Source organism: Rosa rugosa, chromosome 2 (genome assembly GCF_958449725.1).
Source record: "Rosa rugosa chromosome 2, drRosRugo1.1, whole genome shotgun sequence".
Taxonomy (NCBI): Eukaryota; Viridiplantae; Streptophyta; class Magnoliopsida; order Rosales; family Rosaceae; genus Rosa; species Rosa rugosa.
This window is the reverse complement of record NC_084821.1, coordinates 37,733,513-37,804,977: the sequence shown is the minus strand read 5'-3', so window position 1 is coordinate 37,804,977 and position 71,465 is coordinate 37,733,513. Positions and strand designations below refer to the sequence as shown.

The window sequence follows — 71,465 nt, the reverse complement described above, 5'->3', positions numbered from 1 at the left end:
TGTCAACGGTGTATTAAATATTATTAATTTTCTGTTTGCTTTCCTAGTGTTACCCAAACATTACAAAATCTTGATTTCCCGTCTCTATAAAAAGGAATAAGTTTCCCATCACTTTTATTCTCAAACCAAACAAGGCTTAGACAACTTTGGAAGAGAAAATGCATGTAGACAATGCTTAGAAATGCAAGTAGAAATTTTCATTTACTTTTGTGAAGATTGAATGTTAATATTCAACCATTGGAGGTGGTGCCTCAAGTAATAGAAGCATCTGCAGTTAATTCTTTCAATCTCTCAATCTAAGTTGGTGCACAATACTTCAATGTAGAGAATCCTACTCCAACTTGCTCTAACTTTGACCACAAAATGCTGTTAAAATTGATGTTAAAGAGCAGAGGACTATGAACACAGTTTGATGTACACGTAAGGGACTGTACTTGGTATTTTAACATTCAAGAGTATGCATCTGTCTCAGGATGATATATAATGACACTTATAATCCATCAAAGTTGAGCAAGGTGCAGCCATGGATGAATCAAGGATTACCAGGAAATTCTTTGTACACATCCTGTTTGTGAAAGTTTTCTTTTATTAGAAAACAACAGCCTATATACAGCAGCAAACATTGCCCTGCCATTTATGAGAGGAGGGAATCCTGCAAATTAAAAAAAAATATAAAAAAAATTAAAAAAAAAATCTGTAAGAAGGTACTGCCCAGTCCAATGAAACAACTACTAATTCAACACTTGAAACCTGAAGGAGATGAATTATGTTCAGCAGCATAAAACTCACATTTTATCTAATAATCACCAATGCATAAGTTCCGAAGAAAGAATGGTGGCTTAAGTAGCCAACCTTATTCAAGAGGATGGAAATTATTCAAACCAATATGTGTCTTCTGTATGATAAGCTCAAGTATCCTATGAACGATTTTAAATTTAGTCGATCCATATAATTTTTGTTATCTGTGTACTGGGTTTCTAAGCATTCCTAAAAAAGTCTCTTAGATCTAACCATCTTGATCTACTCGACTTCTTAAACAACACATTTTTCTGACCCAGAATCAAACAGTGATTTTAAAGAATGAGGAAGATATAGAGAACTATGATGCCATGATCCGAATACATTATATATGTGCTGTACATGGGTCTATACACTGGAGACTCTAGAGACTTTCCAATGACTAAAATCAACCTAAATTGTATAACAATGCTAGCCAGACTCCACTATCTTTTTACTAATTGGATTACTGAATGGTTTTAGACGAGAAAGAAACAGCAAAACAATTACAATTTCAAGTAAACAATAAGCTACAAACTCAATAATTTGGTTCTTTCATCAAATTTAGAAAGATAATGAAGCATGCATTTCCACAAACAGATGGTGTGCATATATAGAGTTCATCTCTTAAAACTTATCACTAAAATCGATATGGTGATTCGATACCTGCAATTTCCTTGATTTTGGGAATTCAAAGATTAAAAACCACAAACTAAATTAGTCATACTCATACAGACACGTAGTCCAGTCCAAATTAGAACCAAGGCATACAGGTCTAAACAACATACCTAAGAAAACTTCAGAAAAGAAGATCTGCATGGAGAATGCTTAGCTCAGAACTGTACCTAGAACTTTTCAGTAAGTGATGATTTAGAGGCTCCAAACTGGATGGTAACCGAATCAACCAGGGAACCTGTCCAAAATTGAAAATAATAAAATAACTAAGTGTCAATGAAAAAAATATGAGGGGGAAAGACAAACAGAAACTAAAAAATTAAAAAGAAACTTACCAAGAGGCAACAATGAAGTTGGTTCTAAAAGTACTAGAGCCACCTGCAATTGCATACTTCATATATGCAAACGCTCTGATTGGTCCACAATAAAGACATGATGTAGAGCACCCTGCCAAAATTTTGAATAAAAAGCTGTCAAAATTTGATACTAGTTTAAGTATATTAGACTATAATACACATTTTGATACACAAGGAAATATTTTATTTTCAATTTTGTTTCTAATATTCCACAGTACATTATCAAAATGAGACACTAGAATACCTGAAATCCATGGAACTTGACAAATGTGTAGCCATGGATGAATCAAGCATTACCAGGAAACTTTTCACACATCCTCTTTTGTTACCTTCTTTGTTTTGTAGAAAATAAAATCCTGTATACATTGGCAACCATTCCTCTGGCCACAGTCTTGTACTCGCGTGATAGCACTACTAATTCAGAACCTAAAAATTGAAGGATATAAATTATGTTTAGCAGCATAAAAACCACAACAGGTCTAGTAATCATTGATGCATAAGTTGAGAAGAAAAGGAAGTCGAAGTAACCTTGTGCAACATCGACAGGAAATTTCAATCCAATATCTCAGCAGTGGAATCATCTGATCAGGGAATTACAAAGCACCTGGAGTTGATATTGTATAGAAATTAACAAATGCATTGAGAAACAGATGTAATTGGCTAACCATAGAGTTTATAAGAAGCAGTTGAGGGGAATTTACTAACTAAACAGAGAATTGGACAATTACCAGAACTGAGAATTGAATAATTACCATTGCACGTCATATACGTTTGTTATTGATATAAATGCTCTTGATGTGAGCAATCTTGGGCCAATCTTCCCGTCTCTCTCTGGCAACGTTGTTCTAGTAAAGGACAATGATCGATGTCCAGATGGGAAAGAGAAGTGGGTAGCCCTTCACCTGGCAAGCACCGAAGTTCAGGGAAATCGCGAATTATCAACTGGTTAAGAGAGGCGAGTTGTTTAAACCCCTTGTCGGGTGATCCGAGAGTGGTGGGCAGCAGCCCCTTGTCTGGAAATGAATCTACAACTTGTTCACATACCTCAAAGTCGACACCCAAGAATCTGAGAAAGATGAGTGTTGGTAGACCCCACTCCATACGGTTTCCAATGAGGAGTTTCTTGCAACACCAGATGCGCAAGTATTCTAACTTAGACGGCAAGCCCCCTTCGGGAAATGATTCCAATTCTGGACAATCAGATAGGGACAAGTAGCTGAGAGATGGGGGAAGGTTGTACATGTGCTGTGGCAATGACATCAGTTTCAAACACTTATAGACCTCTATTAAGGCTGGGCACGGGTCGCCCAGCAGGTTTTTCATGGGCTGAACAAAACTACCGAGAACATTCAGGTCCAAATTCTTGGGTTTTCAGACCACATGACTAGTCAAAATTGTTAAACAGCCTCTATTTCCACTAATCATGAATTTGTATTTGAGAGAATGTAATCTAATCTGATAAACAATGACATTCCAATGCAAACACAAAGCCACAAGTGTAACAAAGGATGAAAGATCAAATAAGTAAAGAAATTTGAATTGGCTAAGTATTTATAAAACTTGTAACTTTGAAAGTTTCATGCCAATGCAAAGTGTCGCGAGACAAACTTCTGATGCAAGAATTGAAGAATATAACATGACTGTCTAGTAATCTACTCTCATTGTCTTAAGATTATAACATTACACTGAAATGCAAATAGAAAAAAGGTAAAAAGTTGAAGATTTGAACATTGTTTCACAAATTCATTACTGCTTCAGTTCTTCTCTTCGACAAGCATATTGCAGCACAGTAGGATATCTATTTCACTTGCAGCAAGCCAGCAATCAATTAACAAGCACAAAAGTTTGCTTCCCTAGTCCCAACACAATTCAAAACCAACAACATAATCACATAAGTTCAGTAGTTCACTATATTAGTTGTGTTCACAATTAAAATCTAATAAAATGATGAAGTGATAACTCAATCACAGATTCACAATCATAAGACACATTGAAGACTCTCATAGTCTCATTAACAACAACATAGCACAACTGTGATGACGCAGTCTGTGATAAAATGACAATAGACAAATATAGTTTCATTATCAAATAAGAAACACAAAGTCATAAAGCCACAATGTTATGCATTGTCATTACTCATTAGTCACTACCAAATATATCAGCAAGTATAATATAAAATTAAAATCACAAACTCCCTGCATTTCAATGATTTCATTGTTTCACATTCCTTTTTTCAGTTAAATACAACTTTAGTAGACCAAAAATAAAAAGATTGAAAGTGACAGAATGAATTACTAACCCTGATGTGCAGCATCAGAATTCTTTAATTTTTTGGAAGCCTTAATAGCAGCCTTCTGTGACGACTTGTCACCTGATTTTCTCTTTTGCATATTCTGCCATTTCAGTTACAAAACAAACACAGTTAGATACTTGGATACCATAGAGCCCACTCAAATAAGAAAAAAATGAAAATAAAGCAGTAGGAACTTACCCATTTTCACTTCCTCATAGAATTCCATCTCCTCCATTCCGAATGGATCCCTCCATCATCCTGGGATTCATTTTGCTGCGTCACTTCTTAGCATTATTTACACTACTCTAGAAATTACACTATTTTAGTAATAAAATATTGATATTATAAGTTGTAAATGTCAATGGTGTATTAAATATTATTAATTTTCTGTTTGCTTTCCTAGTGTTACCAAAACAATACAAAATCTTCATTTCCCATCCCTATAAAAAGGAATAAGTTTCCCATCACTTTTATTCTCAAACCAAACGAGGGCTTAGACAACTTTGGAAGAGAAAATGCATGTAGACAATGCTTAGAAATGCAAGTAGAAATTTTCATTTACTGTTGTGAAGATTGAAAGTTAATGTTGATGGTGCCTCAAGTAATAGAAGCATCTGCAGTTAACTCTTTCAATATCTCAATCTAACTTGGTCCACCATACTTCACTGTAGAGAACCCTACTCTAACTTAGACCACAAAAGGCTGTCAAATTTGATGCTAAAGAGCAGATGAATGTGAACACACAGTTTGATGTACACATAAGGGAATGTTTTTGGTATTTTAACATTCAAGCTTATAAGTTATAATCCATTAAAGTTCAGCAATGTGCAGCCATGGATGAAGCGAGGATTACCAGGCAATTCTTTGTACACATCTATTTGTGACAGTCTTCTTTTATTCAAAAACAACAGCCTATATACATCAGTGAACATTGCCCTGCCAATTATGAGAGACAGAATCCTGCAAATTAAAAAAAAAAAAAAAAAAAAAAAAACTGTAAGAAGGTACTGCCCAGTCCAATGAAATGACTACTAATTCAACACCTGAAACCTGAAGGAGATGAATTATGTTCAGCAGCATAAAACTCACATTTGATCTAATAATCACCAATGCATGAGTTCTGAAGAAAAGAAAGGTGGCTTAAGTAGTTAACCTTATTCAACAGGATGGAAATTATTCAAACCAATATATGTTATCTGTATGCTAAGCTCAAGTATCTCAAGAACTATTTTACATTTAATTGATCCATATAATTTTTGTTATCTGTGTACTAGGTTTCTAAGCATTCCTAAAGTGTCTCTTAGATCTAACCGTCTTGATCTACTACGCTTCTTAAAAAACACATTTTTCTGACCCAGATTCAAACAGTGATTTTAAAGAATGAGGAAAATATAGAGAACTAGAGACTGAATACATTATATATGTGCTATACATGGGTCTATACACTGGAGATTCTAGAGACGTTCCAATGAGTAAAATCAACCTAAACTGTATAATAATGCGAGCCAGACTCCACTATTTTTCTATTAATAGGATTACTGAATGGTTTTAGACGAGAAAGAAACAGCAAAACAAATACACTTTTAAGTAAACAATAAGTTATAAACTCAATAATTGGTCATCCTTCATCAAATTTAGAAAGATAATGCAGCATGCATTTCCACAAACAGATGGTGTGCATACAGAGAGTTCATCTCTTAAAACGTATCACTAAAATAGATATGGAGATTCGACACCAGCAATTTCCTTGATTTTGGGAATGAACAAATGCATAGAGAAACAGAGGTGTAATTGGCTAATCATAGAATTTATAAGAAGCAGTTGAGAGGGGAATTTACTAACTAAACCGTACCAGAACAGAGAATTGGATAATTACCATTGCACGTCATATATGGTTCAAATTGATTAGAATGCTGTTGATGTGAGCAATCTTGGGCCAATCTTCCCCAGTCTCCCTCTGGCAACGTAGTTCTAGTAAAGGACAATGACAGATGTGCAGATCAGAAAGGGAAGTGGGTAGCCCTTCATCTGGCAAGCACCTGAGTTCAGGGCAAAAGTAAATTCCCAACTGTTTAAGAGAGGTGAGTTGTCTAAACCCCTTGCCGTCCAGCTTCGAAATACTGAAGATGTCGAGTGATCCGAGAGTGGTGGGCAGCAGCCCCTCGTCTGGAAATGAATCTACAACTTGTTCACATCCCTTAAATTTGACGCTCAAGAATTTGAGAGAGGTGAGTGTTGGTAGACCCCACTGCATACGGTTTCCAATGAGGAGTTTCTTGCAACAATGGATGCGCAACTCTTCCAACTTAGACGGCAATCCCCCTTCGGGAAATGATTCCAATTCTGGACAATCAGATAAGATCAACCTCCACAGAGATGGGAGAAGGTTGTGCATGTGCTGTGGCAATGACATCAGTTTCCAACATTCATAGACTTCTATGGTCTCCAGGTTGGGCGCATCCAGCCCTCCATCGGGAAAACAAACAAAATTTGGGCATGAAGAGATTTTAAGGCGGACAAGGGAGAGGAGTGAAGGGGAATTAAGAGATTCTACATTCACATCCTCCAAATCGAGGCTTTCAAGCTTTGGGAAGCAGGCTAACATGAATGCCCCGCTTACCTCGGGACAAGATTTCAGACGAAGCTTACGAAGATTAGGAAAAGGCTTAGAACCCACAGTCACCACTCCATTAAATCCTTGAATCTTAAGCTCTTGGAGGGAGGGTAGCTGCTCAACTGATGGCAAGGACAAACAATTTCCGCAATCCAGAAGTCGAAGACGAACCAGATTAGATAAACTAGAAAGATCTTCCAACCAACCTGGTAATCTTGTGCCCCCATAAGATTGAATGGTGAGTTTTTGTAGGTTTGTATGAGGTTGGAGGTTCTCCAGCACATCTCTCTCTTTTTGTGTATCGTCGGTGTCACCATACTTGCCTCCCCATTCCAAAACTAATTTATCCAGATGCTTCTTCTTTCTCATATTGGTCTCCAAGGCATCCGTGACATGCACAATATGGCGAAGCCCAGATATACATAGTGTTCCGCGCAACTGCTGAAGCTCTTTAATCTCAACAAAGTTATCACTAGTGTATTTGTCTAGGACAAACTTACCTCTTAATGTTTGGAGATCTTTCATTTTGCCCATACTTGGTGGCATCTTTTCTATCTTTGTGTCTCGAATATCAAGATGACGCAAGTTGATTAATCTTCCCAAATCAGTTGGCAACTCAACAAGAGATTCACAATACGACAACAATAACGTCTGTAAATTATATAAAGTACACATTTTATCAGGTAACTTTTTAATTGATGAGCCAGACAAGTCCAAGTGCCTTAGATGCTTCAACTTGCTAATTGAACTAGGTAGCTCACGGAGATAGTACCTTGATATATCGAGCACTCTTAAACACTGAAGCTTCAGGAATTTATCAAAATCTAAGTTGGGACGTTTGCTGTAGATATAATCAGATACTAGAAAGGTCCTCAAATACTTAGCTTCATACAAACTGTCCCATTGATCAAAACTGCGGTATGCACATGAAAAGTGGCGACTCTTGCTGACATTTTCCAATACTGAGTCTTTGTTCTCCAATCTAACACAAAACTCTCCAGAGACAAAGTTTGCCAAGTCATGAAGAAGATCATGCATTGTGAAAACTGCCTTACCAGAAAAGTGATTCGGTACATGTTGAAAAAATGACCTTGACACAAGATCATCAAAGTAGTTCTCTCCAACTTGTTCAAATGTAGTCTTCGAATTCGACGGTAAGAGATCTTCAGCTATCCACAACAAAACCAGATCCGGTTTGTGAAACTGATAATCTTGAGGAAATATGGAACAGTAAGCAAAACAACGCTTCAGATGCGGAGGTAGATTATGGTAGCTCAACCATAGAGCCGGCAAAATGCCATTCTTTTTATCTAGCAACTCCCATATGTGAGTGTTCAATACTTCTTCCCATTTCTCAATATTTGGTTCAGAACGTAAAAGACCCCCAAGTGATTTTGCAGCTAAAGGGAGTCCCTTACACTTTTGAACAATCTGTCTTCCAATCACTTCAAGCGACGGATCTGCAGTAACACCTGCATTCTTGAAGGCATGTTTTGAGAACAACGACCAGCAGTCTTCCCCAGATATTGGCATTAGATGTTGACTTTGAAGGGTACCCATAATGCCTGCAACATCTTCATGACGTGTTGTGACAATGATCTTACTTCCATGACCTCCACTCTCAAAGGGTCGGCTTAAGAGATCCCACTCGTCATTAGTCATAGTCCAAACATCATCAAGAACAAAGAGAAATTTCTTCCCTGTCAATGTCGTCTGTAGTTTAACTTGAAGCATGTCAAGGTCTGTGATATTACAAACATCTGAAGTCACTGACCTGTAAATATACTGTGTTAATTCGGTGACATCAAATTCTTCCGAAACACAAAGCCATGACTGATGGTTAAAATGTTTCTTGACTCTGTCATCTTTGTATACAAGTTGAGCAAGAGTGGTCTTTCCAAGCCCACCCATGCCCACAATTGGAAGCACATCTATTTTATTTCCAGTCATACCATCCGCTAACAATAACTTGATAATGGCCTCCTTTTCTCCATCCCTTCCATATACACCGAACTCTTCTACCAAAGAAGTTGTAGGCAGTCTTCCTTGTGATCTCTCCTTAACACCTTCTTTCAAATCAAGCACATCTTTTCCGTCGACAACAGATTGCAGTCTTTCAAGAATATCCCGTATCCTGGGTTTCAGACTTTTGTCAAATTTATGAATGGAAATAGAACTAAACTTGAGTCTCCTTAACACCTGATTTATGCGGCTGCTTCCAGAATCTTCTTGTTCCATCTTGCAACGCAGAGCTTCAGTCTTTATCTCATCCAACAGGTCGTCTGCACGATAGAGAACATCTTTAAGCTCATCAAGCCATTTCCTGACTCTATCGTTTCTGAGTTGCTTCTCCTCTGCATCATCGAGAAATTTATTAACCAACAACAACTTAATCTTCAAATTGCGGAGCAGCCCAGCGGTGGTCTTCTTTCCTCGGATGAAGTCAAGAACCGGACGGGAAGCCATCCTATCAAACAGAACAGCAAGAGCAGAAGAGAGAAAAGCTCCACCCACAACTTCAGCCATGGTTTCCTGATTAGACAGAAAAGCAATGTGGTTCGTTAATTCGTAATTAATGACTCCATTTCTGAGATCTAAATCAGCCTCAACATTTATTCTGATCTAGATTTAACAATATTTTCAACACTGTAAGTAGTACCTGTCAAAACAAGCTTCAGATCTGATCGCCTTTGCAAGCTTCCTGTGATTCTCAACTTCAGATCAGTTGCTCCGTTTACACTCCAAAGTTGCTATTTCTCTTTTGCAAATGGAATGAGAGTTAGCATAAAAATCAACAAGAGCAAAAGCAAGAGTCAGTTTCACTTTTGAGAAAAGCAAAGGAAATTTACAGAAGACCCCACTAGTGGAAAATGCGAAAGGACCCAATTGAGCGCACAGAAAAAAGAGCAACGCGTTTTCTGACTTTTCTCAGTAATAGACAAAAAAGAAAAAGAAACAACATATATCAATATAGTATTATATGAACCATTACTATAGTTGTTGATACTTGGTGTACATTATTTGTTTAACTTTATTAACAGCTATGCTTTTCTGCTTGTGGAAAACCACAGTTAATTACAGTAGTGTGAACTTTTATATCCATAGTTACGCCGGTCAATCACACTGTCCGTGACTCGATAATTGCACACTGTCCTGTAAATACGTCTAATACTCACATTTGTCCTGAAAATGTGAAAGCAGCCAATTCAGCACACAAAACAGCATCGCGTTTTTCTCCAATCTAATGCGTAAATTAGTATATTTGTCATGCTCATCAAATATTTAATACCTATAATAGGTGGTATCTGTGTACTGAGTTCCTAATTAGATCGTTGTCATGGGTTTTATACATTTTCTCTCTGCACTTTTTATAAGGCTGATAACACATACACCTCAGATTCCATTTAGTGAAGAAGACAAAAGGAAACAACACGATACTAGGTGCTGTGAAGCATTACGTTAGTTGTTGAGACTATAAGTTTGTATACGTTATTTGTTTCAACTTTATTACCAACAAGCATCTACAATCTCAGCAAAACCAAAAGTATAAACTTTAATATCTATGGTTATGCCGGTCAATCAGGATTTGCTTCTTAATTAACACATTTTTGTACCCAGATTTAAACAGTTGATTTTAAGAATGAGGAATTTTTTTTAGCAAACTGTGATGGTAACTGTACTATGTCCTGTAAATAAATCTACATATATATAGGCCTCATCAAAAAGCTCGCGGATCAAGTGGGCCGATGGAGGCCCGCCGGCCCTGAGGGCCAAAAGCCCGGCCCGGCCCGTCAAAAAGCCCGCCATAGGCCCGGCCCGGTGGGTAGAGGGTCGGGCTTGGTTTAGGGGTTTGAAACCCAGCCTGGTCCATAGGCCCGGCCTGCCAAAAGCCCGCAAACAAAAAATATTATATCAATAACACAGAAACTCTTGTGCAGAATACCTAACTTCTCTGAATTACTGGGAACTGCTCGGATGGAATTAGGAGCTTTACCATATATGCACGGAAAGCCCCTTGTGTCTAGTTTCTGAGGAATTTTACGGTTTGTGATTTGGACTTTTCTAGAAGGAGTTATGGCAATTTAAGTGAAGGCAGTTCAGCTTGAACAAGAATCTGCAACACAGAAACTGTTGTGCAGAACACCCAACTTCGCTGAATTACTGGGAACTGCTCGGATGGAATTAAGAGCTGTACCATATATGCACGGAAAGCCCCATGTATCTAGTTTCTGAGCAATTTTACGGTTTATGATTCTGACTTTTCTAGAAGGAGTTATGGCAATTTAAGTGAAGGCCAGTGTTCTAAAACTCGGCCGCCCAGGCGCTGGGAGGCAGCTCTCCGACTCGAGTAATGCAAAATCGGCGGGGTTGGGTGGGCTGAGGTTGGGCGGCCAGCTAAGCGACCTAGGCGACCGATTAGTCGCTGGGCGGTTCGGTGATTCGGCGCTAGGCGACCTATCTAAGCGGGTTTCTGCCTCTCTCAGATCAGCGAGAGGAAGAGATCAAGGTGATCTGGAAATCATATAGAGATTGATGGATTGAGAAAAGAGATCGATGAGGCTAAATCGATTGTAAGATTGATAGGGAAAGAGAGAGCTAGAGAGGATTTGTGATCTGAAATTGATCGAGACTCGATCTGGGTAGTGGATTTTGGCAACTCGATCTGGGTATAATTCAATGTTGTTCAATGATAACTGACTTGGAACTCGATCTGGGTATTTTCCATAGAAAGTTCTACGATAACTAGAACTCGATCTGGGTTTTCCAATGATGACGCTCATAAACTTGAACTCCTGCTTGAAAGACTTTAACTTGGGAAAGTCGTTTGCTTCTTCTTCTTTTTTCGTCAAAGTAGTCAGTGATAGCTAGCTGACATTTGAGAAGCAAATGGTTTTTTTTTTTTTTTTGAGAAGCAGTGAAAGCTAGCGTTTGGTATTAACAGAGTAAAATAAAAATGGTTGGTGGTTGGAAATGACTTAAGCTAGAGTTATCCACTGAATGGTTTATTTTATGAAACTGCCATTATTATTCAACTTAAGCTAGAGTTATCCCCAACAATCATCAATTAATTCAATATATAATCAACCATTATATATAATAACCTCGGTTTAAGCTAGAATTAAATAAATTGGGTAATAGAGTTTTATAAAGAAGTAAAATAATAATGCAATATGCTTGAATATGTTTTATGTATCGTTAGTTATATAATTAAATGTTATAAAAATAAAATAAAGACTAAAATATATAAAACCGCCTAGGCGCCTGGGCGCTAGTCACCTAGCCACCGCCCGACTAGCGCCTAGCGATTTTTCGAACCTTGGTGAAGGCAGTTCAGCTTAAAAGAGAATCTGCAACGCAGAAACTATTGTGCAGAACACCTAACTTCACTGAATTACTGGGAACTACTCGGATGGAATTAGGAGCTTTAGCCTATATTCACGGAAAGCCCCGTGTGTCTAGTTTCTGAAAAATTTTACGGTTTGCAATTCCGACTTTTCTAGAAGGAGTTATAGCAATTTAAGTGAAGGCAGTTCTGCTTGGACGGGAATCTGCAACATCTTTTACAAGTTCATGTCTAGAACCAAATTTCGCTGAATTACTGAGAACTTCTCGGATAGAACTAGGAGTTGTACCCTATATGCACGAAAAGCCCCATGTGTCTAGTTTCTGAGGAATTTTACAGTTTGCGATTCTGACTTTTCTAGAAGGAGTTATTGCAATTTAAGTGAAGGCAGTTCAGCTTTGACGGGAATCTAGAAGGCCCAGCACATATATTTGGAAATCTTCAGTGTGCCACATCATCATTATATGTGTGTGTGTGTGTGTGTCTCTTTGTGTGAGTGTGATTTTGTTGTAATTTGGCTTATGGTGAAATTGGACGTTCTCATACTTCTATATAGAATATGTGCATATATATTCTACATGTCATGACAACGGTTGACAGATTCGATCGGATTAGAAAATATGGTGAAATTAGCTAAATTTTTCACCACACTTATAATTTATTATAATAATCTCATCAACGGTCGGTTTTTCCATTTTATTTCAATTGATAGAGGTTGCTTTTTGGAGTGTATGATATATAAATGACTAATTTCAGTTTACCCCCCTGAGGTTAGGGGTCGTCATCATGTTAGTCCTTCGAGTTTCAATTTAATCAGTAACACCTATGTACTCTCCAAATTCATCAGCCGTGTCCAATTTCTACTATTCCGTCCAATTTGGACCGTTAAGTCTGACTTTTGAGGGCTAAAATGGTCATTTCAAGACCAAAAAAAAAAAGAATTTTTTTTTCTTTTTTTCGTTTTTTTTTTTGCATTTTTTTTCTTTTTTTTTTTTCATTACAATTTTTTTTTTCCATTTTTTTTTATTTTCTTGTTTTTTTTTTCTTTTTCTTCGCTTATTATTATTATTTTTATAATTTTGTCTTCAACCTATACACCACAAGTTATAATAGGTTTATAAAAACAAAAAAAATACTCTAGGTGGTTAAAAAGCCGCTCGCTGGTCTACGATATTTGTGATATATCTCCGATAAAGCGAAGAATTTTAGGATATATCTGTAAAATATAATAGGTTTATAAAGTGAAGAATTTTAGGATATATCCCCAATAAAGTGAAGAAATATCTATAAAATATGATTAAAAAAATAAATACATATATTTCTTCACTTTATTGGGGATATATCCTAAAATTCAGAATTATATTTTACAATAAAGTGAAGAATTTTAGGATATATCCCCAATAAAGTGAAGAAATATATGTATTTATTTTTTTAATCATATTTTACAAATATTTCTTCACTTTATTGGAAATATATCCTATTATTCTTCACTTTATAAACCTATTATATTTTATAGATATATTTTACAAATATATCCTAAAATTTTTCGCTTTATCGGAGATATATCACAAATATCGTAGACCAGCGAGCGACTTTTTAACCACCTAGAGTATTTTTTTTTTTGTTTTTATAAACCTATTATAACTTGTGGTGTATAGGTTGAAGACAAAATTTATAAAAATAAAAAATTAAAAAAATTAAAAGAAACACCTAGAGTATTTTTTTTTTGTTTTTATAAACCTATTATAACTTGTGGTGTATAGGTTGAAGACAAAATTAAAAAAAATAATAATAATAAGCGAAGAAACAAAAAAAAAAGAATTTTTTTTATATAACTTGTGGTGTATAGGTTGAAGACAAAATTTATTAAAATAAAAAATAAAAAAAATTTAAAAAAACCTTAATTTTCTAGTTTCTTTATTCTTCCCGTCAAAAAAAAAAAATCAAAAACCTAGAAGAAAAAAACAACTTTTTCTTCTTTTGTGCCGCCACCACCAAAAAAAAAAAAAATCCTTCTTCCCCAGACCGGCCTCCAACCAGCCCTCCCCCTCCAGACCGGTCTCACCTCACCGACCAACACCCACACCCAGCCCAACCTTGTTGCAGACCCTGCGCAGCCCACCCGGCCCCGTGCTACTGCGATAGCGCACGCCCAGCAGCAACAGCACCGCCTTCGATCCAGCCCGATTCTGGCACTATTCCGGTCGACCGCCTTCGTCTTCCTCCACCCCCACACCCCGCACAGCGCACCTAGTGCCTGCATCACCGACCGGCCAGTGCAGCCGGCTATCCCCCAGCAGAAAGAAGAAGACACGAAGGAGGAAGAAGAGATAAAAAGAAAAAGAAAAAAAAAAAGAAGAGAGAGAAAAATAAAGAAAGAAACGAAGGAAGAAAACAAAAAAAAAACAACGAAGAAACAGAAAAAAAAAAAAAGGAAACAGATTTTTTTTTTAATATAATTTGGAACTCAAAATTACCATTTTGCCCCCTAAAAGAGGCCCACAAAACAGATTTAACGTCCAATTTGGCCCTCAAAAGTAGAACTAAATTGATCGAATTCGAAACGATAACTAAATTGGCTGAAATTTTTACAACCACCATAAAACATTACAATCTCTCCATCGAGCGGTTGGTTTCTCCAAATTCATTTTTCACTTCATGTTTGCTTTAGAATGAACCTCAACAATTTAAATGCAATGTATAAGTTATACAACTTTAGGAGGCAAATTGGTATAGGCCAACGTCTTTGTAATTAAAATTGAAGTTTTTATCTTATGTTCACGCACATCCATCTATGGAATATTTACAGACGTGATATGAAAAAATAAGCATGTTTCGCGGTCGTTGTGCCATCGGTCAACTAAGAAAACATACAAGTGATGACGGTTAACCAATTCGATCGGATTCGAAAATATGGTGAAATTGGCTAAATTTTTTACCACACTCATAATTTATTGTAATAATCATATCCAAGGGTTGGTTTTTCCATTTTCTTTGAATTGATAGAGGTTGCTCTTTAGAGTGTATGATATATAAATATAAGTTTATAAGAGTAACTAAGTTTGACCTATTTGATCGAATTCGAAACGAGAACCGAATTGACTGAAATTTTTACAACCATCATAAAACATTACAATCTCTCCATCGAGCGGTTAGTTTCTCCAAATTCATTTTCCACTTCATGTTTTCTTTAGAATGAACCTCAACAATTTAAATGCAATGTGTAAGTTATACAACTTTAGGACGCAAATTAGTATAGACCAATGTATTTGTAATTAAAATTGAATTTTTTATCTTATGTCCACGCACATCCATCGATGAAATATTTACAACGTGATGTAAGAAAATAAGCACGTTTCGCGGTCATTATGTCATCGGTCAACCAAGAAAACATACAAATGACTACGGTTGACCAATCCGATCGGGTTTGAAACTATGGTGAAATTGACTAAATTTTTAACCACACGCATAATTTATTGTAATAATCACATCCAACGGTCGGTTTTCCCATTTTTTTTGAATTGATAGAGGTTGCTCTTTGGAATGTATGATATATAAATATAGATGTATAAAAAAATTAGTGTCTTTAAATATTTATTATAAATAAAGCCCACAAGGCCCGGCCCGAAAAAGCCCGCAATGCCCGCTTTATATGGACGGCTTGGATCCTTTGATTTACAATAAAGACGACCCGGCCCGTCCCGCCATTATTTAAAAATATAATAAGGCCCGGCCCGGCCCAAGCCCGCTATGAATGGGCCCGGCCCGTTGACGAGCCCTATATATATAGGATTTTTCTCAGGTAAGGATGTCCTTAGTTTTTCTTATGGAACGGATTTACTGTTTTCACCCACTTTCTGATCACATTTTCACATCTTAACCGTTCAGTTTTTAGGTCCTGATGTATGGATCACCTATGCAAATTTTCAGCCAATTTGGTGATCGTTAAGGGCTTAAGGCGTCCAAAACTGCAATTTACACGAACGAACCGAATCTGTCGAACCGGAACCGTTCGTTTACATTGTTGTAATTTGCAGTTTTGGATGCCTTAATGATCACCAATTTGGTTGAAATTTTGCAGCGGTGATCTATACATTAGGACCTAAAAACTGAACGGTTAAGATGTGAAAATTTGATCGGAAAGTGGGTGAAAACCGGAAATTCGTACCTAAGAAAAACTAAGGACATCCTTAGTGTAGCCGGACTGTATATATATATATATATATATATATATACAGATCCTATCCAGAGTGAGGCCTCACTCTGAAATTAACGTGTGAAGTTGGAGTTTAGGGTCACTTTTGGTCTCATATCCACATCCTCGACCGTTCAGTTTTTAGGTACTAATGTGTGTGTGTATATATATATATATATATATATATACAGATCCTATCCAGAGTGAGGCCTCACTCTGAAATTAACGTGTGAAGTTGGAGTTTAGGGTCACTTTTTGGTCTCATATCCACATCATCGACCGTTCAGTTTTTAGGTACTAATGTATAGATTATCTCTGCAAAATTTCAGCCAAATTGATGGTCGTTAAGGCATTGATAACTGCCTTAAAACTAGTATGATTCAGGGTGGACAGATTCAGTTCGTCCATTGGTTTAAGTGAGTTAGATACCTTAAAGATCATCAAATTTGCTGAAAATTTTGCAGAGATGATCTATAGATTAGTACCTAAAAATTGAACGGTCGATATGTGGATATGAGATCGAAAAGTGATCCTAAACTCCAACCTCACACGTTAATTTCAGAGTGAGGCATCACTCTGGATAGGATCTGTATATATATATACAGCCCTTCTTGGCTGCGGACGTCCGTTCCTAAGCTAAGGAACGGATTTCCAGTTTTGGCCTACTTTTCGATCACATTTTCATATATTAATCGTTCTGTTTTTAGGTATATATGAGTAGATCACTTATGCAAATTTTTAGCCAAATTGATGATCGTTAAGGCATCCAAAACTGCAATTTACCATTATAAACACGAACGGTTCCGGTTCGACAGATTCGGTTCGTTCGTGTAAATTGGAGTTTTAGATGCCTTAACGATAATCATTTTGGCTGAAACTTTGTAGAGATGATCTATACATTAGGACCTAAAAACTGAACGGTTAAGATGTGAAAATATGAACGAAAAGTGGGTCAAATATGGAAATCCGTACCTTTTGCTTAGATACGGATATCCGCACATGAGCAAAGTTATATATATATATATTGGCCATTTTAAGGAATACTTTGTAGAGTTAATGGCCACTAGCTACAAATTCTTTCATTTCTTTTCCATGCGCAAGGGCCACAAACACGATCCCCGTGCGGTCAAATTAAACCTAGCTACAGTAACGATTCAATATATTAAGGACAAAAAGGACTGTGAAATTACAAAAATTGCCACTCATTATATATCTATCACGATACAGCTCTGGCTCTCTCTCATATCTCTTTCAGATCCATTTCTCCCCAAAATCAAAACCTCTCTTCCATTTCTGCAGCTAAGCAACAAATCAGAGTAGCAAATCGGAGTAGCAAATCAAGGCTCCGATGGCGAAGTAGTCGGTGAGGCGAGGCGGTGAAGCGAGGCGGCAAAGCAAGGCGGCGAGGCGATCGGCGAAGTGAGGCGGCGAGGCGATCGGTGACGAGGCGGCGAAGCGAGGAGTCGAAGCGAGTGGCGAGGTCGCATCGACTGCCATGGAAGCCCAGAAAAGTGAGACAAGCGGCTCAGCTCAACCTATGAAGCTCTTGTTCGTGGAGATGGGTGTGGGCTACGACCAACATGGGTGAGCTTCCTTTTTCCCAGTTGACTCTGTTCTCGGTTTGTTTCACACACTTGATGATTGCCCAGATGAGAATCTTTGTGTAGTTTTAAGTTTTGATCATAAAAAGATATGGACTTTATGCTAGAACATATTTGATGATTACCCATTGGAGAGTTTTGTGTAGTTTTAAGTTTTGATGATCAAAGATTGGTACTTTGTGTTAAAGATGGTAGTTTTGTAATGCTGAGTTTGATGAATTGTGTGGTGAAACAGGCAAGATGTTACGTCCGCAGCAATGCGGGCTTGTAGAGATGCCATCACTTCCAATTCGATCCCTGCTTTTCGAAGAGGTAAAAATTGTTCCTAAATTCTATGCTGCATTTGATGGTTTAGTGTTGAATTTTGTTTTGTGAATACATGTTATGTTTTGATAAAGGGGTTCAGGGTAGTGAGGTTTTGACATGGGGTTAGTTATTGGGCTCTGTGTATGGAAACCATTGTGTTGGATGGTTATAAGTGAATGTGATCTGTGTCTGTAGTCTTGCTGTGGAATCATAGTTTTAGAATTGTGTTGTTGCTGGTACTATTATTCCTATTTGTTCAGAATTCTATAGAGATTATTAGAGATTAGGCTCCAAGTTTAGTGACAGTTCTTATGTGTTTGAATGCTATGATTTTTGAAGAGAAAGGATTAGAGTTGTTTCAACATATTTGAAGAGAAAGGATTAGAGTTGTAATTGCCAAAGCAGTTTTGGGCACACTTTGTTATCCCTTATGCTCTGTGTTGTCGGTTGACTTACAGGATGGAGCTAATGAAACTATGAAAGCAATGCTGAATTGAGCAAATGCAAGAAGGCCAGGCTAGTATACTACTGGGGATCAATACACTACTGAGGGTCAGTATACTACTGGGGCTAGTATATATACTACTGGGGGTCAGTATACTACTGAGGGTCAGTACTCCAAGAAATCCTGCTGGAGAAACTTCTTCACCATGAGAAGAGGTGAAATTCAAAGCAACTTGTATGTGAAAGCAGCAAAGCCAGAGATAAATGATATAGTGTTCAAGTTTCATATTGTAATATGTATAAATAGTTTTTGGAATTATTAAATAAATGTGTTGTTTTCAAAGACGGAATAAATATTTTTCATAATGCTACTGACATTCAGCAGTGTTAATTCACATTATCAAACTCACAAGGGCAGATTCGTAATTTACTTGCCAATTGAAATAATTTAAAAAGGAAAGGAATCTGACAGCAAGGTATAATACCTTGCACATGGGCCCTACACACTAGCTCATGGGAATTTAAAAAAACAGGCATGCTGATGGTAATTTATGAAAAAAAAGTGTAGGTAGTGGTAATTTGCTATACTTTGTAGGACCTTCTTTTCGATCACATATAAGCATCTCGACTGTTCACTTCTTAGAACTCCTTAAATAAATCAATTCTGCAAATTTTTAGTCAAATTGGTTTTCATAATTAAGGTATCAAACTAGATTAAATATGAACCAAATCTGTCAAACCTGAACCGTTTATGTTTGTAATTGTAAATCATAGTTCTGAATACTTTTACGATTGTCGATTTGGCTGAAAATTTGCAGAATTAATCTACTCATATAGACTTAACAACTGAACGGTGAAGATGTTGATAAGTTATCGAAAAGTTGGTCAAATAATCAATCCCTTAAAATGACCAAAAAATAAAAAATAGATCCATCCCTAGAAGAGCCGTGTGTGTGTATAAAAACTTTGAAAAAAAAACAAATTATAATAAAAAGAAGAGAAAAAAATAAAAATAAAACTTGGACATTAATTCCGGAAAGCAAGGATTTTCACTTAATAAGTTAATCTTTCCAGCAGGCGATCAAATCCAAACCAGATTTGATATGGTTGTTCTACTCCTTGTTTTCCGCTGAAGGTACTCCATTTGTGTTACTGTCTCCTAATCATTGTCGTACTTTCCCTCATTTGCCTCCTATATATACAACCGTACGAATACGGGTCTTACCATATTTACTTCCATCTCTATTAGCTTTTATATCAAAAGAAAGTAAGTGCAAGAACACGGAGACAATGACCGAAACTTTTGGGAGGAGGAGGCATGCCACTTTGGTCAAGAAAGCCCAAGAATTATCTATTCTTTGTGCCGCAGAGGTCGCAGTCATCGCGTTCACAAGCGATGGAAAGCTTCATGAGTATTCTAGCACCAGTAGTGTGGAACACACTCTTTCAAGATACAAGAACAATAAGGGCGGCCAAGTCCTCCCAACCAAGGTGGAATCTGATCCGCCAAAGGAGTACCGCCGCGAAACTGCTGCGGAAGAAAAGGACCCAAAATCAAGTGACAAAGTTCTTCATGCACTCAAGGGACAACATGCAGCGCTGAAATTAGACAAGCAGCGGAGGATGGGAAAGGCGTTGGATGGCTTAAGTAGGGAAGAGCTGTATGCCCTAGAGCAACAACAAAAGTGGGTGTTAGTATCTGTCATGAAAAAGAAGGAAGAACTACTTGTGCGGTTGTTGCACAGGTCTAAGGCGCGTGAACATCAAGCCATTCAGGAGAAGGAGAATTTGAGAAGGGGTTATGAAGTGAGGACGATGGAAAAGCCATATCTTCAACTGTTCCCTGAGAACAGTACGAGTTTCTGCACAAGCTCGAATAAAGCTGTTTTACTTTCGAATTGTCCAACAAAGAATATGGACACTTCTTTGCACCTTGGGCTGTCATATAACTCATAACCAGTTAGGGCAGAGCTCAAATTCCGGTGTAAGACCGATATCATCATATGATTCGAGTTTATTTTATGACCAATTTGTGTTCTTTTGTGTAATTGAAAGTATTTACACAAGTAATATCACTTACTTAATGGATTAAACCGATTCTTTTATATATATTTAAGAAACAGATTTGAACGTCATAATGTGTTTTTAGATGTTAGTGGAATCAGAATGTAAAGCAATTTTCAAATACTATATGTTTAATTCTTATGAAGCCACCTTACCTAAATGAATTCATATATACTTCTGTTCTGTAGAAATATTACATTTGCATCACGATAAACCTTCCATATATAGTTGTTGAATTTTGATGGAACCTTCGTTTCGGTATATCAAGATCCCAAAAGCTTTGTCCATGACCTCAAAAAATTAATATGATGCCAATGAGTGAGAGCCTGTAAAGTCAACAAACCATTTTCAATACCCAACAAATTTGTTGTTAACAAATTATTTATTGTCACATCTATAAATGCGCATGTTTGACACACCTTTATCTTAAAAAAAATTTCAAATTAAAACCATTGTCGTTACATTCTGGAAGTTCCATGTAACTGAGCTCTTATAGCATGACTGACAAATTACCATACGTACACAGTAACTGAGCTTATCCAATAGGGCACCCACATTAATTTATACTACCAGTCCACCACTATTAACATGCACTAGTCTGATCTTACTGAGAGCATAATGATGTTGATCAAACCCAAAATCACGACCAAAAATATTGGTATTTGGAACTTTTACAATATATTTTACCATCGAAGTTTCAATTTTGTCCATTATTATTTTATCTCTACACCTCTCCTTTTTTCTGCTTTCATTTAAATTTCAGGACTCGATGAAATCGGAAAAACTATTAGACAGAAACCTTGTGCAATACAGTTTTTTTCTTTCACGCGGAAGAAGCACCATATTAGGCCAAAGGATAATTCTGGAAGGAGCTTTAGTTCATTAATTACTTTATTGTGTGAGACGAAAAAACCATACTGTATGTTAATCAGAAGCTCTAATTAGAAAGCAATAAGGCAGTGGCCATTGAAACATTCAATAATGGGCAATTTCGAAAGTAACGAAATTGGTACATTTGCGCAAAGTGCGTGATATAATGGCATCATATTCACATCGTCCAGCCTTTCATATAAAACAATTTACTATTTTTGTCACTAGCAGTTAACCACTGATTTTGAGAAGCGTGATTTCAATAAATTTTACTGTTATTTATAAGCCTGTAAATTGCTGACCTAGTGGTTTTCGCTCGTCATTATGCTTATGAAGGAAGACATTGATCTTACTACTAATATTATTCATTTTATCTTGCTAAGAACTAAAAACACGACGCTTCTAATTCAGCAAGCTAAGGTGAGCATTGTCTAGTTCACCCACCGGTAGATATTGAAAAGGAGATCGAACACAAATTATGTCCATTCTCAATTGTTGACTAATAGTCTCCTCCTTATCAACAACACCATCGTGCATCTCCCACCATCCAGCATGATAGTGTGAGATGCATAATCGCCATGATAAAGGTTTTAGCACTTTCTTTATCGTAGTCTGCATTAGATATAGGTGTTGTTCTATATGTTAGAACTTTGTGATCTCACGTTGAAAATAAGTCTCATGTTGTTTAAGAACAATCGAAAACTAACAGAGAGAGGGAGAGAGTTTAGATGGAGAGAATGAAGAGTGAATTGGTGTGTTTATTCTTCTCACATTGGAGGGTTTATATAGGGATAAAAAGCATGGAGTAACACTATTACAACTACTACATTCCATTACACTTATCTCTTACTATTACACCTATTACATGATATAGACATTTATAGTATAATACATAATATACTACAACACTCCCCCTTGGATATTTCATGTCAAGAGTATTGTCTTGGTGGTGCGCTTCTAAGTTGCCTCGTTAAAAACCTTGCCAAGTAATAAAACCCTGTGGGAAAAAACAACCGTGGTCGAAGGAGAAAAAGAACACAACGCGCATGAGTGTGGAGTAGCAATACCGTATCTTCGGAGATAAGTGGAGTCTTCTTATCAGCATCATAAGTAGGTAGTATGTCTATGAGAGAGATGCAGTATAAGTGGGGCGACCATGCTAAAGATGTGCCTCGTTAAAACCTTGTCAGGTAACAAAAACCCAGTGGGAAAAAATAACCCTGGGACAAAAGAGTACACGATGGTTTGGATACTCCCCCCTTGTGCTGCTCAAACTCGGCGGTGACGCTTCATCCGTTGCCTCGTTAAAACCTTACTCGAGTGTAAAACCCTGTGGGACAAAAAACAAGCTCGAGGAGGAAAAAGAGTACAACACGTCCTTCACTCTTCGAGATCGAACATGTAGACATGATAACTCCCCCTGATGTCGATATCTCCCCTGATTGCTTCAATCATGGGAGTTCGGATACCCTTTCCAATCCGATGCTTTTCACATGTTTCTCGAAGGTGGATTTAGGTAACGACTTTTAGTGAATAAGTCCGCTACATTATCCTCTGATTAGATTTGATTCATTTCAATCTTGAGGAGAGTCTGTTGTTGCTGATTATGCTTGGTGTTGTCGCTTTTGATGTAGCCTTGCTTCATTTGTTCAAAAATAAGCAGCATTATCCTAAATTCTTGTAGGCTCATCTGTGGTAGACTTCAAACCACAACTATTCGAACATGCGTAACTATGGATCCAATCCATATACATTCACGAACCACTTTGTGAAGAGCAATAATCTCTGCATCGTTCGAAGATATAGCGACTAAGGTCTATTCTGTAGACCTCTAAGATATCGCGGTCTTACCCATGGTGAACACTTAACCAGTTTTTGGGAAGACTTTTGTATGGGTTATGAGATACCCAACATCAGCAAAACCTTCCAAAATACTTATGTTGTTTTGGGGTGGGGATAGAAAACGCAGGCCAGCGTTTGGCCTTTAGAATAAGTCTATATCGATCATACATCTCAAGTATCTAAAGATATCTTTTACATCAATTCAATTGTGTCGCGTTGGCGCAGAGCTATACCTTTAGCTAACAAGTTCATGGTAAAATGAGATGTCCAGTCTTGTGTATTTGAGCTAAGTATAATAATGCGCTTATTATACTTAAGTAAGGCACTACTGCCTCTAGCACATCTTTGTCATCATCCTTTGTACGAAGAGGATCCTTTTTCAGGATCAAGACTATGGACTATTATGGAGGTGCTTGAAGGCATGACCTTGTCAAAATGCCTAAGCTTTTATTAACACGATGCTCAAGTTCCAAACAGAGGCATAATCGTGTTCTCCAAAAATCCTTCATCTCAAACTCGGATTTCAAGTGTTCAGCGGTTTCCCTTAACTCTTTAAGGGCTGCTAATGAAGATTATGTCCAACATGAACCGCGATAGAATCCGAAACTTGTTTATGAAAACGTGAGGGCATATCCCTTCCCAATCAAGTAGTCACTTTAGTGAGCGTTTCAAACTTTATTACAAACGCGCTCCGTGGTCTAAAGCCACTTGACTTGGGTAAATAAAGTTCATTATAAACTTTCATATATATATATATATATATATATATATATATATATATATATATATATATATATATATATATTCCGTATCTAGATCCCCATAGAGATACGTAGTGACCACATTTATAAGCTGCATGTTCAGTTATTCGGGATCTACCAAACTGACAGGGTAGTGAAGTGCAATGACATCCATTACGAGAGAATATGTCTCATCGTAGTCAATTCCAGGGCGTTTTTGTGAGAAGCCTTGCGCCATAAGGCGAGATTGTCATCTCTTTTTCTCAACACTTTTTCTAACGAAGACCTATTAATCAATAGGTTTTATGTAAGGAGGTGTTGGCATCACTGGCTCAAAGACCTTCCTCTTCGTTTAGAGAATCCATCTTAACCTGGATCGTATCTTTCCATTTAGGCCAAATTTCTCTATGTTGGTATTCATGCTTCAACAGAGTATTCTCTATGTTGGTATTCATGCTTCAGCAGAGTGTTCTCTATGTTGGTATTCATGCTTCAACAGAGTGTGGTTCGATATCATCGGAGTCAACAAACTCATGCGTAATGGAAAACGCGATTACATCATCAATTATGATGGAGTTTCTATCCCACGTCTCATGTACACTAGTGTAATTTTCATAGAGCTCTATATTCTCAGGAATAGGTTCTGACGTTTGAGGCGTCCCCCAACGATAACCATAATCCAGAAGATACTCATGAGACGGATGTTGAGTGTGATCCAAGGATTGGTTTATGCCAAAGTTCGAATCCACTGGCCTCCCACGCATCTTAGCTGGGGCCATGGCTTGTAACGCCAGAGTGCCACTCTCTATGGCGTTGGCGCCTTGCCTACCTCTGTGTAGGGTGGCGCTACGTCCTCTTGTAGGGACGTCCTTCCTTGCAGACATATTTGCAGCAAATGTGTGTGATCTCGTCACTTTAATAGGGATCGAGATGAGACATAGTGGGGATAGACCACGACAATTCCTATCGTTCCTGCTGAACATTCATGTTCTTATCTCCCCCTAACGACGGGGAGACTGTCTCATCAAAGTGATATTTAAGGAGATTGCCTTGCAAGGGCATTAAGTGGCGGACGATTGTTGGAGTCTCAAATCCAACTGAGTTGCTCACTCGTTTTTAAGGACCTATCATAGTGCGCTGTGGCGGCGCAATTGGCACATAAATGGCTCACTCGAATGTGCGTAAGTACAAAATACTTGTACCCAGCCACTAGCTGTAACGCAGAGATACATTGAGTGGTGGTAGGTCGGAGATGATTTAGCATAGTTGTATGCGATATTGCATCACCCCAAGCGGTTTATAAGGAGATTTGGTGCGCATCACCAATGTCCGAACTATCATCGTAGTTATTTCCGCGAGACCATTTGAGTGTGTATATGGGAATGTGATGTCCAACATCTCCCATTGCAATAACCATCGAAACTTTTCGATGTAAACTCTCTAGCATAGTCAAACCCAATTGACTGAATAAGATGATCCGGGGAGTGAGCCCGTTTGTCATATGATACGTGCTAGGAGTATAGCATAAGCAGCTAATTTTACAGATGGACAATGGCACAACACGTGACCAGCGTGTTTGCGTGTCAACCAACAACATGAGATATTTAAACGTCCGCAAGTTGGTTGAATGGGTCCACAAATATCAACTTGGATTCTTTTGCAAGAATGGTATTTAGTGTCCTTTGCATAGGATGGTCTCGATCCTACCTTTACTAAAAAGCAAGCTTTGCAAAACGAATGATATCCGTGTGAAGTCTTTAATATATGGATCATCATATCATGACCTGGATGTTCCAAACGGTCATGCCAAAGCTTATATGTGTCAGAATCCCATAAGTCATCTCTTTATGACATGGTTTGATTTAATGACTCGAATAGTGGTTGCATGCAACCCACTAGAGCGACACATAAGTTCCTCTAATACTCGTTTATGTCCGTAGTCATTAGAGGTGATGCAAAGGAACTCTTGTCCATTCTCACCATGTGTTTCCACATGAAAACCATTTGGCTCTTATATCTTTCAAATAATAAAGTTCAGAATTTTAACACATGTCCATGAAATTGAATAATAATGCGACACTTTATTAATAGTCAATGATTACATCAAAGTTTTCCAAAGTCTATTCCAAAATCAAACTTTAGACAAATTGTAGTCACTCAATCCGTTTGGTAACTCCAATCAAATATGACTAGGTAAGTAGAGAGATGTTGATGGAGCGAGGCTCGCTTAAATACCCCGATCTCAATTACTTTCCTAGACATCATATTTCATTGGGTGCGCCATATGAGAAAGAGTTAATACAATTGTCTTTTATTGACCAAGGCACATTTGCCGTTTTTTGGAAAATAGAAAGGACTATTCTAATCAAAGTCTGCGGCATCCTCGTGCTCTTTATTTGCAGCTTGGAAGTCCTCAGTGGTGAGAGTGATATCTTCACCATCTTTATCTTCAGCAAGATTGGTTTCTTGCTCTCTCTTGCATTCTTGATCGACATGTACTCCAACCTGAGTGCTTTGTCCATATGACGTCGCATCAAGATAATTGCTTGAGCATGCTCTATGGGTGTTCGATAGAACACAAGGCCCTGGTGAGGGGTCTGGATTATGGGCAATATCTCCCTCGAAGTGAGATGGTTCTCAACATCGGTTACCCAGCTATGGTAATCCGAGCCTGTTGAGTCAAGCATGGGAAAGTCGAGTCAAGGTTCATTCGACATTCTGAAAATAAGAAGAGAAGATATATTAGTTTCGGAGTTAAACTTCCACGAAAACTAAAATAATAAGATTTCCGAGCTATGCTACCAAGAAATCAACTTCTAAGAATATTTAGATTAGACCGAAACAATGATGTTTATATGGTCATAAATCGATGCTTACGGATGCTCTTAGTCCGAAGTCTTTATGAACATTCTTAGTTCATTGATTACGAACGTTCTTAGTTCATATAGCGTGAATCCCCACGATTCAATGCTTACAGACGCTCTTAGTCCGAAGTCTTATGAACACTCTTAGTTCATTGCTTACGAACGCTCTTAGTTCGTATAGCGTGAATCTCCACGATTCAATGCTTACAGACGCTCTTAGTCCGAAGTCTTATGAACACTCTTAGTTCATTGATTACGAACGCTCTTAGTTCGTATAGTGTGAATCCCCACGATTCCGCTTTCTGATTGCAAGTTCCCGAGAAAAAGCAAGAGAGGAAAAAGAAGTAAAAACTCAAAAGCGGGAACTTTTAGTAAGAAATACCTCGAAATAGTGTTGTCGGAAATGACCTAAAAGTCGCCGGAAAGTTGCCGGAAAAGTCGCGGAAAATGGCTCGGCAGCTGCTGCGTAGCTTCTCGGCAGCGGTCCAATTTTTCTGACGGCCGGTTCAGGCTGTTTCCGGCCGGTTCTGGAGGTTCTGAGGCCGGTTCTGGGCTTCTTGGATCAAGGGCTTTGATATGTGATAAGGTTTGGAGGTTTTTTGTAGGTTTGGAAAAATGACTTCGATTGGATATAAACTTCCTCTACTCTTGTTTTTTCGATTCTAATTCTAGAGCAATCTCGTGCTGATAACGTGTTTAAGAACAATCGAAAACTAACAGAGAGAGGGAGAAAGTTTAGATGGAGAGAATGAAGAGTGAATTGGTGTGTTTATTCTTCTCACATTGGAGGGTTTATATAGGGATAAAAAGCATGGAGTAACACTTTTACAACTACTACATTCTATTACACTTATCTCTTACTATTACACCTACTACATGATATAGACATTTATAGTATAATACATAATATACTACAACACATGTTCGGTTTTTTTAAATTTTTTTAAATTTTAAATTTTTATTTATTATTATTTTTTTTAAGGATTAAATACTTGTTACTCCTCAAACTTTTGCCTGAAAAACAGTTTAGTCCCTCGCCTTTTAAATTAAACTGGATAGTCTTTATTCTCTCTAATTCTCACACAACAGGTCCTCAACAGACCTAAATTGACTATTATACCCTCATTCATCTTTTTTTTCAATTTTTTTTAATTGTTCTCTGTCTTTTTTCATTTGTCTTTCTTTTTTATTTCTTCTTCTTCTCCTCCTCCTCTCTGTCTCTCTCTACCAAGCCACCCTCCACGACCTCTGCACCTCCTGCGTCTTCCGCCTCCACCTGGCCAGATTCTCCCCTATCTACTTCCTCTTCCAGGACCTCCAGCAACAAAAATAGCTACAAACCCAAAAAGAACAACCAGAATCCATCGAACCCATCAAACAAAACTTCAAACTTTCAAATTCACATGATTACATAAACAATTATGAGACCCTAAAACCCAGATCCGTGAATCGAAACCAAGATCTAATCACGAAAGCAATGCAAATTTCCCAGATCCGGCGACGGCTTTGGCACCAATTGCACCATCGTCGTCATCGGAGTTGCTCTAATTCCCCATCTCATCACAAATGCCTCGCCGCCGAGGATTTTGCCAGAATCGCGCTCCTCACCCTCCTTCGAGTACGTTCCTTCATCTTCTTTCCGATCTTGAATCCTGGGTTGCAGGTCGAGCTGTGAGCTCATACGACTCGCCATCACAGCAACCTCCATCATTGTAGATTTCTCAGCGAAAAGTGAGCTCAGAGCAAAGCAAAATCGGAGAAACCCAAAATTGGGTTGGTGGGCATCATCGAGTTCGAGCTCCAAGTTGTACTCTGAGTTTCCGGGTCGAGGTCGTTATGGCCGACATCACCGTTTGGGCCGAGAAGGAAACCAACATCATCCATTTTGCAGGTCAAATGGAGCGTTAGAAGTGGATCCGGTTTGGGGGTTGGGATTTGTTGTTGGGATTCGGTGGAGCAGAAGAGGCAGATGAGGGTGAGAGATTGGGGGTCTAAGTGGCGGGTTGGGAGTGGAGCTCGGTCCTGGTTGGAAATGGGATCGGAGCTGGAATTGGGGTTGGGGAACTAGTGCGGGGAGAGAGAGAGAGAGAGAGCAGAGAGCAGAGAGAGAAGCAAAAAAAAATTAAATTAAAAAATGATTAAAAATAAAAAGATAAAAAAGAGAAAAAGAAAAGAGAGAAATAATAAAAAAGAGGAAGTGAGGGGCATTATAGTCAATTTAGGTCTGTTGAGGACCTGTTGTGTGAGAATTAGAGAGAATAAGGACTATCCAGTTTAATTTAAAAGGCGAGGGACTAAACTGTTTTTCAGGCAAAAATTTGAGGAGTAACAAGTATTTAATCCTTTTTTTAATGTGTGTTCACAATACACATATTACATTAGACTAGTTGAAAGGCAAGGCCCATTGGGTTTGTTTGCCTTGGATGCCTGGTAGATAAACCTTGGGTTCTTGGGAACAATCAAGTTTTCCAATAATTAAGTTTTTTCCTTTTGTCATTTTGGATGAAGGTAGATGGTTTCGTTTTTTGGTTTTGGATAACTCTGATCCCCACAGTTGCAACTGTTTTGTTTGAATTCAAAATGATAGTTGAGTCTCTCTAATTGCTGCATTCGAACTCTATAAAATACAGCAATGTTCCTTGATTATAAACATCAGTTTTAGACATCTATTTCTTAAGTGAGGTTCGCCAAATTTCAAGGTGTGCAACACTAGATTGAGAGTTGTAACTTGTAGGGAACACGTCTTCGATCAAACCACAGCACATGTGTGGGAATGAATTTATATCTTAGGACATTGCTTTCATAGGCCTCTCTTAAGAATCAAGTTGGTGTTCTTGTTCGCTTTCTTTCCTTTGCTGTTCGATTCGAATTCTCATTACAAGCCAATATTGAATTCGATTTTGGTTTAATAGTTGCTTATATATTTCAATATATAGCGGTATCTCTATTGTTCTTTCATTCTAGTTATATAATTTGTTAATATATTGATTGTTTTAATTTCGTTTGGTTATAATCATATTAGTCATCAGCGACTAAAGATTGATCCGGGTCTAACAATCCCTTACTTCGGACACTATATAAAATCAAAGCCTGTAAAAACCCAAATCCATAGTCATAATTTAAACTGTAGCCTGAAAAGCAACCATCTGGACCATTGTTCGACACAACCCGATGTGTTAATAGAACAATCGCAACTTGGTAGGCTACCATATGCACTATAATCCCACATCACTCGCCGCCCTCGAGTGATGTGGGATCCCAATAGCAAGATGCGTTTTGGGGTGGTAGCCTGAGAACAAAATAGTGCGGCCGGAACATAGCAGGAAATATCTGGCTATGCAGACTAGGATTTGCTGCTATGTCAAAGCTCAGAGGTACTTGTTGCTATCTTGTTCCTTTTTCACTCTAATTCTAAGTGTCATCTAGTTTCTCCTCTTCTCATCTGGAATGTGAGCATATGCAATGCACCCAAATTTCTTGAAGTGATCAACAACTGGCATTCTTCTATTCAGAGCTTCTTGAGTTTTGAAAGACAAATGTGGGACTCTGGTTCAAGACACGGATGCTCCAAATCTCCAATTCACTGTTTTAAGCAAAAACTTCTAGAAATATTTCTTTTAGCTACCATGTTCAAGATCATTCTGTTCTTCCTTTTCGATACACCATTTTGCCGAGGTATGTGAGGGTCAAGTGCCTTTAGCTACCATGCTCAGCACAAAAGTTTGCAAATTCTTATCACATGTATCCTCCACCACGATCAGTAGTCAGTACAGAGATTTTTAATGCCTCTCCCAACATTTTCTCCACTAGAGCTTTGGAACTTTTTAGCAGCGCTTTGAAACTTTTAAGCCCTCTAAAAGCTTTAGATTTCTCTTGCACGGAAAACATAGAACCAAGTTTTCTGGCAACAGTCATCGATAATAGGACTACATATGTGGGAATGAATCAATTCCAATGGTCTATGCGCTCTCTATGTCATTACTTTAAGAGATTGCTCCCAAACAACAACACACTCTTCACATACTTCGGAGGGAAGAGTAATTTTTGGGGGGAGGCTAGTCACCATGTTCTTCTGAGATAGATTCTTTTTTTTTTTTTTTTTTTGAAACAAGGGCCGGTGCGGCTGCCCTCAAGCCTTCATAAATGAAACTGTCGAATACAAGGGGGGGACAATGAGCCTAAACCCCAGATTACAATAGACACCTAGAGTACATCCCGAACAACAATCAAGAGACTCTACTAAACAATTGTATTCAAAAACGCACCAACTAGCAAAGAACACGCTCCTGACGGTTCTATTTGCTTCCCAGCGGTGACACAACGGAAAGATGACTGGATCTGCAACTCTAATACAGCCAAGCATAAAAACCATTCGCACAGCTTTCCTATCATGTTGCCACTGGAAAATACATCCAGTGGCACCAAGTTTCATCCTGCCACTAGGAGGCAGCGACCATTTGACAAAGCAAGGAACTCGCTGCCACCCTAGAGCAGACAAGGCACAATGAGTGCACCCACAGGCACAAGGCCCGACTAGCCCTACACAACGAATGCAGGGACTTATTGCTCGCAAACTGCGGAAAACAACTACACAACAAACAACAGTAAAAGTAACACTGCAGAAAATAGAAAAACACCAACCAAACAAAACTAACAACAAAAGGAGGCCCAGGTAGCCAGGCCCAAACAACAAAGACCGGCCCAACCACCACTTCCCACATGACTCCAGCGCCGCCATCCACCAGGGCCTCACCGCGATCCACCAAGGCAGCCGCCCGTACCTACACCCTCCGCCATCCTCCCACCTTGTACTGCCCCGTCGCCACAACTGCAACGACACACCACAAAGACAACCACACGAGATCCTGGCCGGCGTCCGAGATCTAACTCCGAGAAGCTCGTCACTTCCATGAAATCGAGAACCCAACCACCGCCAAGAAACCATCCTTGGCCCAGACACCTGCAGCAACCGGCAGATCGAGCCCCGCCGGCAGATCGCACCACGCCGGAAATCAGTGCCAGCTCCCACCCACGATCGACGAAGAGACGAAACCGATCTGGAAGCTCCGCCCCGATCCAAGTAGAAGCTGCCAACCTCCATCCCTGAGCCAGATCCCCGCCATAGAGCCTCGCCGCTAGCCTCCATCCTCATCCCCTCCCGGACCGGAACTCAGCGGCAGGGGGCCCGCCGGTGTTCGGCCGGGAGAGAACGCGCTCGAACTCTCTGTTTTGGTCTCCGCGCGTGAGGTGCGTTCTATTTCCTAGGGACGGTACAATGAGGCTGAGATAGGGCTGAGATAGATTCTTTAATTCATTGAAGTTGAAATGGACCACAGCGAAAGTGCCAAAGTTATGTTGGATCATTCATCTCGGTAATAAGGCAAGTCGATCAGTGCACTCTTGATTTGCATGAACAATTACTCCTGTATAAGGATTGTAGATTTCACAAGCACCTCCTTTGATTGTAGCGACACCTAACAAATTGCTTTTGATGTCATGTATATAATACATTTGAGATTATCTCAATATTATCTTCTTAGTCCTGATCTGAACATCACTCTTTTCCATAAAATTGACCGTAGAGTGATCACCAAAACTAACAGTAGTAAGAAAATCTTCATTTAAATTAAAAAAGACAGACTATGGTTGTTGGTTGTTGTAGTGCGTCAAGATACCATATGTAAGTATTTTGGGCTGTTTCATTCCATTCAACACAAGATCTCCTAAGGGTACTAGGAGACTTGAGTACCAAAGACTGAGGAAAGTTTTTCACTCCTACTTTCCCGGTGGCCCTAGGAGATTGAAGGATCAAGCAAGGAAGTGCAAATCAAGCTCACTGATCTCGAATTAAGGTAGTTTAATTGCATATCATATCAATTTGCATGTGATTGATGCATATATTGTGGATCTAAACTCTCTGCAGTCTTATCGGGTTTTAAGGAAAGAAGTTTAGAAAATCTTAGGGCTAATTACTGTTTAGTACCCTGTGGTTTTAGTCCAACATCGATTCAGTCCCTCGACTTTCAATTTCATCAAAAACACCCCTGCATTACCAAATCTCATCTAATAGGTCCTTCCGTAAATAATCCGTCAATTGGAGCCGTTAAGTCGCTGACGAGGCATGCCATGTCAGATCATGTGGGCCCACCTATCAGGCAAAATGTCAAAATTGCCCCTGCCTCTCTCCCAGCTCCCACACCCACACACCGTCTCTCTTTCTCTCTGTCTCTCTCTAAATGCCCAAAATAACAGCCTTCTTCTCAAATCAAAACCAAATCTTCAGACCAAATTTAGGTTGGGTTTTTCTGATTTGATTCAATTGAATCGGAATGGTGGTGAAGATGATGAAGTGGCGGCCGTGGCTGCCGCTGAATACGAGGAAGTACGAGGTGAGGCTGGTGGTGCGACTGGAGGGATGAGATCTGGTGAGGCAGGAGGAGGAGGACAAGGGCCGCGCCGGGTAGAGTAAGTTGGCCGTTGAGATTAGGTGGAAGGGGACCAATAGGGGGAAGTGGGGCCCTTGAGCTCATGGTGAGATGCAGAAGTGGGCGGCATCGTGGATGTGTCCGGCGAGGAACATGTCGAGTAGCTCAAAATTATTTTTTCCTGCAAATTTTCCTCATACGATTCCATTTCCAATTCCTAAGCGGCCAAAACCGAACCAAAAGCACTGAAATTGAAACGAAAATCAAAAAAGGAGATAGCGAATTGCAGAAGCGAACTCACCGTCTTCTTTGCTCTTCGACGATCCGGTGCAGCCCATTTTCTACCGACGACCCGAATTGAGACCTCCGAGTGGAGTCAAAGAAGTAGCTTCAGCCTCGTGAAGACGCAAAGTCAAAAGGACCCGACCCGACCCGAGCTCCGGTGAGAGTTGCTCGCTGCGGGTATCGCGGTGGAGAGAGAGAGAGAGTTGTAACAGTAAAAGTAGGAGGGTTTTGTTTAGATTGCTTTACAGATTTCTATAATCATTACTCTATTATATCTTAATTAAGTACACAAATTCTTCTTCTCCTTAATTAAGAACTCGGCCTGTGCAGGGGAAAGCCGAGTTCTTCTGGAGTTGGGAGAGGCAGGGGCAATTTTGACATTTTGCCTGATAGGTGGGGCCCACATGATTTGACATGGCATGCCTCGTCAGCGACTTAACGGTTCCAATTGACGGATTATTAACGGAATGACCTATTAGATGAGATTTGGTAATGCAGGGGTGTTTTTGATGAAATTGAAAGTCGAGGGACTGAATCGATGTTGGACTAAAACCACAGGGTACTAAACAGTAATTAGCCCAAAATCTTATCTGCATTTAGAATTGTTTTGGATGCATATCAGATAACTATCTTTAGAGATTAATTACAATTACATGATATCAGTTAGGATTAGTTGAGTCTCACGATTTGTTTGAAGAACCTTCCAAGTTTATCTCGATCTATGATCCACGTGATCGGATTGAGGGGGAGTCTTGTTCTTCTATAAAAGGTTTTGAAATTGCATTACAAAGTTAGAGTTTTGAACTGAGTATTTTTATAAGCGTTGCATAGTCTGCATAAACCAATTTTGCGAAAACTCTCTTTGATATATGTGACTGTTTCATTTGCTTGTTCACTGCATTCATCACTTGCATAAGTGCTTGAGATCAGTAAGACATCAAGACAAGGCTGATTCAGAAGACGTGTTCAGTTGCTTCTATTTAGCTGAGATAAAATCTAGCATTCTTAGTATAGGTTAATCAGTTGTAAAACAAGTTAGAATTTGTGCCAGTCAATGTGGTTGTGTTGAACACCACTGCTTGTATACTGTAATCTTCTTGATTCTTAGTGGATTTGATTTTCGTGTTGACTACGTTACAAGCCACGTAGTGAAGTTTCCTCAATGGTGAGGTTTACACTACGCCACCAAATTCGTGTGTTTTTGTGAGCGTGTGTTTTTACTTTACTGATCTGCTTCTATTGCTCATACTCTTTCATATTTGTTCCCCCTGGTAACTACACCATATGTCTGGTTCAAGCTTGTTCTTCTTCATATAAAATGCCATCAGATCAGTGTTTCATGCTCCTCCTTTTTCCCTGCAAAATTGGACCGCTCCACACTATTTTCTTTGTTTTTGTGATATACTTCAAATAACATTCCAAAAGCAAGATGCGTTTATGTGGAGACTCACATCCCAATAGCAAGATGTGTTTTGGGGTGGAAGCCCGAGAACAAAATTGTGCGGCCGGAACATAGAATGTAATATCTGGCTACGGACATTCTTCTTCATATAAAATGCCATCAGAGTGTTTCATGCTCCTTTTTCTCTGCAAAATTGGACTGCTCCACACTCTTTTCTTTGTTTTTGTGATACTTCAAATAACATTCTAAAAGAAACTGACCATATCCATGACACCTAAAGCATTCAACCTTTGAAATTTGAGGAGTGATGATCATAGTTGGCCTGCTTCCATTGCCATCTCGATTACCTCTGCCTCCTTTTCCTCTCCATGTACCTCGACCTTTTACCGTTGTTGAGAATTCACGATCGGTTGCAACCTTTAAAGCAGCTTGCTCCTTGTAGTACTTCGGTTGAGTTTTTGCTCATGGACAAGCAACGAAACTGATATTCATCAGTATCTTTGGATGACTACGTAATTGAATGTATGACTCATGGAGCGAAGAATTTTCTCCACTATGGTAACATCCTGCACCTGAACAACATGTATCTGCATTTCATTTGCAATTGACCTAGTCCTTGAAAAATAATCTCACCAGATTTCATTTCAAGAGTCCCAAACTCTCTGCCAAGTGCCTGGAGTTGTGACCCCTTGACCCTTGCATTCCCTTGACAATTCTTCTTTATTGAGTTCCAATTAAATTTTCTTGGACGTGTCTCTCACCAGAAGAGTCTCAAGGACAAAACGATCAGTTGCTCTGAACAGAAAATTATTTACCTTGAGATCGATCCTTCAATTTTTTCTCTTCCACTGTTCTCGTTTGCGAAACCTTCAACACCTTGGACCTCAAAAAACTCTCCATCATCATAGTGACTATCGGAGCGAGGTATTGAAAGCTGCAAATAGTTGTTGTCTACTGTCACTCTCACAAAACTGCCGTTTTCCCTTTTAACCTCTGGCCCAGTGGGGGCTCTGATTTCAACAAACAAACTAGAAGACACACAGACTATTATGAACTGGAGTTCAACTTCATTCAGCTTGAAAAATCAAAGAACTGATTACAACTTAAATTGAACACAGCATGAAACAAACTAAGCTGGGAATTAGGAGTCAGCCAACTCCACGACTCAACATTCCTCCACTATTGGAGTACTCCTAAAGCTAAAGCTATGGGATACACCTAGTCACTAACCCATATCAACAGACTACCTAAAGAATAGGAAACCAAAGACTTCTTCAACACAATAAAACAAATTAATATCTAACAAAAGAGAGGTTATATGAAACCAGATACAATTAGCCAACAACCAGCACCCAATCAAGAGAGGAAAGAAATCTTCCAAATAGCAATAGAAGGTCCATTCAATTTCTGATGTTGTTTCCTATGAGTCCCATTGTATGAACGGAAAAACGACCGGAAATACAAATGGTTTTCTGCACAAGCTTGAAAGCTGTTTCACTTTCAAATCAGCGGAAGGTGATCAATAAGCACTAGGATTGAAGATATCACACCCATAATTTTCTTATAATTGGACTACTTACTAGTTTTTGTAGTACTTAAGAGCATTCACTTCAGTAGCCGGTCTATCTATCCACTGTCCACACACTGAGGTAAACATAAAATTGACTGAATAATCACACTCACCACCATCAAGTCTCATAACCGCTTCTTTTTTTTCGTATTCAACAAAATTGTTAACCAAATTACAGCTCAAGGAAACACCCCATCAATACCTAGAAATCCTAAGATGGGATTAAAGTTATGCTTCTTCAATGCAACCAAGTGAGACCATTAAGTTTGCTACTCAATGTTGTCAGGTCTACGGTACGGCATGTATCTGTGGTCCTTTGTAGCATTCTTCTTTCGCCTTTGCTCCAAGAAGGCTTCAAGCTTGCCAGATCCCTGATCACATAAAATATTAGGCTTATATTAGTTTCCAAAACCATAAGGACCAACGCAGTACTCCCAACGGGATATTTTGGACATATTAAAAGAAAGTAGGTACCTTGAGATTTTTGTACTTTTCAACAAGTCGTTTCTTTCGGATCTCAGCTGCAATCAAGAAAAAATGAATCATCAGTAAGCACTTCATCTTATGTGCCAGCATACATGCTGAGAGCATATACTATAGTACGTTTCACATTCATGCAACTTGATAGTTGTAAGGAAACACTGTCACATAACTGGTTCCTGACTAGAAAATTAGAAACAACAAATAGCACCACCCAGCTAACATTACAATGAATCTTTTGCATCAGTACCAATGCACTGTCGTGCATTGCACTTCAAAAATATTGGGAGCAGAATGTGTTTTGAATAGCATCGCTTGCCAAAAAAAAAAAACAAAAAAACACTTGCAATAACAAAGTCCAGATTCATACTTTGATTCAGACATACAAAATTAGATATAGCTCCTCATGATTAGGTTGGAGTTATTTTGTTAAGGGTGTACAGCTCCTCATATAGTGATTCTAAAATTGAGAACTCTGAAACATTTTGCTTTTCATGCATCTGTCAAGTATTGACCAAAAGTATGAGAGAGAGAGAGAGAGAGAGAGAGGACAATACATTTCTTGATAAAGAAGGGTTGTTTTCCTTGCTTTGCTTTTTCTCTCTCTTTTTTCTTGTGCTCAGCTAGAATTTCAGCTTCAGTGCGCTTAGATGAATCAGATTTTAGCTGTTTATCCTGAAAAGACATAAGAGTGAAGAAAATTGAATGAGCCAATATTTCTAAAATGAAAATGTAAAACGGAATGTCAGCATGGTGAGATAAATGAGGTTTTGATGTCACTTGTCTTAAAAAATAAAACCACTTACAATCCAAGATATGCGCTGCTTTAGATCTTCAATGACTTCTGGATCCTTCGATTTTTTCAATTGTTTCTTTAGATCCTGTGATATCCAAAACGAACTCAGATAGGGAAAAAGGAAAAGAAAAAAAAACACATAAAAGAAATTAAAAGAAATTAAGAAATTTACCTGCTTTTCAGCAGGAAGCTCGTTTGAAAACAAAAAATCATATCTCTTCCTAAACCTGGAGAAAAATTGCATGTTATTGCTCTTTCTTTTTGTTATGATAAAAAGAAAAAACTGTTCATATAAACAACATTGCCAATGCAATATCAGACAACTATAGAATCTGGATGCAATTTTCCAACCACCAAAATAGATGAATTGAGAGATTGAGATTGAAAGAGAAAGCCTACCCATCAACATTCAGAGTTCCACATAAAGATTCAAAACGCGGATCACGTACCACCTGAACATAACAATAAAGAATTTCAACCAAAGTAGCTACCGATCATTAATTTAACAAGCTTTATTTAGAGGTTCCAACCCAAAACCGATTGGCAATGAAGGGACAGGCTGAGGACAATATAAACTATAAAGGCAAAGCTTCACATTACCAGTCTCTAAATGCTATTGGCTGATTAATATTTTAGGAGAAGATCCTCAACATTCCATTTACAGTAATAGGAAACAAAAAGGTAAACCATGTTCTCCGTCTCCTACTTTATTTCAATCTGTTTCCTTCTTATATTATAGAGTAATCATGAGTTAAAAAACGGAGCAAAATGTTTCCTAATTTCAATATGAAAGTGATAGCACGCAATCCTACTTCTCACCGTAATTCAATGATCCAAACCACATATTTGCAAGATTCCCCATTCAAGGGTTATCCTTACAGAGTTTCTATTTAGTAGTCTATCTATGAGCAAAGAAATAGATCACACTGTTTCCAATAAACACTGCAAAATCATGACATAATCAAATTATCATATGCTTTCCGATTTGGCTGATATTTTGCATGATAAGTCTTAAATGGATCGTGTTAGCTATGGCTAGAAATAAAAGGAATTATGGACATATGATTTGGACAGAGTAAGGTTTTGGTCAGCTCTATGGACATATTCACTGGTGGCTTTCAAGGACTACACTCTTTCTTCCAGTCTGCTATATTGGAAGGGAGCTGTAGTCTTAGGATCCCAGAACTGATTTGGCAGTTTATTTGTAGCCCAGAAGGCCATAGCCTTGTTAGCTTTCTGGTTTGTTCTGTAGCTTTCCCCTGCTATGAACTTCTTGTAAACATTTACTGTATCATTCTACGCGGATCAATAAAGCAGTTTTTGTTTTCAAACACACTAACAGGATAATTCTAAATTACGCATGTAAAAATTAGACCACTCAGAGCAATGGACCTGCATTGTAGCCCCGAAATGAGATAATCAAGCAACCAGCAGCATTTTATATATTGCAAAGCGTTTTTCATCGTTTAATGTTTATACTGCCTACTCTCTTAAATATTTGGAACCCCAAAAGTTTAGTCCAACAAACAATGCGGAATCCTAATCAACACTCATACAAATTGCAAAGCAGAAGAAAGCTGATTCTTGCAAATATCGAAAGCTGACCTTTTTCGGAGCTTGAATGACCTCTCTAAATCTACTGACAGGCTTCTTGCAGCTCACCTCCATTGGCCTCCAAACACACACAATCAATACTTCAAGCACATTACCAAAAAAAAAATCGAAAAAAAAAAAAATTATGTAAAGCAATCCAAATACCGGTTCTTGTTTGCTCGGCCACCCTTCTTCTCTTCTTTGGGCTTCGGCAACACTACATGCGACCCATTGGAGCGCGCCCTCTGCAAATCCCCGAATGTCACATCTGCAAGCTCCTCCTCTATCTCCTCCTCCTCCTCTTCCTATTACAAATCCAAAAGAAATTCAAGCTTCAAAAAACCAAAGCCTTCATAGAAACTATGAGGAAGGTGATGATGATATCAGTACTAATTTACTTACATCTTCGGAAGAAGAGGAAGGTGATGATTCGGGGTCTTCGAACTTCGTCTTCACTGGTTTTCCGATTGTGCTGCGAGCTTGCTCCATTTAAGATTGTCTGAGCTCTTGAAAATGAGACTGATTTGAAGAAACACGTACTGTGGAAATTGAGAATTTGCAAATTCTGTAGGGATTGGATTCTTCGCTGAACCCGGGACAAAGCGAATGCTTCTGCTCTAGAAAGAGGCGGTGGTAGGTTATAAACTTAACCCGGCATGTTGAGTCGGGTCGGCTCAATTGGGCCCTGGCAGGTCAATTGTTTGGTTGGGTCGGGTCAGTTAGTAGAGTGTCTTAAGTAACCATAACATGTAGGAAAGATCCACTCATACGTTTTAAATGCACAAACGTATGAGTGGATCTACTAAAATTTTATCCTGATTGGGACATTACTTGATACGAGCAAACTTTGTTTGTTGTGTGACATATACCAGGGTTTGCAACAACCTAGCTTAGATAGCCTTTTCCATCCTTGAGCGTCAAAATACAATTAACCACTAGACCAGATAGGCATTAGTAATGCTAATGGCGTGCTCCTCAATTCATCACTTTTATATATAACACCCGAATGAAGATCACCAAAAGATGAAGACCACCAAGGAATGGCTCAATTAGTTCTTCAGCCCAGATTCTGCTGTCTAACTGTAAATGAGTAACATATTTAGGCACATGCCTTGGTGTAATTACAAAAATGGACTCGAACCGATCAATCAAATGGAGCTCAGAGCATGTTGCTTCACTTCAGTCTTCAGAATATCTTTGAGATGCTTTACTTTTCAGACTACATACAGGCAATACTGGTGTTCTCAAGAAGGGACGCTGATTCTATAACTGCCTGAGGAAATGTTCCGTGGCACACCCAACTCTTGTAAAATATCAACCAGAAGGTGGTACTGTACACTCCTACTAGATACCAAAAATACTCAAGGAGTCCTAAAGGTCATCAGGAAAGATCAATTGCAGGTCTTCATTATCTCTATAAACTTGAACAAGAGCAGCAGCTTTATAAACAAACAACCCGACCATAGCTGGCACAAGCTGCGAGGAAGAAGCAGTTGTGTAAACAACAAGAAACAATAATTTTACCAGGTTTGAGTTCTTCCATGTTCCTACGAATAGTCAAGTTCTTCCCTTTCTACAAAATACTTTCGAGATTTACCTGAAAATCAAAGAGATCACTGGAAACATATTGATGAGACAGGATCCACAATCCATATATTGCTGCTGGTAACACAAGCCTTGGAGATGAAAGAGCCATACCACAGCCCTTTATCAATTTCTCTAGAAAATCCTCCAGATCCTGACTTCTTATTCCAATTCTGCATCAGATGAAAACTCTTAGCTTGACAATTGCAATGAACATTAACAGAAATAAGACCAAGGAACAATACAAAGAAGTTTTTGTACTTCTTAGACTTCTTCTGCCGGAAAATCTGAGGGACTGCTTCTCGGGATATATTGTCTACATGCTGGTACAAGAGTTTAAGGTACAAGCAACTGCACTGGCAATTAGATAGTTAACATTCGAGGTAATCACAAATAGAAGGATCAGTACCAATGAAGTGAAAAATTGACAAATCATTGTAGACTTGATAAACGTGCAAAAACTGTTTTGAAAAAAATTAACATTGACAAATTAAGTTGTATCAACAAACCTGAAAAGAACTCCTGTCGCATAACTGACGGCACCCTGGATGGATGACTCCGTGTTAGTTCTCCATAAGAAAAACATACACTACATTCTTTCACCAATATCTAATTGTTACTAAAGTGAATGAAAGGAAGTATCTGCTGTTAGAAGCATGTTCTGAAACTTGCGAATTTTACAATTATTTGGGCCACAACATTAAAACTTAAAAGAGATTCTGTTCAAAGCATGGAATTATCTGCAACATCAAATTTAGGGCTAGTCTGTTTTATCTAAAGGTATACCTGGAATGACAGTGTTATTAAACAATACCCAGTACAAGCAGTTCCAATACCAACAGACAAAAGCATTAGTTCCCTCTGTATCTGCAGGAAAGGACAATGACTAGAGTTTAATAGACATCAATTGGAACCACATAATAAAGTCAATGATCAATAGAAATGGAAGCCTTCACTTATCCAAGATATCCAGTTGATAAAATAAACCCTATCTATATTTGGCTAATTGTAAATCATATTGACTGATACCAGTGTTGTTATTTTCTTTATACAAACTTAATACCTAGGTGTGGAGAAAAAGATATGACAACTCCTGAAGACAGATATTCACCAAATGATAATAGAACAAAAAAATATATCTATTATGGAAAACAACAGGAAAGGATACTTAAACGATCTGTGTATTAAAAGTAAAAGTAGAGAGACCAACATTAACTAGACCTCAAATACCTATAACCAAGGATTCCTCTTTGTTAAATCTTAATTTCTTGACTTTACTTCAAATAAACTAAGATATTGATGAGTTATCCTTCGATAAATTTACTTTTAATAGAATTCCTTAGTGTGATTTATCATCATCCTAAACATCGGTGATTTTTAATTAGAAAAAAGTATCTTTGAGTTGTATACAGTAGTTGTTATCCGTCTATACATATCTGTATATTAGGTTGAAATAAAGCGAATACTAATTTGAAAACAGTCGAAATGCTAGTCAGAGCCAACACTAAGCTTTAGTTGGGGTATAAACATACATATATATACAAGGGTCTTAAAACCTGTAATGTTAAGTAATCAGACATAATTTTTCTATTTACAGGATTTACTGGACACTCGTCTCTTTTTTTTTGGTCCCTCTCCTGCAATATGGAAGGCTAAAGTGCCTCCTAATATCGAGTATCTTGTATTGCCGCTCATGGGAGGCTGAATACTTCAATAAATTCAGAGGAGAAGAACATCATGGTATCTTTTACAGTTTTACCCCATTGGTATGTGATGTACGAAAAAAACAGCTGAAAGTTGAATCATCAGTTGTTTCATTGTCCCATTGCTCTGCCTTGGCAACAATTGTTTAGGGAGTCAAATGAAACTTGGGTTTTCCCATTGTGGGGAAAAAAAATTATTTGGAGGAAAGAAAAGGGGCATGCTTTCAAGGAGATGAGCTGAAAGAATTCAGAAGTTCATTCGGTTCTCTCCAGTGGTTCTCCAAATTCCGAAATGTAAATTTCCTTCCCAAATAAGCCTGGCCCGAAATTGTTTTTTAAAAGTTGAGGTAGTTTTGACTTCAAAGCATCTATTCAATTTTGGTAAATGGAAGAATATCCTAAAATTCATTTGAGATATGAACCTAAGATTTTCTGAAGGGGTGATTCTTGGGGGAACCTAAAAAATAGATCATTTGGAATATGGACACTTTGCAGGGATATTCCCATTATATATAGAGGAAAAACATACACATAACCCCTGACTTATACAAAAAAAAAAAAAAAAAAAACTGAGAAACATACTGAGAAAGAGTATCATACAGCTTCATATTGAAGAAGGTTGAGTTTCTTCCTTCTTTCACTGTCATTCTGCATGGCCTGTTAAGACATATTAAGTAACAACAGACATCTATCAGTATCCCCCAAAGGCGTCATTTAAGTATCATTAGTGAACCAATACTGAAGTTTTCTTCCTTTTCTCTTTCTTTTTGTTATAATGGCAGTGTCCAAAGCAAGCATAAGAGAAACCTTATAATGATAAATGATTTAAAGCATACCTTAGCAATGGCTTTTTTATTAATCGGTGCAGATCTATCACCTAACACCCATTCATTGGTTGCTGACAGTTTCAAAAACCCACCAGAATCATTCACAGCCTACCAATGTTGATTCAGAAAAGATAGAATAAAAGGTCAATATATTTGTTTTTTCAGCTATCAAAATCTGAAGCAACAAATAGTGCATTTGGCAATTAGATGAGTTATATTTGAGCAGACGATGCAGAAAGCTTCATTGAAAAAAAAATGACAAAGGTACTGCAATCAAGTATTTTAGAACTTAGGGAGCAAATTGAAGCCCTCCTGACCTTCATTATGTTCATCACTTTTGACAATTGGTCCATTAATCAACAACACAGGGTCACAAGCTTTAGCCTCAAAGATCAAATCATTCACACATCTGGAATGCATTAACTTTCCCTCAGGCATTCACACGTCAACTTTTCTTTTTGCAACTAAAGAAACTAAGAATCAGTGTGAAGGTAAAAAAGTTAGTTAAGAATTTAAAATCTACGAATGCTCATTAACAAACAAAATTAAATACGTATACAATAATCAATTTTGAGTTCCTTCAAAGGCAATGACTGAACGTTCTCAAAGTTTCAATATACACAATGATCTCCAAAATATGCCTCCCTTGTACCTTCTTAAAGATTAAGAAATACAATGCATGCATATGTATTTTAACAAAACAAATAACTCATACTATCATAAAAAGGGGTTTCCTACAACAGGAATGTAAAGAATTTCTGTTCAGTTCTTTTCAAATCTTTCCTCTTAAACATTATAAATTCCTTTATGTTTCCCTCTGATTGACGCAAATGAGCTTCAGTGAATGCAAAGAGAAGATTGTCATGGTGAAGTAAAAAAGGCAGTGTTCTTTATTAAAGGTCCAAAAGTCCCAGGCGCAGACAGTTTTCCACCTATTTATAGCATAAGCACTGAAACCTGCTTACTCTAGAGTTGATAACAATTTGGAAGAATGCACTAAACCGTCAAAAACTTGGTACCCAAAACTGCTATCCTGAGAGAATGTCAATTCTAGACCCATCAGCTTATGTGAGACTTAATACAAGGTGATTTGGAATTGTTGGTGGCTAGATTTAAGACTACTTCAGGAAATTCATCAGCCCAATCAAGGGAGCTTTGTCCCTGGAAAAAAAATATTGCTGACAATATCATGGTTCCTCAAGAGTTGTTGCACAAGTGCAGGAATTCCAGTGGCTTCAAAGGTTTCTTTGGATTAGAACTGATCTCTCTAAAGCCTAAGATATGCTCTGCTGAAGATCAATGCAAGTGAGCGGTTGAAGATCAATGCAAGGCAAAAGCTTGCATCCAATATGAATAAACTTGATACAAGGCATATAAACAATGACAACATTCAAATTCAGCTTATAGACATTTGACCAAGCAAGAACCACACATTAGATACACATTCCAAGAATTTTTATACCTTATAAAAGTTCATAGATTGACTCATTAATCCCAAAAATCATGTACATTCACATCTCTATCCAAACTGATCATAACTTGATCAATAAAATTCGGGTTTGCGAAAAAGCTAAAAAGAGCTAGAGGTCATGTACCTGCTCTTCTGCTTGTTGTTGAGTAGTAGTGTCATCAATGTCACCAACACCATCACCATCAACAAAATTCGTAAACTCCCTCTGCCAAAACACGTCAGAAAGTCTTGATATGAAGTCTCCATTCAACTGTCTTTCCTTGAAGAACGTCAGCAGCACGTCCTCTTCTGCAAGCTCACTCACTGGAACAGTGGAGTAGAACCCAGAAATGCAAAATGTTAAACAAAATAAACACAAGAAGCGTTTGAAAAGGTTTTATCTATGGAATCAAGGGGTCTTACCAGGAGATGGGCCTGTTTTGAGGGCCGAGACAGATGGGTTTCTAGTGGAAAGTGAGCGATGAGGGATTGGAGGAGTTGCTGGGAATGAGGAGCACACAACCCTGAAAAGGGTCTCCATATTTCAGTGGTGAACGAACTATGAACAGCAGCTGTAAGGCTTCTGATTTTGATATAAGGTAGTGAGAGAGAAGGGGTTATCCGTCGGAGAATATGCCTATTTTATTTGGTTTCAAATTGCTAAATTACTAAATGGAGTCAAATATCCAGTGATATATTTTTGAGTTAAAGTATTCAATTTCATTCATCTCAAGTTAGAATAGTACAGATACATACTTTCTCTTGCCAACTCTAGAACAAGTTTAGGACGTAGTATGCTAGCACCACTCATTAGACAACTAGTGCTCACTTATTTAAAAGCGAGCCTAAGAATTACGAAAACAAAGCATAGCAATTAAGCTAAGTTCAGAAAAATAAAAGAAAAACTTAAATTTTGTCATCTTAAGAGCAACTCCAACAGATTCCCTATATTTTGATTTTTCTCTATTTTAGGGAAAAATGAGCCTCTTTTGCTCCAACAGATTCCCTATAACTATCTCTATTTTAGGGAAAATGAGGAGAGAGAAAACCAAATTCCCTATATTTACAGCAAACTCCAAAATTTTAAAGAAAAATATGGAGATTTTATAGATTACTGTAAACTAGAGAATCTGTTGGAGTTGGAGAAGAAAAATAGGCTAAAGGTTTGACTTTTGCTTCCCTATAATACAAAAATTATAGGGAAGCTGTTGGAGTTGCTCTAACAATTTGGGCTAGGAGGTTTGGAGAAAAAAGCTAAACAAACTTCTTGTGCTTCAACAATCTTCTTCGATTTTGGGGGATTTTTATTTTTGGATCCCAAAGGTCTTCCCCTCTTCTTCTTTGGTTCAGAGCTTTGCTGCAATACTTCTTTTGGCACTAGGATATTCCCAGGAGCCTCAATCATGCCCAAGGACCTAGCAAAGAATTTTCTTGTGAATTTCGACATCTTTTGCTTCTTTGCAAGTACATCAATCAGGAGCGGCTTGAATAATTCAAGCAATAGTATTTTGAGCTTTTGTGGGGATTTGGCAGGAGAGGGAGGTTTACTACGCTTGTCACCCCTGTTTTCTTTTTCTGCAATTTGTTCAGTCTTACCAGTGTGCTCCTCAGAAGCTTCTTTTCCATTGATGTTGCTATTTGGTTCGGCCTTTTCTTTCTCAAGCTCCATGTTAGTATTTGGAGCAAGACCTATGGTCACTGGTACCTCTATTGTCGGTGTATCAATCAATGTTAAAGCCAATGATTGATCATATGTGACATCGCTATCTTTGGGGTTTAGGACCTTTTCACGCAGTACGTACAATAAGTTTGCGGCTCTTACTGCTTTCTTTCGGATGAAATAGAGACCTGCATACAGAGGGTAATATAGGTGATTGCACACCTTGAAATCTAAAAGCTTCATCCACAAATCTGTTAGTAACAAACCCTAGGGAAGGACTTGCAATTTCCATTCTCGATCTGTTCAACAGGACCATGTACTAAACTCAGTGCAGCATGGCTGCCGAGCAGAGGACAATGGTCACCCTCATGATATATCATATTGCAATTATCACATTTGCCAACAAGATCCTCAAAGAAGTAAGAGATTTTAGCTTCAACCCTAGGTGCCAGCTTTAGGGTTTTCTTGAGAAAAAAGGGTTTTGAAATTTCATGTGAAACTCAAACCCTAACTTTGCCCAAATTCTCAAAAAGTTTGTCATCCATTTCAAGAAACTTTCCAGCCACCGAAGCTATGTTTTTGATCATGTCAGGTAGGCCTCATCATGGGCCGGGCTAAGGCCGACCATACCCTAAATTTTAGGGCTTAGGGTAGGGCCGGGCTGGGCTTTGACCAAGTCAACAAAACTTAGACCCGGGCCAGGCCGAGGCTTCTATATGTAAGCCCTTACCTGCCCTTAAGACCCATCCTGCAAGGGTCAAAAGGGTCGGGCCGAGCTTTTGTTTAACTCACATAAAACATAATTTTGGCAACTATGTATACTCTTAAGTCTGAAAAAAAAAACAAATCAAATTGAATAACAACTTCAATCATCATGCTTGAGAACCTGAGTTAATTACAAATAAGTGAATAACTACAAATCCCACTGAACCTGAGTTGATTACAAATCGATTCTCATTGAAATTACAAATCCAACCACAAAGTCTTCTTTGCATTTGGGAGTCTTCTTCTTCTTCCTTCTTTCTCTCAACCCAACCAGAAACCCACCAACATCACTCAAATGTGCAAGTAACTAGAAAAGTTCTCTATAAAAACAGCAGAAATGTTAGACTGATGAAGCTTTTTAGGCGTACCATGGTATGTTTAACGGTCCCGAGAAACCGGTGCAAGCAATCGACTGCGGAGAACGAGATGAATGAGGGCGGAGAAAGGAGTGCGGCGAGTGGGTGAAGCCAAGAGAGGTGCGGGACCGATCGAAGAAGCGAAGGGCGGCGACGGGGTCGAATTGGAGGTGGAAACGAAAACGGATTGCTCTGAGTTAAGATTAGGAAGCCGGTGCGAGCAATCGGCGGCGGAGCACGAGCCTTTCTCTTTCTCTCAAATGGCTGCTACCGCTACTAATCCTAAAGCTAAGATTAGGAAATTTGGAAGTTTAGGTTGAGACTTCGATGACCTAGACGGCTAAGATTGGACAAATTGGACTTGGACTTAACTTACTTGAACTCGGGCCAGGCATTGGGCCTCATACATTAATTGGGTTCATGACAGATTGATAGAACATGCCCCTTTTCTAATATACAGATTTTATATTTCCATTTCTATGTATTATTTAATACAAAATAGTAAAAATAAAGGACATATAAATTTTAGGGTTGGGCCGGGCCGGGCTTTTAGAGTCGGGCAGGGCTTAGCCCTTACAGGCTCAATCGGGCCGAGCGGTAGGGTAGGGTCGGGCTTCATTTGCATGACCCATACCCTATTTGAGAAAGGGTCGGGCAGGGCGGGTTTAGGGCCTGAGGGCCAAATGATGAGGCCTATGTCAGGCTCTTCGAACAAGGGTGGTATGTTGCCAATACGAACCCAGAAGAATAGCGAGGTCAGATCGATCTCATGAATAGGTGTGACCCCATCATATTCTTGAAGAACCACCAGAGCTTGATTGAATCTCCATGGTCCACCTTTCAAAACCTTATTTCGATCCTTGCGCAGGTCAAAAGCAATGACAAATCTGTTTGGTGCTCTCTCCTAAATCTTGAAACCCTTGTCAACGACCTAAACTCGCCGGAAAAAGCGTTGCAGATCGTTGAGCATCGCAGGTTGCTTGACTAGAGGACGTGCAAGCAGGTAAGATTGCGTTGCATGCCTCTGGACTCCTCCAGATGTCCTTGAGAAATTGATAACATCATTGCTAGCCAGTACAAGAGAGACAGCAAAGGATGAGGTAACATCATCAATGGTTGACATGGTAAAAAAAATTGGGAAGGAAAAGGAAGAACGATGGCCGACATTTAGTGTTTGGTTTTGGTGGTTGCGCACAGTGCACGCCCTTAGGGTTTTAAAATGTTCCGTTTGGTTTTTTTGGTATCCCAAACATATATAAAATTCCTTGTTCTAGCGAAAGAACAAAGAATTTTTAGGAAGAGAATGGAGAATTCTAATTGCTGTGTACTTTTGGACCAAACTACGAAGATAATATCCAATCATATATAAGTATACAACAGCGGCTCTAATGAGAATCTTAAAATGAGGACTTTATAAGAATTTTTAAATCAACGGTTGAATTACATGTTTGTTGCAGAATTAATATTTCAACTAAAATTAGGAGCACTCATCCAACCGTTGATTTAAAAGTCCTCATTTTAAAGTTTTCACTAGAGCCTCTCCCAGATAAGAGCAACTACAATTGATTTGTCAAAAAAAAAAAAAAAAATTATCAAATTTGAACTTTCACATATTTCATAATCTGCCATTTTACATCTTTCTTCCTCCATCTCCATTAGTTATGTTAAATTTAGAATCTATTAACAACGTGCCTGCGTTTCTTGCGCGTGATATTTTAAGGTTAATGAAAAGTAAGTTAACTAAAAAGAATATTGGTTGTTTTTTTTTTTTGGAACATAGAATAGTGGTGCTTTGATTCTTTTTTCAATTTTACACTTTTGTCTCTTTGTATTTTATTGGTCTAATTTGATAATTATGTTATGTAAGAGTAATATGGGCACATACTTCAAAATTTGGTGAAACTCTTTGGCCAAAAAAGAGCCTCCTTTTATAGTAACTAGTCTTCTACCCATGCATTCGCACCGAGAAATAACGCAGCTAAGTAGGGAACAAAACCTTAACTACACTCTGATGAAGTAAAACTCAATCAAATAATGATGAAAAGAGAACAGAAAAAAAAAAAAAAAAAAAACAATTTCTTCAAAGAAAGTGGGATAGTGTAGTTGTTTTTGGCTTAATTGCTCTCAGCATGGAGTTGGAAGTGAGAGAACGGGGGTGGCTTATTTAATTGCTCTCACCTTATTCTTTTTCTATTTCTTTTTTCAAGTTAAATATTAATAATACCCTTATCTTATACTTTTTATATTGCATTGGGCTGATTTTTTTATTAGAAGGGGTTTTCAGGCAATCTCATTTTTGGTGAAGCCTTCGACACCAAAAAAGTGTCTCTATTTATAGTAGTAGAGAGCGACTATACTATTTTTTTTGAATAAATGATGATTTCATTGATAAAATGCATGTCAAGATGACTATTACATACCATTCAGCTGTCTTTTATAGATAGATCAAGAAGTTGTGGGGAAAACTGCACATAGGGATAGACCAACTATTTTCTAACTGAGCGCTCACTTATTTAAAGTAAGCCTATAAATAGGAAAAACTCCAATACATAGTATATAGGCATAGTATAGGAAAAGAAAAAACTACACCTTCTCCTTACCCTTCAAGCTAGGGTTAGGAGGTTTTCTTGAGTACAACATGCTCAAGACCTCATCGGCAAACACCTTCATTTTTTTTTCTTTTTTCTTTTTGGTTGAAAAAGGGGGCTGGTACGGTTGCCCTCAAGCCTTGATTAATGAAATTGTAGAATACAAGGGGGAACATAGAGCCAGAACCCCATATTACAAATAAGCATCAAGAGAATATCTTGAAATAATACCAGGAGTCTCCACAAAATCTATGTATTCTAACATGCACCAATTAGCAAAGAGTGCACGACTGGCTACTCCATTTGCTTTGACAAAGCGGTGACATAACGGAAAGATAACTCTATAACAAAGAAGCATAATTGCAAATAGTACAGCTTTCCTACTATGTTGCCACACGGAAACAAATCCAGTGACACTCCATTTCATCCTGCCACTAGGAGGTTGCGTCCATTTGATCAAGTAAATGGCTTGCTACTTCACTAGGCTAAACAAGGCACACTGAGTGCGCATACCGGGACCAAGCCCACGTCGCCCTACCATATAGTTATAGGGACTTATTGCCGACATATAGCTACGTCTAATTAAACATAAATAACAATAAAACATAAAATAAAAATAGTTTGACACCTGAGCCCAATCCCAGGCTCAGGCCCAAAAACCTCTTAGCCCAAGCCGAGAGCGCAGGCTACCCGTAGCCCCCGTTATCCCACCGCCGGCGACATACCCGTCACACTGAGCAGGCGCCGACCGTCCCTTTTTCCTTCCTTCATCCCCATCCCGCAGGCAAACATCACCTCCCCTCCTAACCCTCACCACCCCTCTCCACACAACGGCTCCAAACCTGATCGAAGAATGCCCAAAACAGATCAGAACAATCCGATCAGATATGAGCACTTCAGATCTCATTCTCGCCGCCACCGACTCGTCACCACCAGGCAACCTCCCTTTCCACCTTCTGCACTCCAATCTTGGGGAGATCGATACCCGCCAGCCACCTAACTCGACGGAGCCTCCTAACGATCTGGACAGCATCACCAACACCGTGCAACCTTCCCTCTGATAACCACTATCGAACACTAGGTCCACTATAACCTGGGCGTGATGCCGGATGAGATTTGGTCTCCTTTGTCCACTGCAGACGCTTCGCTTGCTAAGCTTCGCTCTCTTGGGATTGTGTTCCTTATCGAATAATAATATGGGAATAATGTGATGACACCTCTTCTTTGATTTTGGAGGATTTTTATTCTTTAAGCCTAAATTCTTTTGTGTATTTGGTTGTTCTTCCTGCACAGTTCTCGACAGCATCACTTCAGCTGGCACTAACATGCCTCTCGGTATTTCCACAAGCCCCAGATATTTGGTTGTGAACTTTTCAATGAATTCATGTCTTTTCACCTTCTTTGTAGAAATTTCAGTTTTTTTTTTTGGGAAGAAAAAGGAGATGCAATGCATCCCTGTTAGCCAAATAGTCACCCTTAAGTATAAGAGTCAAGTTATAGTGTAGGGATTATGAGTAAGGGATATTGTACCCAAAGGATTGGTAAATCTCACTCTAGTTATTAGGGAATACCTAGAGGATGCTAGAAGGATATGCAAATGTACAAATCATAAATAATGACTCAAAGGGAACCAAAGTTCATAGTGAGTATGTGCAAGATGGTGTGTAATGGGTTGATTTTGATGTTGGAATGACTTCAATTCAAATAAACAAACTAAATGAATACTTGAAATGTAAACTAAGCTAAGCTACACAAGTTGTTATCTAATAGATAGAAGTTAGGGTTTAGGGCCATCTCCAGTAAGAGAGGCTATAAGGCTAATTCCTATTATTTGGCCCTAATTTCATCTCCAGTAAGGACTCACAAGTGGGCTATATGATTAATTTGAGGGCTAAAGGGCCATAGGGAGGGCCAAGTTTGGCTCTAAGGATAGCCCAAGCCTGTAATGATAATAGGACCAGCACATGGTGGAGGGAAAGCAGAGAATGCCCCGTGCATGTGTTGCACAAGTTGAATGCCAAGGATTTATGCTAATTGCACAAGTAGTGCCATGTGAATAATTATAGAGATAATTAAGGTTTAGCAATTATGGCTGATTTTTTTATAATTATTTGTGTTCAAAAAGTGTTACTAAGAAAATTCGTCTTAAATTTTTATCTTATAATTTTACAACAAAACTTATAATATATACCTTTGTTGAAAAATTATTTTGATCCCACGAATTAATTGTACTTAGAATAGGATTAGAAGTATAATTAATAGAAAAAATTATCAGTTTGGTCACTCAAGTATGACTAAATCGACACTTTGGTCATACACTACTTTCAAAAATATTACTTTAGTCATTTAACTTGAACTCTGTTATTCACTTTAGTCACTTGTTCGACTATCGTCAATTTATCGTTAAATCCTTGTAAATAAGTCATTATTTTAAGGATACTTTTGTCAAATTGCTAAAATATTAAATTCCTCTCCTTTCTTTTTCAATGTCTCTCGTTCTTCTTTCTTTGGTTGTTTTTTCTTCTCTCCCTCATCTGCACCTTTACTGATACGCTCAAGAACTCAATCAAAGCAATATATATATATACAATTACACCTCAGAAAACTTCCAAAGGCATATGAGAAGCCCAAAACTAGCTAACCACAACAAAGGTAGTGAATAAAACTGACAAAAAAAAAAAAAAAACTGGATGCATCAAAAACTGCAGGTAATAGTCGCAAAATTAGAGAAGAATTCGATCAGCCGGAGTGATGAGGAGGTAGTAGTGGACTAACCATCTCTCTACAAAATTATGATCGAGGGGGGCGGGTGGGACGGTGGCACTCAATTAATCCAAGCTTCATCTAGATTGGCTTGATCGAAATCAAGGTCTCCAAGTCTATAGTCGAGAGAGAGAGAGATAGAGAGAGAAAGAGAGAGAGAGAGTAAAAAAACTAAATTAGGAGACGAACTCGATTCAGATGGAAAGAACATGATGATTGACAGATTGAGGAAGGATGTCGCATGGATGGTTTGCTGCAGAACAATATATTGTATCAAACATAATATTCACATCATATCATAACATTAAAGAGCTCCATGGTACGTGGACACTAGAATTTGCCTTTGTCATAGAGAATTACTTTAACTTTGTACAACATATTCATCCATTTATGCATTGATCGTACAAAAAACAAAATAGATGATCAATCTAATTACAACTCCATATGCTAGCTAGAATATACATATATGTACATAATTATTGTAGCTTGCGACCAAATCAAGGTTTACTTAAGTAGAATATGTACAACATTCAGTTTGCCTTCTAGAAAAGCATGTGTTTCCACGGCTGAAATAACAAACTTGAGCAAAATATAGAAGAGGACATGTCAGACATGAGAGGGAATTGCATAAACGCAAACAAAGCAACTGGGACAAGTGCAAATAAAAATGTAAAATCTGAAACCCATCTTGATTCATATTGACAAGACAAATAGAAGGCGGTGCTAAAAGCCATCATCATGGATGCTATAGAGATGAATAGGGAAGTGAGTCCTATCATCAACTTCAATGGTAAGGATTTGAGAAAATCGTTTTCTGCGTACCGCGAGGTTAGGATGAACAAGAACATTAGCATTGCAGTTGAAGAGGAAAAAAGTGCTAGTCCATCGGCTATGGTAAAGTATAGAAACATTTTCTCTTTTAAGAAGTTGGGCTTTCCGGTATGATCATCTGTGCCACCTGGTATGCTAAATGCAGCTGAAAACACAACAGTTGCAATAATAGTTGCAACGAGCAAGCATGAAGTTGCAGTGTCTTTCATCCATGATTCTCCTTGACGCATGAGCGCCCTATGCTCCTTAGTGAATAATTCTTGAGGTGTTTTGCCTTGTTGGTTTTCCATCTCTATATACTGAGGTTGAACAATTTTTTTGACTTCCTGACATATCAGAGCAGATATATAAAGAACGGTAATTAACCACTGAATAAATCTGAAAGTATGAAATGATCGATTTGTAGAATTTTCATAGTGTACAAGCATATGGCATATATAACAATTACCTCGTCTGTGTACCTAGATGATTATTCTTAAAACATCAAAACAAAAGGTAATAGATTATTAGCTACATGCATGAGAAGTACCTCAAACCATACCAACTCTCGATGCATTTGAAGAGCTACGCCTGACACGAGATTCAACTGATTTTGAGGTGCTAATTTTGCAGCCATATGCACAATGTTGTTACCCTGATCATCCTCATATGTCACTATGACATCTTTGATCGAGCCTATTTCATGCACTAGATTAAAGATACTTGCATGACGATGCAGAACTGCGACATGGATAATGGTTCGATTTTTTTCATCAGTTTCCCATACCAACTCAGGATAAGAGCTCATAAGTGCCGCCAGAAACTCATAATTCCCTAATTCCGCTGCGTCAAATAATAAATTTGAAGGATATTTGATCAGCCTCATCACTTCTTCATGCTCATCTTTTAAAATTTCTTCCCAAAGACGTTGGACTAGTTGAAGGGCTTCATTAGCTTGTTTTAACTTTCTTTTGCAAGCAAACTTCAAACTTGGGAGGACTTGAGATGAAAAGTTTGAAGTACATAAGCAACGGGGTCAACAATAATGAAACTAAATCCTAATGTTTTAAGAATTAATTCACTCACATGAGTTAATAAGTCTACTCCACATTCCTGGACTTTGGCTGCCACCAAATGCTGAAGGCCTTCTAGCCAATATATGCAAGGCTGTTTTATATTTCTGCGATTTAGTACGTGCAGTCGCTAATGTTCTATCATCATTTAGCAACGGTAAGGCCAAATCTGCATTATTTACTCAGAGAAATTAAGAATGCAACATAAACCAGCGAATTGTAGTAATCTACACACACACACACACATATAAATTCATCCGTAATTTGCAAACATTGACCGTTGTCATAGTCCTTTCTGCATCCATATATGTTCAAAGAGTTTTTATCACCACTAGGGTCAAAACTTTCTTGCACCGGACAAAATGATACCAAACTTTCAAAAGTGATCAAAATGATACCTAAAGTTTTAAAAAAAAATCAACTTGATACCTTGGTTTATTTTTTCTAACTTCTTTGTTAAATCAAATGAAAAATCAAGCCCAAAAATTGTAGTGATTTGTGGTCAGAGGGCCATCAACCATCTATAACCCAATCTTCTTCTTCTATAGAATTAAAAAAAAATATTCCATTCAATTTCAATTTCAATTTCTACCATCGATCGTAGAAACAAATAAAATTAGGATGTTTCCCAACTTCTAAAGAAACAAAGAAAAATGGGAAGAGAGAGAGAGAGAGAGAGAGAGAGAAGAAGAAGAAGAAGAAGAAGAAGAGAATTAACAAAGTAAAATAAAAAATAATTGAAAAACAGTTTTTGTGTAAAATATTATTATAACCCCACAAAATACCGCACCACACGTGATCAATTTTAACAAAAAGTTACAAAAAATAAACCGAGGTATCAAGTTGATTTGTTTTTAAAACTTCAGGTATCATTTTGATCACTTATGAAAGTTAGGTATCAAGTTGATTTGTTTTTAAAAATTTAGGTATTATTTTGATCACTTTTGAAAGTTGGGTATCATTTTGTCCGGTGCAAGAAAGTTTTGACTTTAGTGGTGATAAAAACTCTATGTTCAAATATCGAAAGGATGAGTTACTGAGTTAGGATTATACATGCATGTGTACACAAACTTTATGTGCTGTCATTTTTCTCCAGGTTAAAAAGTGAATGAGAAAATCGAAAGGATGAGTTAAGTCTTTAGTACACCTACCATACAAACAATTGTTGATGCAAGAAAAAAACAAGTTTTCGCGGTCTGTTTTCTCCAACATCGTGTTACTTTCAGCGTACAGGTGCCATGCCATTTCTGACTGTCCCAACACAACAGCCATGTAGGCTGGTGTCATATCTTTACCGCCTCGAATCGATAGTAAAGACTTATTCTTTTGTATCAAAATCTGGACAATGTCTAGAGATCCAGCCGCAGCGGCAATACACAAGGCAGTGTTTCCATTTACGTCCTGCAGTGCCAAATCTTCTACGTTCATCATGCTGATCAGTTTCTCCACAAAATGAATACGTCTTGCTCCTGCTGCAACGTGAAGGACTGTTTCACATCCTCTAGATATGCTTGCTCTCAGAAGTTTCGTATCCTTTTTCAAGATTCGTTCCGCAGCTTCCCAATCGCCCTTTAGTGCATACTTATAGAGGGCAACACATGTCTTAAGGTATTGTTCTCCTGTATGGGGTTTAATTATGATCATATGGAGACTTATATGGAGAGAATATATAACTGATACATATTAATAATAGATGTGGGTAGATTTATGGAAGAGTACCTTGCATACGTCGATAAAATGGACCAGCTCGCTCCCTAGACCGGGGCGGTGCATGGAGCTGGTCGATCTACCACTTAGTATTGTATTTTTACATTTATGTTCAATTAAGAGATTAATTATACAATAGATGGAGATCACTATGAATAATGTGGCACTTACTATTTATATGTTCTAGTAGATAAGGCAAAGGTCTGGTAGGTTGAGCCGAATCAGCCGAAATGTCGATGCCAATGTCCGCTGATTGACTATCTATCCCAGTTGCTGAATCCCCGCTAGCCGTGGTTAATTGAATCCCGGCAGGTGATATATGTTGTGCTTGTGGGGTAGCCATGGTTCCAGATTGAACAAATTGTGTAAAGATACAAGCATGCACCTGAAATAAAAAGGAAATTAAATGAAAATAAATATAATTAGACTGCAGACTCAGTTGATAAAGCTCTGTAACATTTGTTTCCCACTACAAGATTGCGGTTAAACTAAAAATGAAGGAGGGGGGGGGGGGGGGGGGGGGGGGGGGGGAGAGAGAGAGAGAGAGAGAGTTATTGATGCTTACAGCAGATACCGAAGTTCACTTGTACCTAGCTAGTGTGGAAACTGGAAGAGGATATGTATAGGGGCCGTCACCATAAGAGAGAGCGAGTTATTGATGCTTCCAGTTTCCACACTTGTACCTAGTGTGGAAACTGGAAGAGGATATGGAAACTGGAAGAGGATATGTCCAGTGTGGAAACTGGAAGAGGATATGTATAGGAGTCGTCACCATCAATATGGAGCACTTGCATCGTTTGTTAATTACAGATAAGTACATGGAGCTAACTATGCGTATCTTCTCTTAGCTAGTTTTTGTAACCTAGTTGATAGTGGAAAACTCTTAAGACATGAATCAACCACGATTATCAACAGGGAACACAAGAAAAAGAGATATAATAATCTTTGACCAGTACTAAATACACTTGTGGTGAGAGAATCACTGAAACCCCACAGCCATGGAAAAAGTAGTCCTCGGCAACTCAACTGAGGGTGAATAATAGGCTATCTCTCAGTCTCAGATGGAGGAACCCACCATTATAAGAACGAAAGACAAACGATCCCTATTTTTAAGTCACCGGCCAAGATCGAGCCAGGGTACGCAACGAGCTAGTTGAAAGTCACTAGGGAAATTGGTAGGAAATTTCTTTCCACAGTACACAATAATTAGTAGTAAAGAATAGATCCTCATATAAGGACCCTCATAGATTAGTCCTCATATAAGGACCCTCATAGATTAGTAATACTAATACCTAATAATAATTAGTAGTAAAGAATAGATCCATTTGACTTCCCAAACTCTGAGGACGCAACTGAAACCTGACATGTATATACAGATATATATCCCAGATACTAGCAGCATGCCTATACAGGAGAATCGATCCATATATCAAAAGAATATTAAATGGGTGGTGCTATTCACACACACATTTTCTCTATTCACACACCCCCTCTATTTTTCTATTAATTTAATTTAATTTAATTTTCTTTTACAAATTACCCTAACTACCCTCATTTGCAATTATGTTTCTTTTTCTTATTTGTTTTTTCTATTTGGCAAGTCAATCATGAATCAACCATCATTATACAATAAATCAATTTTTTTTGCTACTAAGATATTATGATACGAAGATCTTCCAAGTAACGCTAATTTTCAATAGTAAATATGGTTTTGCTCTCCACACTCTGATTGTTAGGTAAAAAGGGACCGGACCTAATTCAACATTGTGAAGAGAATGTCAATACAATAACTAGTTGGTTATTTAGAGTAGTAGTTATAGTTACTGAACTGAAATGTATAGATGGTAAAAAGTTGGTACGTATATAAAAATGAAATGCATAAACCATAGTTGGGGCTGCAAAACCAGAGAGTACTAAAAAGTTGCACATGAACTTACAGTAGCAAAGAGCAAGCTATTCTTATCTCAACATATTTAATTCCTTTCAACTAGAAGTAATGATAAAATTGTCAGCACAAATACTTCAATAATGTATATTAGAGCATGAATTACCCAAATAATTTGGTTGAAAATAACAAAAACCAATGTACCAGTCCACATCATTGCTTCATAAAAATAAAAGCTAATAAACAAGAGTGACTAAAAGCATCAAAACCAATCAACCCTCCATAAAAAAAACACAAACCCTTACTGAAACCCACCCCCACCCCCACCCCCAGAAACAACCACTCCTTATCTCTGAAACTCCCCTCAACTCATATTTGTATAATTTTCTTATGGCAAAATCTTTCGTATTCTAGCATAATATAGTAGAACAAATCATGTCTATAATCATAAGGCTATCATTATTAGGCTGTTGTAAAGTTCTATAGTTGCTCAATGGATTCAAATACCCCAAATAATTTCAGTTAGAATCTTACCAGGAATGATGGATTCAAAGGGACTCGAATGATCACTGAACTCCTATTTTTCTTACATGTCTCCATTGCAAATCAAGTGTAAAATTTTCTCCAAATATGGGTCTAAAGTTGCTTGTTCTGCTTTGATTGAACTTCAAAGCATCACATTAGACCAAAAAAAAAAAAAAAAGCATCACATTAGAGAGATAGAATGACTATGCTATAGAAGTTTTTTTGGTTTTGATGAAAAAAAAAAAAAGGAGGAAGAAAAGAGTTTTGAAGTCCTCTATGCCTACGAGAAAATAAGGGTTTAGGATTTGGAGATGATTGAATTGCCAAATAGAAAAAGAAAAAAGAAAAAAAAAATTAATTACAAGAGAGGGTAGTTAGGGTAATTTGTAAAAAAAAATTGATTTAAAGTAATAGAAAAATAAAGAGGGTGTGTGAATAGAGAAAAATGGTGTGTGAATAGCACCACCCTAAATTAATAATCATTTTGTAATAATATTCTAATTAATGAAAGGATTGCGCAATGATCGATCGAGTTGGGGGCAACACTTATTCTACCTCTAATTGCAGGTTCCTTTCTTCACACTAGTGATCATATATATAGTGTGGAACGCTAGCTCATAGTGCGTAAAAGGTTAAGTGCTTTGCAGACTTGATTATTCTGCAGTCTTGGTATCTTCTATTAGGAAAATGTATATATAATAGCTTTATTTAGGTTTAGCTAGGGTTATACATGCAAGAATCTCAATCAAACATGTTTTAATGTTTTGTATACTTTGAAGTTCGTTTAAAAAAAAAAAAAATTAAAAGAGAAACAGTTTACTGTTTTCTTCAAATCTCAAACTAATGTTAATTAAGAGTCTAGCGAGCTTGTAGACTACACTCACTACAGAATTTTCAATAGGAATGTGCGAAATCGCTAGAGTAACCTTGTAAGCTACTCCATCATCAACAAGAAACGAATACATATCATCTAGGTATCCACCTTTTACTACCAGTGGCGGCATGCACAACAAGTATAGAATCTCCTTTTGCTCCTCTCTATTAAATTAATGAAAATTCCTCTATTCATAGGGTTGTGCCCATATGAGAAAAGATACTATAGGAAGCTACACTTTTTCACTAAAAAATCTCCAACACATTTTCACGAAATTAAAATGATGGATTCGATTTGAACATGATATGCCAATGAGGGTAGGAGGGATGATAAGACACTTGTTTAAGTGAAATCTCCATCTAAGTTCGAGCCCCAACATTCATCAGTCTCTCATTGGCAACTAGCTTGGCAAGTAGCCGTGTGAATCTTTAGGTTTTAGTTGGGCGCGTGCGAATAATATTTGTGCCATAGTTGGTGGTCTTGTACGTCCGTTTCTAAAATTTTACTTCTTACTGCGAGCTTTCTATCATCGAGTCATGGAAACTCTTGACTTGTCTTCGTGTTTTGCTTTCCGCAAGCCAAAAGTTCAGACCATCTTGAGGCTAAAGTTGCACTTTCATCAATATTATATATACACATGTATGATATACGTATAGAATTTGATGGTTGTACCATAAATAGTCTTCCTCTCTCATCACTGACCGTCAAATTTTTGTGTGCATGGCGTACATGTGTATAATAGAATTTTTGTTAGTTATATATAGCTAATAGCATGTACGAATATATGATTGTTTTTATTTCGTGATCTCTAGGTATAACCTAGTAGAATTTTTGTTAATTAGTTGTGAGCCACTCTTATGAATTTTTTTTTAAATTTTTCATAATGACAAACTTGTTATCTTAAGTTTCACCTTAATTAGGTTGGATTTATGTTTTAGCATATCAGTATTCTAAAGACTTGTTTCCTCTGTTGAGCATAATCGGTTGAGTTCAAGCTTAGCTCATTTCTTTTACAAGTTTGGGAGGGAATAAAGCCACTGATTTTTAGGTGATGTAAAGACCACAAGATGTACTACTGTACTATTAGAACATGCATAAAATTGAAAAGTAAAACTGAAACCATGTTGATCCATTTATGCCTTAAACGTACATTTTTTTTGAACCAAATCATTCATTCATCTCAAGCCAGAATGGCACGGATACATAATGTACATAATAGATGATCAATCTGTAGAGACAAAGAACGTCATTCTAGCTAGAATATAACATCATTATTGTAGCACCAAAGGCTTAACTAGGTACAATATGTACAGCATGGGACCAAAGGCTTAACTAGCTAAGATCGAGGTCATGGGTTCGAGTCACCATGGGGGTAGGAGTGAAATCCTTTGATCCTCTTTTAGAAAAAGAAAAAAAAAACTAGTTACAATATGTACAGCATTTCAGCCCGAAGTTCTAGTATATCATACGTTTCCATGGCTGTAATAAAAGATTGGAACAAAATGTTGGAGAGGACAAATCAGACATGAGACGGAACAACATAAATGCATACAAAGCAACTGGAGGAACTGAAAATATAAATGTAAGATCTGGACCCCACTTTGATCCATAGACAAGATAGATAGAAGGTAGTGCTGAAAGCCATCATCATAGAAGCTATAGAGATGAAGAGGCAAGTGAGTCTGGCCATCAACTTCAGGGGCAAGGACTTAAGGAAATCATTTTTAGCATAACGGGAGGTAAGGATAAACAAGAACATCAGCATTGCAGTTGAAGAGGAAAAGAGTGCTACTTCGTCAGCTATGGTGAAGTCTAGAAAGGCTTTCTTTTTCAAAAAGTTTGGCTTTTTCGGTATGATCATCTGTGCCACCCGGTATGCTAAATGTAGCTGAGAACACAACCGTTGCGATAATAGTTGCAACGAGCATGCATGACATTGCAGTAACCTTCATCCATTTTTCTCCTTGAAGCATTAACACTGTATGCTCTTCAGTGAATAATTCTTGATGTGTTTTTCCTTCGTTATTTTCCATCTCTATGTATTGAGGTTGGACGATCTTTTTGACTTCCTACTCGAAGATATAAAATTAAAGAAGGCAACAAGTACCAACCTATGAAAGCTATTAACTTGAATATTGTACGTGAAACCACGAAATGAAATCTTATTAGAAAATAAAAAAAAGAGAAAAATGAAGTAGTGATGTTAGCTAAACCACAAAGGATTCACGTTATGTAACAGCTGATGTGACAAAAAAAATCATGAAATAAATTCATCTAATGTTTCTACTGAGCATGCATTTGTGATCACATACAATTCGTCATTTGAGTAAATTAGATGGCTGTTTTAGACTTTTAGTAAAACGTCCATCAGAGACTCATAGTAAAAAGTAAGCGTAAAGGTTAAGGGTACAAGGAGGGAAGTACCTCAAATCATACAGCTGCATGTTGTTGCATTTGAAGAGCTACGCGTGACACGAGATTCTGTTGATTTTGAGGTGCTAATTTTGCAGGCATATGCAAAATATTGTTACCTTGATGATTCTTATATGTCACTATGACATCCCTGACTGAAAATACTTGCGTGATGATACAAAACTGCGATATGGATTATAGTTTATTATTTTCATAAGTTTCCCATATTAACTCAGGATAAGAGCTAATAACCGCTGTCAAAAACTCACAGTTCCCTAATTACACTGCGTCAAATAGCAAATTTGATGGACATTTGATCAGTCAAGTGTAAAAAATGGACTACCGTAAGTGTTAATTTATATGCAGTTAAAACGTATATGGAGCATATATGTATATATAAAGCCAGAAAATCTGCACTGTGCCGATCGCATGCGTATAGGCTGTCGTACCTAGTTTTGTAAACTAGTTCATAGAGGGAAACCCTAAGACATGAATGGAATAGTTGATAGTGGTTACAATCACTGAATGGAAAAAGTAGTCCGGCGGCTGGACTAAGTGTGAACCTCTCAGTCTCAGGTGGAGGAACCCACCACCATTATAACAATAAAACAAGGATCCATGTTTTCTTTGGTCACCGGCCAGGATTGAGCTAGGGTAAAGTACTTGACAACAATAAAAGTCACGACTAAAAAAGTTCCGAGGGGAAATTGGTAGGAAATTTTCTTCCTCAAACCGCAATCAATATAATAAATCTCATAAATCAGTAAAACTAATACGTGCTCTAATAATTAGTAGTAAAAGTTAGGTCCATGACTTCCCAAACTCTGAGGACGCAACTGAAACCCGACATCTATCAAAAACAAAATAATTGAATAATCATTTAGTGATCATATTCTAATGATAGGACTGCGCAAGATCGATCAAGTTGGCAGGTAACACTTATTCTAGCTTTAATCGCAGGTTTTATCTTTTCGCTAAAGTAGCTAGTTTGGAACGACATTAACCAAAACTAATTAAAGGAGTGAGGAGCTCATGGTGCGTAAAAGGTCAAGTGCTTTGCAGAGTTAATTATTCTGCACTCTTATATATTCTTCCATTAGGAAAATGTATATAGCTTTATTTAGGTTTACTTAGGGTTCTACATGCATGAATCTGAATCATACTTCATACATGTGTTAATGTTCACTTTCCATGTAGTTCGTTTTTTATAATCGAAAGAGAAACAGTAAAAGTCAGTGGCCGGTAAAGATCTAGCAAGCTTGTAAGTTACAGAATTTTCAGACGTCGGAACAAGGAATGTGCAAAATAGCTGAGTAACCTTCCAAGCTACTTCATCATCAACGAGAAACGAATATATATCATCGATGAACCTGTTCATTTATAGCAAAGATCGAGCGTGTCTATAACTAGCAGCATGCACAACAAGAAAAGAATTTCCTACCAATTTGGTCCAGCCTTTACATGAGAATACCTCTATTCATAGGATTGTGCCCAACTGAGAAAAGGTACGAGAAAGCTAAATCCAATCACTAAACAATCTCCAACATATTTTAATGAAACTAAAATTATATGAATTAAGTAATGGTTAGGTTTACGGCCTACATTCGTAAAAAAAAATTGCCAGCAACCCTAGTTAAGTAAATAGTTAGTGGACGACTTGGAAGTCAAAGTCCTCTAATCTGGCCTCTACTTTCTTTGATATTATCTGCAACTCATGTTTGTCTACCTACTTGCCTAGTTGCAATGACTAAAATTTTGATAATTTCGCTGAAATATCATTTTTTTTTAGTCCCGAAACTTGTCTTACACTCTTACTTACTAACATTTTTTTTTTTTTTTGATTTTGTCAAGGGGAACCTAAAGGCTTCCTAGGCCCAAGATAAACCCCTTCGGCGCATGTGAAATGCTCCAACTGTGCATTGCAGCACAGTGCCTCGCCACTTTGACAGTTTCGGGGTTCGAACCTAGGTTGGGGAGCACACCCAACTAGGCAAGAACCACTAGGCCACTTGCAGTGGTTCTCTTACTTACTAACATAATATCACACGAAATTATAGAAATTTCCCGAAATATGGGGATATTTCGAGAAAAATCCTATATATCCGGAATTCTGGAGAATATTTTTGAAATATTCCACATATCACTGATAAATTCCACAAATTTATGCTAAAAAGCCAACAAAGTGGTTGACAAGGTTCAAACCTTGATTGACCGTGAAACAAACAAGCAGCTCAACCTACTCCACTGGCCTTCCATTTGATTAATACTTATATATTTATATATCTTTTTTTTTTTTTATGAATATGAAACTTTGCTAAATCTAATCAATAACTAACTTGCAATTTTTAAAATTCACCAATATTTCTAGATTTTCTACGATTTTCAAATTTTGCACCTACAAATAATTATAGTTATGGCAAAAATTGAGCAATGTTTGTAATAACTATCAGCACAAAAACCCACAGCTAATTTCCTCTAAACCATTTTTTTTTGACAGGTACTAAAGTTACTAATGGGCCAAAGGTCGGGTACTGTTTGCATTTTTTCCCCATATATATATATTTATTGTAACAACGTATCTCTCAGGAGCATGAATGCTGCCCTTTCTATAGTTCTTCATTTAGGGGTAAAAGTCTTCTAGTTTAGGGTTTGCTTCTCTTTCTATATTATAATTTCTGCTGACAGATTGTTGATTATACATCTTTTCTTCTTCCTTCTTTATTTTTTTTATTGGCACTGTGTACTACAGGAGTACCTTTGCTGACCCTTGGTCTTATTTGCTATAACGGGACAGGTATCATACTTACCTCCTGACGTCATGCTTTCTCTGACGCCATTCTCACAAAAGAGGCAAACTTGGTCTGGTAAGATTAAATTGAGGGTTCACCAAGCTTAACTGTAAAATGTGTCCATGATGTCTGTGAATCTCAGTTGATTTCCCCTGATGTCCATGACCCTTGTGAAAGGAATCTATAACTTTCATAATGAAATGTAGAAAGATATAAGTGTTGATGTATAACTATGTATTTCATTCACTTGAAGAAGATGTGTTCTTTACAATGGTATATATACTTCAATTCTGAAAACCCTAGATGTTGTAAAGCTATGATCAACACTTGTGTGGTGTAATGAGCAGTAGTACACAAGGCATTTGTTTTGGTGTACAAGTTTATATTTGTATTGACTAGGTGTGCTCTGCTCCACATTCAGACTTCTGTCTTGTTGCACCACAATGTGTCTTGACATGGTTAGGAGTGCCATAGTGTTGCAATCCTTTGTTAAGATTGATATCATTTTCCGATCCTATTAAACTGGCATTTCTTTACTGCTTTGCTGCAATGGGTGCTACACTCTTAACATCCCCCCGCAAGCTGACACTGGGGATTGAAGTTGTCAGCTTGTAATTAATCAAGGAAAATTGGGAATGAGGGAGAGGTTTAGTGAAAATATCAGCTAGTTGGTACTCAGAAGGAACATGGTGGATGTGTATGAGTTTGTGAGCCACATTCTCTAAGGTAGTGATAGTCCATATCGATGTGTTTGGTTCTTGACTAGAAAGACTGGATTGGCAGCTAAGGCGATGACACTCACATTATCACAATAAAACTGGGAAGAACAAGGAAGGAAAATGTTGAGCTCCTTTAGTAAGGAGCAGATCCAAACTGTGTCGGCAAGGGAATAGGCTAGAGCTATGTACTTAGCTCCAGTTGATGATCTTGCCATTGTAGGCTGCTTCTTTGCACTCCAAGAAATCAAGTTTGTGCCGAGAAAAATGCAGTAACTTATTGCGGACCGTCTGTCATGGGACAACCTCCCCAATCTGCATCTGAGAAGATGTTTAATACAAGCTTTCCCTTTTGAATGCGTAAGCCAAGATCTGGAGTGCCTTTTAAGTGTCGCAAAATCCTTTTGACAGCAGTCAAATGAGGTGTTCTAGGACTGTACATGAACTAACACACCCTATTCACGAAGAATGCAATGTCAGGCCTTGTCCATGTCAAGTATTGCAGGGCACCAACAATTGATCTGTAGGAATAAGGATCCTCAAGCAAAACACCAGAAACATGATCAAGTTGAGTGATGGTAGCTGGAGAAGGGAAGGAGCATGGAAGTCTTATGAAGGAGATCATGGGTATGTTTGGACTAAGATAGATAGAGACCAGATGGTGTTCTAGTGATCTCTATGCTAAGGAAAAAGCGAAGTGGTCCAAGATTTTTCATGGCAAACTGAGAGCTCAATTGGGTGATGAGAGAGTTGCAATATTGAGGAGAGCTACCTGTAAGGATTATGTCATCTACATACACAAGGATAAAAGTGATGGTATGATCAAATTTGAAAAACAAGGAAGTGCCGGAGGTAGAGGCAGTGAAACCTAGAGACAATAAGAAATGGTAGAGCTCCTCATACCAAGCTCTTGGGGCTTACTTGAGGCCATAAAGAGATGTGCACTTTGCACACATGGTGCGGTTTTGAAGGGTCTTGAAAACCTGGAGGTTGGACCATGTAAACTTCTTCATGGAGATGACCATGAAGGAAGGCATTTGAAGCATCTAACTATTGAAGACACCAATCATGTTGCATAGCAATGGAAAGAATAAGTCTGATCGTTCCTGGTTTCGCAATAGGGCTAAATATTTCTGAGAAGTCAATACCTGGTTTTTGATGAAAGCCTTTTGCTACCAGGCGTGCTTTGTATCTGTCAATTGATCCATCTTGCTTCTGCTTTGTCTGGAACACCCATTTACATCTAACAAGATTGTAATGTGGTTGATAGGGCACCAATGACCATGTTTTAGTCTGATGAGCACCCACTACCTAATGACGAAGTCATGGGTTCGAGTCACCATGGGGGTAGGAGTGAAATCCTTTGATCCTTTTTTTTATAGAAGGAAAAAAAAAATGTTTTAGTCTGATGGAGAGCGTGGATTTCATCTTGCATGGCTCGAAGCCATTGAGAATGTTTGGAAGCTTGGGCATAAGTATTAGGAAGTGGGGAAGTTGTGGAGATGAGGACTGAAGTAAAAGGGTGTTTAACAGAGTAGGCTTCTAGTTTAAAGATGTTATTTTTGGATCTAGTGGTCATGGGATGAGTGTAATACCCCGGAAAATCCAAATTAAATTCCGTGGATTTTTAGAAATGATTTCACGATAGTAGGAGCGAGTACGAAGCTTGGAGAAGTTGTGGAATTAGTTCGAACGATTTTATTTTCGAAAACGAACGTTTTTAGGGGGTCAACAAAGTTGACTTTTTATACGTTCAAAATTTGGGAAAACTCCCTTCATGAAAGTTGTAGAGCTCGTCGATACGAGTTCGTGGACATGTGGAACGCAATATTCGGAGTTCGTATGATTAAGTTATGAATATTTGAAAATTGGGAATTTTCTATAAATAGGAAAAATATCAGATTTATTCATTAAGGACGAAAAAAATGCAAATTTTGCATTTTGGCCCCCGGTTTCCTCCGTTCTCTCTCCTCCCTACGCAGCCGACCCGACTGACCCGACCCGGACCCATCTCCCTCCTCCGGCGTCCTCCGGCCACGACCCGGCCCTCTCCGGACTCGCCGTGCCACGCCCAGCCGCCTGGTGGCCTCCCCTTGCACCGCCGCTGCCCCCAGACGTGGATCGAAGCCCCCCAGAGCCTAGCATTCGACCCGACCGGATCTTGGCCGTGCCGGCGTTGCACGGGCCGATCCTCCCCATTTTCGTGATCTCCTCCTCCCCCTGATCATCCCCATATAGGCCTTGCTTGACGATTTGGAGTGTGGAGTGAAAGATCACGAGTTGAAGATTTCGACGTCCCTGATTCAATCTGGAATCTGATCAGACGCACGAGATTAATCCAACTTCAACGCTTGATTTAGGACGATCTAGGCCGAACCAGGCTTAGCTCCAGGTATGAAAGTCGACCACCCTTTCATTTTGAACCAGTTTGTAGTTGGTCACTTTGCCATCTGAGGTGGTTGACCGGCGTTGACCGCCGCGTTGACCGCCCACTGACCACCGCTTGTGGCGGCGCATCAGACCATATTTCGAGTTTTCATTATCTAGGTGATGATCTATGCATCCATACGAGCGTTTTGATATATAACATGGTCATGTTAGAAAAAGTTGATAAATAGTGGATTTTCGTTTTGACGTTACTATTTAACGTTTTTACGTTTATCTTCGGTTTACGATCTGTGAAGATCTGACCATCGGTTTTGCTTCAATTTTGGATATGTTGATCGTATGACTGTCCCGGTGACTTTGTGAGGTCACGGGCGAAGATCCGACCGTTGGATCTTCGTATAATTGAGAAATAGTGATTCGGAAGGCGATTCGTGAGAATCTGACCGTCGGATTTTCATATAATTTTATGGAGATGTTTGTTAGAGTGATTCAAGAAGATCGGAGTCTTCGTGATAATTTTGGAGGATGATCCTAAAGGCGATCCGTGAGGATCCGACCGTTGGATCATCATTAAATTCAGATCCGACCGTTGGATCATCGTATGATTTCGATCTGACCGTTGGATCATCATTAAAATTAGAATCCGACCGTGGGTTTCCGTATATGTGTGCTTTTGAGTTGTTGGCTAAGTTAAGATCATTATTGGATTAGGTGATCGATGGATTTATTTGGCGGACGATTCGTGAGATTGTTAATGGAGCTGTTAAGAAGACGCAGCTGGATTAGAGGTGAGTAAACCTCACGTGGTTCATATTACGAACCCAATATATTTAATTGCTTTATTTTGCAATCATATGAACTATTGTTGGTGTATTAGACATTCCTGTGTGAATGTCTGTATATATATTATTACGTGAAATAATATGTATTGTTGGAGTTGTGTTGAGTTTATTGTTGAGAAACAATATATTGTGAGAGGTATTGAGTTTATTGTTGAGAAACAATATATTGTGAGAGGTGTTGAGTTTTATTGTTGAGGAACAATAAATTGTTGTGATCTGTGGAGATCACTAGGTCACGAGGTGACCATGGCATCTATTAGTGAATCACGCTCTCGTACCGGGCTGGTGGTTATTAATAGTATTAAATCGTAATCACGTCTGTGGCCGGACGAGTGGTTACGTTCAGTTAGAGCTCTAGTCTGTCTGCCAAATGTGGAGTGACCTTATGAGTGAAATTGAGAGTAACTCATAAGTGTCAATATATATATGGTAACCTTATGAGGGAAATTGAGAGTAACTCATAAGGGTCTATATATATATATGAGTCTGTCTACCAAATGTTGGGAAATCTTATGAGCGAATTTGAGAGTAACTCATAAGTGTCTATATGTATATATGAGAGTGAGTGATCTTATGAGCTAAATTGAGAGTAACTCATAAGTGTCTACATATATATATGAGAGTGAGTGATCTTATGAGCTAAATTGAGAGTAACTCATAAGTGTCTATATATATATATGAGAGTGAGAAAGTAACGTGGGTTTGTGGTAGTCTTGAAATCTAATAAATCAACAGTTCTTTCTTGTTTACTCATACTGGCTGTAAAAAGCTTACCGGGTTTTGTGTTGTTGCAACTCCCGGTACACTATTCAAATTGTGTAGCGGGTAATCCTACAGGACAGGAGAACCAGGACGGTGATCGTGCGGTTAGAGCAATTGTTAGAGTTTTACAACAATTGTAAGTTGTGAGGTGTGTTATGCTCATTTGAGCTTTATAATATATTGTGAGAGTGAATTGTAATAATGAACTCGAAGTTTCGAGATTTGGTTTTTTTTGTAATTGTAATTATTCAGGTTTCGGATTTGAATTTATCATTCAAAATCCGGGGCGTGACAGTTTGGTATCAGAGCGTAAGGTACATATTTGGTGATAATCAGTACCTCCCGAGTGATGGCCCGTCTGCAGCGGATCCCCATCATATACTCTTCGGTACTGGTAAAATCATTGGGTATGTCTTAGTATGGGGTCTAGACAACGTGTAAGTCCGTAGGACGGTAGAGTTGTCTACTAAGTTCGTATTAGAATAAGTTTAGTTTCCGCGAGTTGTGATCTTCGAGGAATAGGAACCTCTGGATTTAACTCTGATGAGTCGGTGAGGTAGAGGTCGAGTCTGATGTAGGGACAGGACCTTTCTATGGAGACAGTTGAGGATGAGGTGGAGGCATTAGAGGTTGAGTTGCCTAGTCTACCTGTAGTTGATGTGATGGATGTTATTCTTGGGTTGAAATGGTGAAAGAGATTGAGACCCTAGGAATAGTTGAAAAGAGAATTGATCTCACCAACTCAAGATGATAGGAGTGTGAGAGATTATGAGACAGAATTCTCAAGACTATATTGGTGTTCGAGTGTAGTGATGTAATTTGGGAGATACTTATGTTACCTTTAATAAGGGTAGTATGTCAAGTGATCATGGCATAGGTTGACTTTGTAAGTGAAGTGGTGGAGCTTGTGTAGCTTCTTTGAGTTATCACCTTTGAGGAATGGGAACCTTTGGATTAAACTCTGGTGGAGTTATTGAGGATGGTTTTCACGAAAAACAGTATCCTTATGTGCATTGTAGTCGTTGGTTGTTGGGGTCATGGTGTTTGACCAATGCTTGTATCTAAAGTCGTTACGAGTATTTGACTAGTAGTTGTGATACTTTCCATTAGTTGGATATGCAGATGTTTTGAGTTGAAGAATACTTAGCAGTTATTGGTTGCTTAGTGATGGAATTGTGTTATAATGGAGCATTCATTCATGCACAGTTGTTTGGTGTTTAGGATAGCTACTATATATTAGCTAAATGTCGGGGTGTGGTTTGAGATCTGCGGATGGTATTGGAAATTATTGTGGAGTGCTGGTTCACTGACTATTGTTGAGTAGTAATGCATAATTCGTTGTTACTATGATGGATTTTGTGTATGGTTGACTTATGGAAAGATTGATATGACCTCGTGATAGGATTGACTGTGAAGAGACATTGTGTTGATGTATGAGCTTAGGTAATAA

The 71,465-nt window shown here is 38.2% G+C and overlaps 5 protein-coding genes across 20 annotated transcripts in view; 1 reads left to right on the top strand and 4 right to left on the bottom strand.

The window, feature by feature from the left end:
* LOC133733004 (putative disease resistance RPP13-like protein 1) overlaps positions 1-9,557 on the bottom strand; it is an 11,016-nt gene extending 1,459 nt beyond the window's left edge. For 2 of the 13 annotated variants that reach the window (XM_062160606.1, XM_062160599.1), the window contains exons 1-11: positions 9,375-9,557; positions 5,978-9,247; positions 4,955-5,061; positions 4,300-4,406; positions 4,108-4,201; positions 2,561-2,998; positions 2,337-2,412; positions 2,053-2,234; positions 1,788-1,899; positions 1,623-1,690; positions 544-652 (exon numbers count right to left, since the gene is read on the bottom strand). In XM_062160606.1, coding sequence (XP_062016590.1) covers positions 5,987-9,241 — 3,255 coding nt within the window. In that variant the 5' untranslated portion in view covers positions 9,242-9,247; positions 9,375-9,557 and the 3' untranslated portion in view covers positions 544-652; positions 1,623-1,690; positions 1,788-1,899; ... (5 more) ...; positions 4,955-5,061; positions 5,978-5,986. Of the gene's footprint in view, positions 1-543; positions 653-1,565; positions 1,691-1,787; positions 1,900-2,052; positions 2,235-2,336; positions 2,413-2,560; positions 3,054-3,416; positions 3,662-4,107; positions 4,202-4,299; positions 4,407-4,954; positions 5,062-5,977; positions 9,248-9,374 lie in introns of those variants that run through there. The other 11 variants (XM_062160611.1, XM_062160609.1, XM_062160604.1 and 8 more) reach the window with 10 other exon arrangements.
* Positions 9,558-19,895: 10,338 nt separating this feature from the next.
* On the top strand, positions 19,896-20,561 carry LOC133730709 (agamous-like MADS-box protein AGL15). Its single transcript, XM_062158250.1, has one exon. The coding sequence runs from the start codon at positions 19,896-19,898 to the stop codon at positions 20,559-20,561; it is 666 nt and encodes a 221-aa protein (XP_062014234.1).
* Positions 20,562-36,785: 16,224 nt separating this feature from the next.
* Positions 36,786-40,167, bottom strand: LOC133733001 (uncharacterized). The gene is made up of 9 exons (XM_062160597.1): positions 39,939-40,167; positions 39,702-39,841; positions 39,549-39,615; positions 38,343-38,395; positions 38,116-38,170; positions 37,954-38,028; positions 37,705-37,822; positions 37,142-37,188; positions 36,786-37,038 (listed from the first exon to the last, which is right to left on the bottom strand). The coding sequence occupies exons 1-9, from the start codon at positions 40,023-40,025 to the stop codon at positions 36,937-36,939; spliced, it is 744 nt and encodes a 247-aa protein (XP_062016581.1). The 5' UTR covers positions 40,026-40,167; the 3' UTR covers positions 36,786-36,936.
* A 338-nt stretch (positions 40,168-40,505) lies between these two features.
* LOC133733000 (uncharacterized) lies at positions 40,506-45,746 on the bottom strand. Its single transcript, XM_062160596.1, has 9 exons — positions 45,524-45,746; positions 45,246-45,424; positions 43,660-43,758; positions 43,424-43,480; positions 41,907-41,987; positions 41,630-41,664; positions 41,382-41,471; positions 41,134-41,293; positions 40,506-41,012 (listed from the first exon to the last, which is right to left on the bottom strand). The coding sequence occupies exons 1-9, from the start codon at positions 45,639-45,641 to the stop codon at positions 40,908-40,910; spliced, it is 924 nt and encodes a 307-aa protein (XP_062016580.1). The 5' UTR covers positions 45,642-45,746; the 3' UTR covers positions 40,506-40,907.
* A 7,831-nt stretch (positions 45,747-53,577) lies between these two features.
* LOC133732704 (ankyrin repeat-containing protein At5g02620-like) lies at positions 53,578-57,666 on the bottom strand. 4 transcript variants are annotated; one of them, XM_062160283.1, is made up of 6 exons: positions 57,388-57,666; positions 56,994-57,207; positions 56,267-56,734; positions 55,129-55,284; positions 54,593-55,041; positions 53,578-54,389 (listed from the first exon to the last, which is right to left on the bottom strand). In XM_062160283.1, exons 2-6 carry the CDS (start codon positions 57,163-57,165, stop codon positions 53,775-53,777), a joined length of 1,860 nt encoding a protein of 619 aa, XP_062016267.1. In that variant the 5' UTR covers positions 57,166-57,207; positions 57,388-57,666; the 3' UTR covers positions 53,578-53,774. The 4 variants fall into 4 exon arrangements, with proteins under 4 accessions (XP_062016267.1, XP_062016271.1, XP_062016270.1 ...); XM_062160287.1 differs by lacking the exon at positions 57,388-57,666 and adding an exon at positions 56,835-56,892 and having other exon boundaries at positions 56,994-57,132; XM_062160286.1 differs by lacking the exon at positions 57,388-57,666 and having other exon boundaries at positions 56,835-57,136.
* Between the last annotated feature and the right edge of the window lie 13,799 nt (positions 57,667-71,465).

What these genes read in the sequence shown, in the direction of transcription:
- LOC133730709 (XM_062158250.1), top strand. Translation starts at nt 19,896, where the DNA reads ATGACCGAAACTTTTGGGAGGAGGAGGCATGCCACTTTGGTCAAGAAA.
- LOC133733001 (XM_062160597.1), bottom strand. Translation starts at nt 40,025, where the DNA reads ATGGAGCAAGCTCGCAGCACAATCGGAAAACCAGTGAAGACGAAGTTC. An exon ending in GGAACTCTGAATGTTGATGG is followed by an intron (nt 38,171 to 38,342) that starts GTAGGCTTTCTC and finishes ATTTTTCTCCAG; the next exon opens with GTTTAGGAAGAGATATGATT. An exon ending in AGCTTCCTGCTGAAAAGCAG is followed by an intron (nt 38,029 to 38,115) that starts GTAAATTTCTTA and finishes TGGATATCACAG; the next exon opens with GATCTAAAGAAACAATTGAA.
- LOC133733000 (XM_062160596.1), bottom strand. Translation starts at nt 45,641, where the DNA reads ATGGAGACCCTTTTCAGGGTTGTGTGCTCCTCATTCCCAGCAACTCCT. An exon ending in AACAACAAGCAGAAGAGCAG is followed by an intron (nt 43,759 to 45,245) that starts GTACATGACCTC and finishes CAACATTGGTAG; the next exon opens with GCTGTGAATGATTCTGGTGG. An exon ending in TAATAACACTGTCATTCCAG is followed by an intron (nt 41,665 to 41,906) that starts GTATACCTTTAG and finishes TCATCCATCCAG; the next exon opens with GGTGCCGTCAGTTATGCGAC.
- LOC133732704 (XM_062160283.1), bottom strand. Translation starts at nt 57,165, where the DNA reads ATGGCTACCCCACAAGCACAACATATATCACCTGCCGGGATTCAATTA. An exon ending in TCTACTAGAACATATAAATA is followed by an intron (nt 56,735 to 56,993) that starts GTAAGTGCCACA and finishes AACCCCATACAG; the next exon opens with GAGAACAATACCTTAAGACA. An exon ending in GAGAGTTGGTATGGTTTGAG is followed by an intron (nt 54,390 to 54,592) that starts GTACTTCTCATG and finishes CTGATATGTCAG; the next exon opens with GAAGTCAAAAAAATTGTTCA.